Source organism: Acipenser ruthenus, chromosome 5, assembly GCF_902713425.1.
Source record: "Acipenser ruthenus chromosome 5, fAciRut3.2 maternal haplotype, whole genome shotgun sequence".
In the NCBI taxonomy this organism is placed as follows: domain Eukaryota; kingdom Metazoa; phylum Chordata; class Actinopteri; order Acipenseriformes; family Acipenseridae; genus Acipenser; species Acipenser ruthenus.
In genome coordinates this window covers 24,848,328-24,917,732 of record NC_081193.1, presented here as the reverse complement: position 1 = coordinate 24,917,732, position 69,405 = coordinate 24,848,328, and the positions used below count along the sequence as shown (strand labels likewise).

The window sequence follows — 69,405 nt, the reverse complement described above, 5'->3', positions numbered from 1 at the left end:
TTTCATTCTCATGGGATTATTCAGACTATTTTAAATTAATATTTCAGAGGCAAAATGCAGATCTCATTGACACCCACTTTACTTGAAATATCGTTCTTTGAATTAAAAATCTTATCTTTTAATTTATTTTATTTGAATAAAAAAATCTGAATTACAGACTTGGGTAAAGAAAGACAGAAGAGTCAAGTAAAAAGGGCTTTCATGCCAAATCACATTCTCAATTTTTTTTTTATCTTGAGCAGGGGACTATAGAGGTTTTGGACTTGCCAACAAGAAGCCCAGACCTTATTCCCACAGAACATCAATATGTGTGTCCAGCGTATAACTGAGCAGCTCACAATTTATATCTTTCATGTCACTGGAGGTGAAGGTTTTATTTATATATCATCTTCACACACTCAGTCAAAGATAAACATATTGGTACGGTACAGAACACAGAATCATGCCTCTACATGCATGGAGGGTATGAACGCGATTCACAACAATTCCATACAAGCCTTTACTGGTTTAACATCTCGCGTCTTGCAGCAACAGAAATACTACAACATTATTAATACAACAGAAATACTACAACATTTTTAATAAGTGTTTATTTTGTTTAAAATAAAAGTTACAGAATTGAATTGCACAGCGATAGCTAAAAATTAAATTGAGGCAGTTTAAAAACAGAAAATCTATTTCAGCAAGAATGATAAGTGCAAGTGTAAACACAATTCTACTACAAAAGTTAGTTTATTATTACTTAATACTGCTTTATTATTAATTCTAGCATAACTAGAATAACACTTAAGATTTTTAAGTGCAGGTATTTTTCACCAGCTTAGTTTCTGGAATCCAGAGACGAGACACAACTTCAAAGGTGCAGGTGGATGTCTGAAAAAAGAAATAACAACAATGAACACATTCATCCAGCATCTAGCCAAACCTACATAAATGATATAAATCACATGGCTAGTCATGTACTAACTGGTAATAAGAATGAATAGGGTATTAAGCCAGGTATATATACACACACTGTACTTCCTGTGTGTTAAGTGGATAATGAGAGGAGATTGCTGAATCTTCTGACTAGTAAAAGCAGCGTAAACCTGTGCAGCCACGTACAACTTTTACAAATGTTTTATTTAAATAAATACTTACTAATTATATGTGTAAAAAAGCTAGGGATTAACGCATGAAAAAGTACAATTAGTATTCAAATTGGGTCCGTGTACATTCCGGCCAATCATTTTTGCATTCTAAATCGGAAACCTGAAAACAACTTGTTTTTTCTATTTCGGTTTTTCATAAAAACAAAAATCGACCCGTTTTTCATTTACCAATTTCTGAGTTTAAAATACAAAAACTGATTTAGGCTTGTTTCCCATTTGTCATATTGCTTTTTGTAACAAAGTATTCAAAATGGAATAATCTAATACAAAAATAAATAACAGACCATTAAAAAAAAAAAAAAAAGTACTGATGCGTGCTCTATTCATATCGAATGTGTCTCGTTGTTATGACAGCAGTGTGGCGTAGTGGTTAGGGCTCTGGACTCTTGACCAGAGGGTCGTGGGTTCAATCTCGGGTGGGGGACACTGCTGCTGTACCCTTGAGCAAAGTACTTTACCTCGATTGCTCCAGTAAAAACCCAACTGTATAAATGGGTAATTGTATGTAAATATAATGTGATATCTTGTAACAAGTGTAAGTCGCCCTGGATAAGAGCGTCTGCTAAGAAATAAATAATAATGATGTTTTCTGCATCAATACATTGATATTTATATCTATGAAGATGCACCCCCCAAGTGAAACAAACTGGGTACCCCTGAAAGGGGAGCTCTAAACAAACGTGAGCGTCCTGGACAAATGTGCTATGATAATATAATCCAGTTAAGTTTATAAAGTTAATTTATAAGGCCGGATATAAATATTAAGAACCGTACCTCGATTTTTTTTCCTTTATGTGAAGGCTTATTATTTTTAGTATTATTATAATGCACTGTACCTGAGTGATACAAGGATGATTATTATATTAACTTAATGTAGCCCTACGGCTGTATTGTAATACAGTACTTTGTAACAACTGCTAAATTAATTAATAAATAATGTTGGTAAACAGACAGAACACTTCCACGACAATAAGCACAGGCCCAAAATTATTGCATTCTCATAACAGCGGGACACAGAGAGCTGGCCGTGTCTGACTCTTTTTTTTTTTAAAGGTCTTGAAGGAGCTAAATAATTGTCGTGCTGCAGTGGGGGGTTCTTTTGTAACAGAATATGGTGAAGGGTGGGGGTGAATTCTGTTTACAGTTTCACACTGTATCACAGTTCCTTCTTTTCTAAGAGCTGCAAACCGCAGGGAGAGAGGAAATGTTTGCATCTTACAGAGCTTGCCATAGGATCACTAAAGGGGGCTAGCACGCTTGGTTGAATAGGTCTGTACCTCTTCCGACACGTTAGTATAGCTATCATTGTTAAAGTGTGTACCTGTTAAAGAAGCATTAACAGATTTTTTGTGAAGTGCTGTCTCTGTCTGAATAAAGACTATTATTATTATTATTTATCTTCAGACGTCCTTATCCAGGGCGACTTACAAGATATCACATTATTTTTACATACAATTACATTATTTTTTACTGGCGCAATCTAGGTAAAGTACCTTGCTCAAAGGTACAGCAGCAGTGTCCCCCACCTGTGATTGAACCCACGATCCTCCGGTCAAGAGTCCAGAGCCCTAACCACTACTCCACACTGCTGCCCTACACTACCTCACTCCACAATATTTTTGTATTACAGATTGTTCAATTTCCAATATTTTGTTGCAAAAACCAATATGAAAATGGGAAAATGGGAAACAAGCCTAAATCAGTTTTTGTACTTTAAACTCAGAAACTGGAAAATGAAAAACCGGTCGATTTTAGTTTTTATGAAAAACCGAAATAGAAAAAACAAGTCGTTTTCTGGTTTTCTGATTTCCGATTTAGAATGCAAAAACGATTGGCCGGAATGTACACGGACCAAATTGTTTGTTAGACTACTAAAACATCCTGTAAGCAAACACATGTACACATCCAAACCCAACGCCCCTGTATTGTACGTATTCAAATTATCTAGAAGGCTGCTCCTTGGCCATCCAAATTCGATTATTTAGACATACTCCACAGCACAGGTGAGGAAACCCAGGGCAGGGTCTATGGTGTTCATTGGAGGCGATTACTTGATAGTTCAGTTTTATAAAAACGATATAGTTCTAAAAGATGAGGGTGTGCAAGAGGGAAGACGTTCATGTGTGAAAAGTGAATGGCTTCCCCTCCAGTTACCTTAGCCAGTTCAGGCTCATCATGGAATGCACACAGCTCAATTTTCTCAGCGCCTCCCTTTCTGCAGGATGTGCGACCCATCTGCACTGTCACAATGTACTTGATTCCTGCAACAACCTGAAAAGACGCACATAGGTATTAGTTCCCTGAAAACAGCATTTGTCAATATAGGGTTAAGCATCTGAGCCAGTGGAAAGCACCATCGTGCCAAAACATGTAATCAAATGGAAGAAAGAAAATGAAACCTGCAACGCACTTATTAGTATAATTATTATTATTATTATTATTATTTATTTCTTAGCAGACACCCTTATCCAGGGCGACTTACAATTGTTACAAGATATCACATTATACATTATTTCACATACAATTACCCATTTATACAGTTGGGTTTTTACTGGAGCAATCTAGGTAAAGGGGATTGAACCCACAACCCTCCAATCAAGAGTCCAGAGCCCTAACCACTACTCCACACTGCTGCCCTGGTTTGTTTTACCCCTGCTTTACTTCAAAAAGGAAATAAACATTGAAAACCAAGTCATAGTACACACACGATTTAGGGTCTGCCGTTTGCTTGATGCCAGATAATGTCCTGCTAAACCTGCTGGTAGGCTCAGTAGGTACCTACTGCCTCATTAAATTCGTACTGATAACGTCCATACAATGGTTGATAACATACCGACCAGGTGCAGCTATGCAGTTTACAGTCCTTTTAACTTTTGTATTTTATTGTATTTAAAAAGGGCTGTAAACTGCATACCAAAGCAACAGACTTTCCGTTTCAGGATTGCTTCGCTATGCAGTTTACAGGGTGTTTCTTTTTTGTTTAGTTTTTTTAGCAAACTCTTTTTGAGGATGTTAAACTGAATGGTTTCTTCAGCCGTTCTCGATTCTACGCTGACTAACCAGCAGACCAGTTGGTAGATAATTTCGATTTTTTTTTTTTTTTAGTTATTTAAATGTATTTATTTCGTAATTTATTTTTTTATTATTTTTGGCACAGATTATCCTCCATAGAAATTGGACACATACACACCCTCACCCCAGACACCAAAGCATTATAATTTAGTGTAACACATTAACATTGTTTTTAAGATTGTATGACGCTTTAGCTTTAATTAATACGTCCTTACATTCTTAAATTGTGGATCCAGCTAAAGAACATGATGCGAAGAGTTATTGTTGGCAGTAAACAATCGGCGAGCGACAGTAGGACGTACTGTCAATCGAAAATAATATCTACTTAAAACATTTCTTTTAAACAGGTATGTCCCCATGTTCCTAGTAACACTGTAAAACAAATAATTTGGTAATTTAAGATTAATTGGGGTTCTTCACTATTTATTTAAAACACAAACACGACACACGCGCCCAACCCCAAAAAATCCACCTATATAGACTTCGGCTCGAGTTGTTGTTGTCTGCTTTCCCGACTGAACCCCAATTTACTAACCTGCTTCTGCACCTTGACGACCTTCGAGACCCTGTGGATGTACATATCATTGCTAGCCTTGTTAAACTCGGCCACCGCGAACTTCAACGCATCCTGAACCCCTTCCTCTCCAATGTCCGCGTCCGTTCTGCCTCCGACCATACGCATTCCGCCACCTCCAACCTGGGCACAGACCGCGGCGACTGCAAAAAGCAGAGTGAGAAACGATAAGCTGGTCTTCCAGAAAAAAGCCATTTTAAACCTTGTGCACTTCCCGATCAGATGAGAATGAAATAAACAAGAGTCGTTGCGTGCTACTGCTAGAGATTATAATAGTGATGTCAGTCCAGCCCTCTCGTCTCGTCTCCTTTCTGTTTGTGGGTGGGTAGATTTTCTCAAACCACTCTGCAGTGCAGACACGTGATTCACTGTAGCTGGGTTTAGTTTATAAACACGTGCGCATTTATAAACACTTACATAATTAGCTGCATGAAAGGGGGGAGGGGGCTGTTTGAGTTATATATGTCTGGATTTAGATTGTGTCCTTTTTTTACTGGCTACTGTGAGTTCAATCACGCCAGAATAAATTGATCACCAAAAAGTACAATATCCCAGAAATATGCAGTATGGTTAACGGTTCTTGTGATTCTGTTTTTGTGCTACTGTAAATGTGAGGGGAGGGAGTGGGATGGGGGTTCTAAGGGATGCAGGGGCGTGCAGGGGGTTCGGGGTTATTTGTATTTATGAGTTGTGTTGATGTTTGTTGTTTTAGATGCTTTGGCAAAACGTAATTTATTTTGTTATGCCAATAAAGCCCCTTTTAATTTTAATAAGAAATTGTTTCTTAAAAAAACAAAAAACTGGTATGGCTTGTTTGCACCTTTAATTAACTTTTTTCGTTTTGATCTTTGAAGTTAAAACTGGATAAAAAAGTGAATCTGTTATGTAACCAAATTTTAGAAAACTTTGCTGCTGTTCATAATTATTTTATTTTTTGCTAAGAATATTTAAATTTGCACTTTGTGTTAGACAATCCTAACAAAAAATGGGACATACCGGTAGATTAAAAATAAATTGTAGATGCAATGTGGGGGCGATTCCCTGATGCTGTAAAATGCTATGGTTGGTAGGATTATAGGTTGGTCCAATCAACCAAGGAATAATATTGTATTATACTATAAAATTAAACATGATTGTGAGGGGAATTTAATTGCAGTGTTATTCCCTTTTTCTACACCCAATGCCTTTTCCAACATTCATCAATAAGAAAGATGAATATTTTCGTGCACACAGTAAATATGACCTGAACCTCAGAAACAGAACTCAATACGCTAGCATTCCAGATTAATTTACAACAGGGAATGCACAGGCCACCTTAGTCATAGGGTCCTAGTTGGATTTGGTCAAGTGACCAGTGAGTTGGTATATTGCATTGGAGAACTGCAGCTGTCACCAATGCAAAGGCAATGTGAGAGAAAATATTTTGCACTTGAAGTGTGAAACCCGTTAGTCTTTCTATATTGTCAAACCTGGACTTTGCCAAATGCTGGGTAGACAAATTCTATATGTAAGTGTCAATTAGTTTCTGTGAAAGAAATATTGTTGCTGCATACACTGGCATCACAAGACACTGCATGGGCAGTAACGGTATATGTTGTATGTAGCTGAGCAGAGCTCATATCTCTAGTCATTTGGCCACAAAACCCTGTTTTCTTTAGTTGTTTGGTTAAATGCCTGGCTTTACAGATTGACTAACACGCACGTCACACACTATATAAATACAGTACTACGGTACTGGCACAGAACACAATGGAGCAATACAAAAATGCCCATAGGCGTCGCTGTTGAAGCCCATATGTGGACATTGAAACAAGTATGCACTAGAAAACGTGGCCACATGTTGAAAAGGAACATGACCATATTGAACATTTGTTGTGACTGCCCTATCTGACCTTGTATGTCGCTTGTTGAAAATAGGTTTCTACTGTAGGTGTTCTTGGGAAATGCTATATCATAATATCTGACAGCAGCCTCTGACAGTGGCATTCATCAATGGTTAATATAAATGAGAGAGAGAGATGGCCCAACTGTTTATAGTGACCATTTTGATGAATCCCTGTGTCACTGCATTCCCCATGTTAAATCACCAATGAATAGTCCCTCAAGTGGTTGTTATAAGCAGTCTACCCAATAAGAACCCTTACAAGTATATATACTACTGTACAATTACTTTAAGAAACTTATGCATGCATTTTTGAAATACTTGTCGTAGAATGCACTATTGTATGTAATATGAAACCCTTACTTTGTAACTGACATCCAATCCATCTGGCTAAAACAGGATCACAAATAATAATAAGAATTTCCACTTTTGCCCACAAAACCAGTCAATATTCTTTATAAGACAACAACCCCCTCAGACTCTATTTATAGTAACTGTTATTGTTATAATGTGTAAATAAAGCATTGCAAAAATCTGATAAAATGTTCCAGAAATTGCAATCATTTTTTGCTGTTTCAAGATAATACACTGAAACAGAGTGCTGAATGGGTAAACCCATTGTTCAGAAATGGTTTGTTCATGATGATAATTTTAGGGAATGTCGTACTTTTGAATTTCTGCTGATAAATAATTAAAGCGCTCCAGTAAATACTCTAACACTCCTCAGTTCGGTCTTACACTTGATCTTGGTGGAGTTTCCTTACCGCACCTAGTCAGCCCTCCTCTACTGAAATTACTTCATTCAAGGTGCTGGATAACATGGGTTGTATCAGGTAAACATTAAAAACTAGCTTCCACATTTAATCCAATATCCAAGTACAATGTAATTATTAGAACAATAAGAATAATTATCTTTTTTCTCTTGCTTACAGTATCTACTTGGTAATGCAAGTTACCTTGTCACTGCTAAACATTTATTTATTTGTTTTTTTGCATATAATAAAATGTTGCCCAATCAATAATTTGCAAGCTGTTCTAAAGATAACAAGCAAGTACTGTTATACGCATATGCCGTTTTGTTTCATCTGTACCCTCCCAGCAGGATTCTGTTCACTATGACTGTAGTAGACTTTTATTCCTCGCCTGACTCCAATAGAACATCTGTGGGACCAAATCGCCAGTGCCATCCACAGGAGACAACCGCGACCAGCCAACCTCCGCCAGCTGGCTGCAGCTGCACAGGAAGAGTGGCAGAACATCCCACAGCAGTCTATCCAGAGGCTGATCAGGTCTATGCGTCAACGCTGCCAGGATTGTGTTAATGCTCAGGGAGGTCATACCCAATACTAACTTTTAGTATTTACTATTTGTAATGTTTTCATTTTGACAATGTGTCACATTTCATTCTGAAAACTTATCATGATTCTTTGATCTGTATTTTTGTTCACATTTTCTGTGATTTAGTTTGATATCTCTGTTTAAAATATTTGATTAAATCCATTAGACCTGAGTGTTGCGTTTCTTTTGGGCATCAGTATATTGCAATATATGTTGTAAACTAGCCTTGCGGCTCAGGTTCATTTTGCCCATTAAATTACAGACCCAGACACAGGATGGATGACTTTAAGCACATTTGCGCACTTTTATTATTTACAGTAATAAAAGAAAATAAAACAGAAACAAAAACCACTCAGGAGCGCTAACTAAACTTTGAACTGAACTTAAACTAAACAACTGGACAGCTAAGCTGTTTACCAGTGACAAAACACAAAATAAATTTAAACACGAAAGTACAAACAAAGCAACACAGGTTCACACAGTACCTTTTTCTAACTCTTCATTGTGACAGTCTCGTTTCACACAGATTTGAGCACCAAACAAACACCTCTGTTGATTTATATACCTGCCTGCTATTTACAGGCAGGTGATAATGATTAAAGGCTGGAGCCAGGTGAACCCCATCCTGGCTCCCTCTCGTGGCAATCTGGGGGTTGTAGTCCTGCAGCTCCCTCCTTGGACTACACTTTTTCTCCTTTCTCCCCTCTATTCTGCCACATATCTTTCCCCTTGTATGAAACACACCAGCCCTCTCAAGGCCACCCCCCCCCCCCCAAACACAACCACCCTCCTTCCAGTCCCATCTTCGCCCTCTTCCTTGGGTGAATTTGAGGGAGGGTTGGTTCCTTTTCCGGCACAGCCAGGTAGGGACTGTGAACCAGCGATGAGGGACCCCACTGGGTTGACTGGGGCAATTGAAGCGACGGGCAGGGAACAGGCGGCTGCAGCAGCGGGCAGAGGTCTGCCACTGGGGACCGGCGTAGCGATGTCCAATCACCCAGGGGGAGCGAAGCAGCGAACAGGAGGAGCTTCAGCGACGTCTGGTAGCATCCCAGTGACGTCTTGGTGCTTGGGGAGAGCAGAGTAGAGAACCAGTGGAGGAACTGTGGCCGATGATGCAGACTCTTGGGCTCCAGGTGTAGCACAGGGAGGTCCAGGCAGACCGGCAGGGTGTTCAGGAGCAAGGGGCGAGGGACCATACGCAGTGGGACTGGACTGGATCGCAGGGGTGGTGGTCGGGGCTGTGGTGGAGGTGGGCTCCTCACCTCCTTCCCCTTATCTGTAGCCAGCGGTGGTACCCCTCGCTCCGTCGGCTGTACCTCTCTTGCCAGCACCGGCTGCAACTCCGACACCACTGGTTCCGAGACCTCCGGGTCTGGTAGTCCCCACTCTCGCCTCTGTTCCTGGTTGGCCTCTGCCCATGGCTTTCCTCTCCACTTATCAGCGGAAACATTTATGGGCAGGGGTTCCCTGAGGCGAGGCCACAGGCCAGAGATGTATGATATGTTAAATGTGTTATCCTAGAACGTGTAATATGCATAAAAGTGTTACCGTGTCTAATCTGTAACGCATCGTTTATCTATCGCACGAGTTCCTTGACTGAAGTTTAACCCACTGTTCCTGAATTATCAAAAAGAAAATGATATTTAAGATTCTTTAATATTGACTTAATTTATGTTATTATTATTCATTAAATTCACTTGCTATTTGAACCTCAACACCAGTTTATTGTCTTTTTTTATTACAGAATATCCATGGGCTTCAGTGAGTTACAAGAAAACAATTGTATCTTGGGTTTCTGTGACGGTTTATAAAGTGACGTCACATAAACCCTAGATGGAATTATTTTCCTGTAACCCACTGAAGCCCATCTATTATTCTCTCTCTCTCTCTCTCTCTCTCTCTCTCTCTCTCTCTCTCTCTCTCTCTCTCTCTCTCTCTCTCTCTCTCTCAAATTCAAAGTGCTTTATTGGCATGACCAATACATAGTATTGCCAAAGCAATGATGACACATTTTCATCTTTCACATAAAACAATTAACATTTAAAACATGTCTACAAGTAAATATTAAAAGAAAATAACATTCTCTCTCTTTCTCTCTCTCTCTCTCTCTCTCTCTCTCTCTCTCTCTCTCTCTCTCTCTCTCTCTCTCAAATTGGCTTCATTGGCATGACAATAAAAATTAATTATATTGTCAAAGCACATATATGGCATAAACAACTAAAATATTATAATCTTTCTCTCAATTCAATTCAAAGGGACTTTATTGGCATGACTAACATCAGCAGTATTGCCAAAGTATTTACAAAGTACAATAACAGTTAATAATAATAATAACAGTAACAATAATAATTATAATAATAATACAAATACAGCACTTATAAACATTACGAACATATTTAAATACAAATAGTAAATAGAACAAGACAAAGACACTGAATTAAACATTGAAACACTCAATACTAAATAACCCCCCTCCCTCCCCAGCAGCGCCTCCCCCTGTGCAGAGTGCTCACTGTGTGTCCCTCAGGCTGTGACAGGCGGCTACATACTGGACAGCCAGTGGGGCTGTGTGTCCGTCTCCCAGTATGACTGTCAGTTTTTCTGGGTCCGTGATGTGTGGAAATGTGGGAGAGGAGTAGTTATCCTTTTCAAGAATATGTTCCTTGTTTGGACGTATTTATCGCAGTGTAGGAGAAAGTGCATCTCAACCTTTGTCTCAACCTCTCCTGTCTCACAGTGAACACAGAGCCTGTTCTCTCTGGGTAGCCAGGTCTGCCTGTGTCTGCATTTTTCAAAGGCCAGGCTGTGGTCAATGAGCCTGTATTTGGTCAGGATCTGCCTCTGCCTTGCATCTTTGACAGTGAAGAGATACTCTGCTAGGGTAAAGTTTCTTCTTTGATTTGTTTTACAGTTTGGTTACTCTGATTGGCAGTGCTTTAGCAGTGCTGTCCTGAAGCTGGTTAGTGTTAGACCTGTCATCTCGTCTGTAATCTCTAAAATGGTGGATGTGCAGGAAGCAATTTTCTAAAATGTGGGTAGAGAGTACAACTTAAGTGTTGATGGCTGATCTCAGTGTATGAGCAAGTAATCTGTGTTACATTTGCGGGATGCGATTAAGAAGCTGGAATGTGAATAAGAAGCTGGAATGCGAACAAGAAGGTGGTGAATAAGAAGCTGGCCGAATAAGAAGCCAACTTTAGCATCAACTTTGGACCCCGTTTATCAACAAGTAAGAGCAAAGGGATTCCTATGCATTTTTTATTGGTTACACTTTGGAGTGCTGCTGCTCGTGGGGTACGACTTGTTCACTCAGATATTTAGTGTTTTTGCAAAGAGAAGACGATAACCTATCATAAGACACCAAAATATTTAGTGAGCAAGGCGTCTAAGGAGGTACATATATGGGACATCAAAAGACGTGTCCCCATGCACACTGTATTTGTTATAATAGGCTACACTTTGGGGTTGTTCTGCTCGTGGGGTACGGCTTGCTCACTAAAATCTTCTTGCAAAGAGGAGACGATAATCTATCTAGGGATACCTCGATATTAAGTGAGCAAATCGTCTAAGGCTGTTAATGGGGCAAAGCAAGCGGGTATATATGGGATACCGCTATGCTGCTGATAGATTTTTTTTAAATTAATATTTTCGTTTTTCTTCAAAGAGGAGCGATTATCCTTTAAATGGTAGCAATATATTAATTGAGCAAGATGTGTAAGTGAGTTAAAAGAACACGCTGCTTTGTCAAATACACAGCGAATAAAGAACCGGGAATAAGTAACCAACTTCCAGGTGGTTTGGGAATAAGTAACCAACTTCCAGGTGTTTTTTTGGGAAGGCCTCATCTTATTTTCCATCACATACTTAGGTAACTCGTCCGCACAATCGGATACACAAGCCACAGATAGTCAATATACAGATAGTAGTAGGAGTTCCCCGACAGGGTGTTTTTTTTTAGCAGACGCCTTTATCCAAGGCGATTTACAGACTAGGGTGTGTGAACTATGCATCGGCTGCAGAGTCACTTACAATTACGTCTCGCCCGAAAGACGGAGCACAAGGAGGTTAAGTGACTTGCTCAGGGTCACACAATGAGTCAGTGGCTGAAGTGGGATTTGAACCGGGGACCTCGTGGTTAACCACTGGACCACACAGCCTCCTATTTAGTACCAACTATGAAAAATGTTAATCTTTTAAACTTTTTTTAATCTTCTGATATCCCTGCACAACTTTTAACCGCAATGCCCTACTTGTTCAACTCACTTGATACAACACGCAGAAATCACAATCAGTGTTGCCAAGTGTCACGAGAAAAAAAAAAGAAGCGGCACTGTCTTTCAAAACAAGCCCAATCCATTTCAGAGGGAGGGGAGTGGGGGTGTTTATACAAATTCCACATTTTTTAGTAGTTATAGTTTTGCTCCATACATACAACATTAAATTACACATTAAAAATATAAAAAATAATAAATGCGTGTGTACTTCCGTTATTAAAAAGGTAATCCATGCGCCATGGTCTCTGTTTCCTCAGTGTTGTATGTTCCCTTGCAACCCGCGACTTTTAAAAAGAACAAGCCCCGTTCCGCGTATTCTAAGAGGACTTGGCAACTGTGCTCACAATGCATCTCCTACGTTGGGAGGTGGAGTTTAACGTCAGTCTCTCAAGAGCCCAAAACCTTAAAGGTGCAGAGCTAGGATTAATATAAGGGATCATTACAGTATGTATCACAGTATATAGTGTATGCGTCTCAGTATATAGTGTATGCATCTCAGGATATAGTGTATGCATCTCAGGATACAGTGCATGCGTCTCAATATATAGTGCACGTCTATATCAGTGGGTGAATTATGTCCCAAACGGCACCTCATAGAAAAAGCCTTGAATCTTCTTGTGCTAGGCCCTCCAATGGCTTGCATCAAATAAATAGCCAGGAGGTGGCACAGTTTTGCTAACGTGTAGATGAATTCTTCTCGAACTACATCACCTAAACTGCAGCTGTGCGCAGTTAGAGAAAGTGCGTAGCGTGTACCGTCTGTTCACCTTTGCTTTAGATTGTTTTCTGCAGGATTCCTGTCATGCTTGGTCACATGTCAGAAGCTATAAAGTGAGTAAACATACTTATTAATGTTTTTTTTGGTTTTGTCAAATATTTCAAACACGTTTTCTTCATTGATAAAGATCATATTTTCGTAGCCCTCCTTCCAGCCTTTTTTTTTTTTTTTTTTTTTTTTTTTTTTTTTATAAACATCGCATTCACAACTGAAAAGTCAACAATCGATTAATTTTAACGTAGATCAGTGTTATATTTTTCTCGTTGTCATGAGTTTATGAGCATTATGATTTATTTTGCATTTTAAGTTGCAAACGAATAGTGCACGCTGTATTTTTATTTTTTTACGGGCGCGTATTGTGTTCTGTAACAAATATTGCAGTAAATGTTGCACGAATTAAAATATTATACATTACTAACTGAATATCACACAAACAACGATTATTTGTAGGGAAGAGAATTACAAGATTACGAAATGCATTTAAACATAATTTAAAATTGTTTTTCGATAAATGTATTTACTATTCAGAAAATCTGACCATACTGCAATTAAAGTAGATCTGTTAAAAAAAAAAAAAAAAAAAAACAGTGAACAGCAGCATTATGGAATAACAAGATTAAAGACAGTAAAATACTTTCACACAAAGAAAAGTTAAACGTAGTGTGTCAAAGTTCAATGGATCCAAAGGTTACATTTATTATGTTCCAAAGGGGTGGGATTAGTTAGGACGTTTTTTTGTTGTTGTTGTTTTGTTTTTAGTAATAATGGGTGTGGGTGGAGTTAAATTCTCCTGACTAGATGAGTTTTACTGCTGTACATATACTGGTTGAGATGCATGTGCATTTGTTATAAGATGATTCTATCGTAAATGCTGTGAATGACCACCTGTTGCACTAGCAGCGCTTGATCTACTGGGTGTTATTTGGGGTAAGGATTACAGACAATCTTGACTGTTGATCCGTCAGCAGTCTTTAACAAGGTAGATCTAAGGCTAACACAAACTCAAGTATAGCGTATTTGAACACACTAGCATGTGTCCATAATCGGACCATAACACCATCGGATTCAGCTAGAACAGATTTGTTCCTGTCTTTTCTGCTTTCACATCACAGTTTAGAGCTCTGGTTGACTTTAGTATGTAAAAGGCACAATCAAAATCTTAAAATGGTTCTTGTTGTAAAACTCTGCCTGATGGATCTAATCTAGTAAAGCTCTTCTAGCCTGTTTGTGTTTTGATGAGTCCCTTCCCTGTTTCGCACACAGAGACATGTTGCCCAGCTCTATGGACCTCTCCAGGCTGCAGCTGCTGCTGGTCTCCACGGCTGTGGGAGCCGGGGGTCTCTTGGTGTACTTCCTTGTGATCCGGAGGAGGACCAAGAACAAGACCCTCCCCATGGGAGACGGCTGGTGGGGTGCTGGGGAGAAACCACTGGCTGAAGATGAGGAAATCCACCCTTTTCAGATTGAAACTTCAGATGAAGAAATAAAGGTACTTGAAGGACATTTTACACAAAACACACCCACTACTATAATAATACAAATACTGGGTTAATGAGGAGGCTGTGTGGTCCAGTGGTTAAAGAAAAGGGCTTGTAACCAGGAGGTTCCCGGTTCAAATCCCACCTCAGCCACTGACTCATTGTGTGACCCTGAGCAAGTCACTTAACCTCCTTGTGCTCCGTCTTTCGGGTGAGTCGTAACTGTAAGTGACTCTGCAGCTGATGCATAGTTCACACACCCTAGTCTCTGTAAGTCGCCTTGGATAAACAAATAATAATAATAAAATAATAATAAATTGCAGATGCTTTCAGAGTTCTCTGATGCTCACTCACATAATCTGTGGATGTTCAGATTTCAGAAAATTGCATAGCCCCTCTCCTAAAATTCTTTGTGCAATTAAAAGGCATATTACCAGCTGTGTGGAACAGGTTGTGCACACTAAACTACGTATAGTACATGTTTCAGTTCCAAGGCTGCAACCTTGAAGCTTCAGTTCAACAGCCCACACAAAGAATGCATCTGTGCTTCCTTATCCAAGGTTAACCGTGATGTTAGTTCCAAGCAAACTACCTCATTTTAATTGTGAAAAAAACCTTTTGGACAATATTGAATAAGATAGATTAAATGAATTATATATATATATTATACATAATTATAATCAATTTGTAAATTTGATTTTATAAACTAAACATCATAACTGTTTTGATGGCATACCCTAGCGTGGTAGTAATTAACCTAATTAATGTTGTTAAAATATCTGTCAAGCTATTTATAGGCCAAGTATTAATAACAAAAAAACAAATACAAATATATAGTATAGTGCAGCAAGAAGGCAATAATAACATGTTTGCCTGCTTACAGAAGCTAAAGTTTGAGAGAGGAGACGTTGGAAGATGAAAAGTCAACAGTAACGCATAAAACTGAGAAACAAACAATGTGAGAGTGCTTATATTTCATGTTTGATACTGGTTTTGTAAAGTCAGTAGGTGTTTTTCTCCATTCGACAAACAGGAGTTCATTAAAGGCTGGATAAACTCTTTAAAAACATACCCCTTTGTTTTTTTACACAAGGTTAACTGTATGAATATTTTTATTTTAGGTAAGAATTCAAAGCACTCATGCAAACACCTTTTCTTGGTTCTGTTGTTGGCAGTTTATGTATACCTTTTAGTTAACAACTTGCAATGCTACTCCTCTCTACAAAAATAATGTCAAGTCAAAACTAACTTTATTGTAACTTTATTCAGGATCTTTACATGCGCATCGACCAGACCAGATTTACCCCATCATTGGAGGATAGCCAGTTCAATTATGGGTTTAACTCCACCCACCTCCGGAAGGTGGTTTCTTATTGGAGGAACCAGTTTGACTGGAAAAAGCAGGTCAAACTCCTCAACAAATACCCACATTTCAAAACCAAAATTGAAGGTGAGGTATTTACTGATAAGTTACACAATATCTTTATATTTTATAATTCTTTTTTTTTTTTTTTTTAAACTTATTTGATAGATAGGAAATGTGTGTTTTAAATGAAAGCCAGGGAAAGGGGAATTATTAATGTAACCTTGACAGGACTTCAGAACAGCAAACCAATCGAATGTCCTTGTTCTAAGAAGTTATATTTACTGGTACGTGTTTTCAAAACGTTTTTTAATTTAATTGTTGTACTGTATTTGAGGTCCTTAAAATGAAAGCTGGCAAATAGGAAATCAATTGAATAGACATTGCTATGGACACCTTCATTGCTGTTTTCTAGCATGGCTGATACTGACTTTCTAAAATAAGGTCATAAACACAAATGGGTAATTCCAGCACAAGCTTTAAAATTATATCAGTGTTATTTGTCTAGTTTCTTTCACCCATGGAGTCAAAGGCAATCAAAATTGTCATCTTAGCAATCTTCTGGTGTTCTCACCTTGTGGGGCACACACATGTGAGCTGGAATGACCCTAAATAACATGGTAGCTATGGATCCTGTTCTTTTAAAGTGTCTATCCCCCTCAGGTCTGGATGTCCACTTTGTCCATGTGCGTCCCTCTGGTCTCCAGGAAGGACACTCTGCAAAGCCCCTGCTGATGGTGCACGGCTGGCCAGGCTCCTTCTTTGAGTTCTACAAGATTCTCCCCCTGCTGACCGAGGGTAGAGACGGGCTGGTCTTCGAGGTGATCTGCCCCTCCATCCCTGGCTATGGCTTCTCAGAGGCTCCCCACAAGACAGGTGGGCAGTAGGTGACGGAAAGAAATCTGGTCATATGTGCCCCAAGACTACCTGTCCCAGAGTGACGTATATCTAGTTCTAAAATGCTACTCTTCGAATACACAATCATCTAGTTTACTTACCCTACATAGTATATTTTAGACAGTTGATGTCTTACCCTCACGTGAGTTTTCATGGAGGGTAACTTATCTTAATCTGATTAGGTTTTTAAATTAGAAGTTCATTTTTTTGTTTATCAAAAATGCAGAAAACAGAGTCTGAGTCCCTCCGTCCTGTTCTGCTGTTTCTAGGGTTCGACTCGATTGCTGCAGCCCGCATATTTTACAAGTTGATGCAGCGGCTGGGCTTCAAGGAGTTTTACATGCAAGGTGGAGACTGGGGGGGTCTGATCACCACCAACATCGCACAGATGAGACCTGAGTGAGTACAGAAAGTTTTAGAATTCAAATAACTTGTCAGCTGGAGAAGTAGTGTGGACTAAATCCAGAAGTTGCTGCTTGTTGCATCACGATTCAACTTCTGAAGTTTCCTTTGCAGCAATTTTAATAGAATAGAAACCTGAGTCTCTACAGGACAATTTGAGCATTTACAGCGTGATTTTAAAGAGCTGAGATGTCACTAAATCACTGTGTATTTAAAAAAAAGCATCAGTAGTAGCTGTAGTGCGATGAGGGACTTTTCTGAATACTACACTGTCAGTGTATTATAATATAAATAATTTTCCTTCTAGAAATGTGAAAGGACTTCATTTGAATTTCTTCCCGGTGACAAAACACAACCTGCGGATGCTCGTCTCGCTGCTCCTGGGTGCCTACGTGCCGTTCTTGGTGGGATTCACCAGGGAGGACGTGAAGCGCATCTTCCCTTACTTCAAGAAGAACGTGTATGAAATGCTGAGAGAATCGGGGTACATGCATATCCAGGCCACCAAACCCGACACTGCAGGTCAGGGCTGTGGCTTACCAACTTATTAAGGATTTTTTAAAAACATGTTACTTAAAACATTGGTCTTAAAGAAAACAAAACGAAGCAATCAGAGGTTCTGGTTATGATAATTAACCTTGCTCCTGCTCTCTCTTCGCAGGCTGTGGGCTTAATGACTCCCCAGTTGGACTGGCAGCCTACATTCTGGAGAAGTTCTCCACATGGACTGATAAGCAATTCAGAGACCTAGAGGATGGGGGTCTGGAAAGGTGTGCACGCCCCTCAGTCTCTGCAGTGCTTTCAGTGTATTAGATTAACTCTGTATTGCCACATCTTGCTTTTAAGGCACTTTTTACTTTTTTTAACTGAAACATGCCCAATAAGTTTGTTTCTGACTACCCTGGCCAGGTGTGGATGTGGATCTGGATGAGTTTCTATTTTGAAGTTTTTTATTTAAGAAATGTTTTAAGGACTATTTAAAAGTGTTGATAAACTAATAAACTCTCTCCAAAACAGTTGAAAAGTAATTGTTCAAAGTGGGCTTAAAAACAAAATAATTCTTAAATATTTTCACTTCCAATTAAACGGTGACATTATTGTTGACTGGGTCTACTGCTGGTTCACATGGTTTCCTTTCCTTCTTACACTTTTTAGTCCCTCAATCAATATATCCTTTTAATTGGTCTTTTACATTTTTTAACCTTTGTGTCTGTTTGTCCCCTTATAGGAAGTTTTCCCTGGATGACCTACTGACCAATGTAATGATTTACTGGGTGACAGGCTCTATGGTTTCCTCCATGAGGTTTTATAAAGAGAATCTGAACGGGAACCCAGAGAAGAGGCCTGATGCAAAGTAACATCATCTTCTTTTAAATTTGGTCTTGTCATTGTGGGCAGAATATGCATTATTATACCAGTAGTGGCAGACTGACTTTGAAAAGAAAAAGCCTAAATATCCTGGTGGTCTAGTCAGTGATTCAGTTCAGATCAGTCTTTTATCATGTTGCTGACAGGATCTCACCCAAATTGACTGGTGATTTTGAACACAACTAATAAAACCGAATGTAGATATCTATTTGTTTTTTAGGTTATAGTTAGGGTCGGATGATAAACACACGTTTTAGTCGCAGTAACACGGATTTTCTTGCCATTGCTCTTCAGGATTGGTGTCTGTGTCCCAACTGGACTGGCTGTCTTCCCCAATGAGCTGCTGCACGGTCCTCTAGTCTGGGCCCAGCCGCGCTACAAGAACGTCATTTCGTACTCCTACATGCTGCGAGGAGGCCACTTTGCAGCATTCGAGGAGCCAGAACTGCTAGCAGAGGACATCAGACAGTTTGTGAAGAAAGTGGAAAAGTGATTTAGAACTAAATCTAGACAATGTTTTGTTGTAACAAGTGCTGTAAAATGTAATGGCATCTGTAGAATACAATGGCTCATTAAGGACCTTGTTAAGATCACAAGATAATCTGACCTGACCAATTCTTTATTTTTATTTTAAGTCCTCAATATGAGCTACCATAGCACCATCAGTCAAGTAACCAATCAGTCACGTCTGCTAAATAAACACATATTATTATTATTATTATTATTATTATTATTATTATTATTATTATTTATTTCTTAGCAGACGCCCTTATCCAGGGCGACTTACAATCGTAAGCAAAAACATTTCAAGCGTTACAATACAACATAATAATAATAATAATAATAATAATAATAATATCAAATAAAAGATGGGTCCTATTGGCTAAACCTTAATTTGCAGTCAGCGTACTGTATAGAACATGGTTGATATATTACTGAATGTTTATCGGTCACTCAGCAATCACAATGCATTTTCACAAAAACATATTTTTGGCATATCACCCATGCTGTGTTTAAACAAGCATGAAGGAGGATTGTCCATACTTAAGCGTTATGAAGTAGAGCAAGATGTTCTCGTACAGGAATCTTAAAAAAATAATAATCTGAAAAACAGATGTTTGGGCATGGAAAGAAAAACATGGACTTACAGGGGGGGGGGTTGCTAACTCTGCCCACTCAAAACTTCAAAAATAGAAACCAAAATATTGATACTCATCCACATGCTAACCTATATTAATACCTTTGCAAAAACGAAATTCCTGTGGTTGGTATTGCTATTTGAATTGCACGCATTTATATTTATAGAGGTTAGTAAGATTTAAATCCCTGGTGATACACAGGAAACAAAGTTGGTTCCTTTTAATAAGAGTTGTGCATCCTACTGTATTGCTTCATCTCCCTAGCCAGGCTGCAGTGTAATTGCCTGATTTACATTCTGAAATTAAAACTTTACATACTGTGCTAGAAGAACTAAAACAACTATGTCTGTTGAATGATCACACTGACCCTCTCAATTTTTAGCATTTTGCTACTGTCCCCTTTTACCTTTGTGACAAGCATCTCTGCCTTGCAACCCAATACCATACTGAATAGGATTCTTTTTCAGCTATAACATCACGGGGATACATGCATGCATTTCATTTGTATTCTTAGACAGTCTACGCTTACCCTGTGTCCGAGTCCTTTCATTATTTATTTTTGCTTAAAAGATGTATGACCATTGCCAGGTTTTACAGCAGTGGCCAAAAGTTTCGAGTGAAAGTGGGAGAAAGCAGTAACTATAGAATTATGGGTAATCGAATTGCATGAAAGTCACCAACATTATGTAACCAAATAAACTATTAAATGATGCAAAAGTCTACCGGAAGCCATAATACTCTTAGTACAGTATTTCATGTTAGATTTTAAAATGTCCCATTTTTCAATGTCAGTTTTTCAATAAGTATATACAAAACTACAAAGCAGTATGTAATCCAACATGCTAAGGTAACATTATTCAGCAGGGTTAATTCGACTAAGATTCAAAATTAGACAATTGCTTTTAGAAATAGCTGTAGACGTGGCACAAAAGTTATGTAAACCTCAACACTGTGTATTACTGTCATCTTCCAAACGTTGCAAAATAAAAGTACAAGAACCCAATCAAAGCTATTTTAATAATTATTTTAATACCAAGTTGAAAGAGCTCAATTCCAATTATATGGTTATTCGCTGATCTTTCATTCTCATGGGATTATTCACACTATTTTAAATTCATATTTCAGAGGCAAAATGCAGATCTCAGTGACACCCACTTTGTGTTACTTGAAATATCATTCTCTGAATTAAAAGTCTTATCTTTTAATTTTAGCAGAATAAAAAAAAAAAATTATAGACTGGGGTAAAGAAAGATAGTTACGTAAAAAGGGCTTTCGTGCCAAATCACATTCTCTCAAAAAGATTTTTAACAAGCTGAAAAATAAATACAGTTTTTTTCATGGGTTATCTTGAGCAGGGGACTATAGAGGTTTTAGACTTGCCAACAAGAAGCCCAGACCTTATTCCCACAGAACATCAATATGTGTGTCCAGCATATAACTGAGCAGCTCACAATTTATATCTTTCATGTCACTGGAGGTGAAGGTTTTATTTATATATCATCTTCACACACTCAGTCAAAGATAAACATACTGGTATGGTACAGAACACAGACTCATGCCTCTACATGCATGGAGGGTATGAACGCGATTCACAACAATTCCATACAAGCCTTTACTGGTTTAACATCTCGCGTCTTGCAGCAACAGAAATACTACAACATTATTAATACAACAGAAATACTACAACATTTTTAATAAGTGTTTATTTTGTTTAAAATAAAAGTTACAGAATTGAATTGCACAGCGATAGCTAAAAATTAAATTGAGGCAGTTTAAAAACAGAAAATCTATTTCAGCAAGAATGATAAGTGCAAGTGTAAACACAATTCTACTACAAAAGTTAGTTCATTATTACTTAATACTGCTAGTGCCCGTTTTGTTTTAGTTCTTTAAAATGAATTAATATAGTTGGGTAAAAACAAAACTTTGCTTTATTATTAATTCTAGCAAGGATAACACTTAAGATTTTTAAGTGCAGGTATTTTTCACCAGCTTAGTTTCTGGAATCCAGAGACGAGACACAACTTCAAAGGTGCAGGTGGATGTCTGAAAAAAGAAATAACAACAATGAACACATTCATCCAGCATCTAGCCAAACCTACATAAATGATATAAATCACATGGCTAGTCATGTACTAACTGGTAATAAGAATGAATAGGGTATTAAGCCAGGTATATATACACACACTGTACTTCCTGTGTGTTAAGTGGATAATGAGAGGAGATTGCTGAATCTTCTGACTAGTAAAAGCAGTGTAAACCTGTGCAGCCACATACAACTTTTACAAATGTTTTATTTAAATAAATACTTACTAATTATGTGTATAAAAAAGCTAGGGATTAACGCATGAAAACGTACAACTAGTATTCAAATTGTTTATTAGACTGCTAAAACATCCTGTAAGCAAACACATGTACACATCCAAACCCAACGCCCCTGTATTGTACGTATTCAAATTATCTAGAAGGCTGCTCCTTGGCCATCCAAATTTCGATTATTTAGACATACTCCATGGCACAGGTGAGGAAACCCAGGACAGGGTCTATGGTGTTCATTGGAGGCGATTACTTAATAGTTCAGTTTTATAAAAACGATATAGTTCTAAAAGATGAGGGTGTGCAAGGGGGAAGACGTTCATGTGTGAAAAGTGAATGGCTTCCCCTCCAGTTACCTTAGCCAGTTCAGGCACATCGTGGAATGCACACAGCTCAATTTTCTCAGCGCCTCCCTTTCTGCAGGATGTGCGACCCATCTGCACTGTCACAATGTACTTGATTCCTGCAACAACCTGAAAAGACGCACATAGGTATTAGTTCCCTGAAAACAGCATTTGTCAGTATAGGGTTAAGCATCTGAGCCAGTGGAAAGCACCATCGTGCCAAAACATGTAATCAAATGGAAGAAAGAAAATGAAACCTGCAACGCACTTATTAGTATAATCACCTGGTTTGTTTTACCCCTATTTTACTTCAAAAAGGAAATAAACATTGAAAACCAAGTCATAGTACACACACGATTTAGGGTCTGCCGTTTGCTTGATGCCAGATAATGTCCTGCTAAACCTGCTGGTAGGCTCAGTAGGTACCTACTGCCTCATTAAATTCGTACTGATAACGTCCATACAATGGTTGATAACATACCGATCAGGTGCAGCTATGCAGTTTACAGTCCTTTTAACTTTTGTATTTTATTGTATTTAAAAAAGGGCTGTAAACTGCATAGCAAAGCAACAGACTTTCCGTTTCAGGATTGCTTCGCTATGCAGTTTACAGGGTGTTTCTTTTTTGTTTAGTTTTTTTAGCAAACTCTTTTTGAGGATGTTAAACTGAATGGTTTCTTCAGCCGTTCTCGATTCTACGCTGACTAACCAGCAGGCCAGTTGGTAGATAATTTCGATTTTTTTTTTTTTTTTTTTTTTTTTTTTTAGTTATTTAAATGTATTTATTTCGTTATTTATTTTTTATTATTTTTGGCACAGATTATCCTCCATAGAAATTGGACACGGACACACAATCACCCCAGACACCAAAACATTGTTTTTAAGATTGTATGACGCTTTAGCTTTAATTAATACGTCCTTACATTCTTAAATTGTGGATCCAAAAGAACATGATGCGAAGAGTTATTGTTGGCAGTAAACAATCGGCGAGCAATCGAAAATAATATCTACTTAAAACATTTCTTTTAAACAGGTATGTCCCCATGTTCCTAGTAACACTGTAAAACAAATAATTAGGTAACTTAAGGTTAATTGGGGTTCTTCACTATTTATTTAAAACACAAACACGACACACGCGCCCAACCCCAAAAAACAAAAATCCACCTATATAGACTTCGGCTCGAGTTGTTGTTGTCTGCTTTCCCGACTGAACCCCAATTTACTAACCTGCTTCTGCACCTTTACGACCTTCGAGACCCTGTGGATGTACATATCATTGCTGGCCTTGTTAAACTCGGCCACCGCGAACTTCAACGCATCCTGAACCCCTTCCTCTCCAATGTCCGCGTCCGTTCTGCCTCCGACCATACGCATTCCGCCACCTCCAACCTGGGCACAGACCGCGGCGACTGCAAAAAGCAGAGTGAGAAACGATAAACTGGTCTTCCAGAAAAAAGCCATTTTTAAACCTTGTGCACTTCCCGATCAGATGAGAATGAAATAAACAAGAGTCGTTGCGTGCTACTGCTAGAGATTATAATAGCGATGTCAGTCCAACCCGTCTCGTCTCCTTTCTGTTTGTGGGTGGGTAGATTTTCTCAAACCACTCTGCAGTGCAGACACGTGATTCACTGTAGCTGGGTTTAGTTTATAAACACGTGCGCATTTATAAACACTTACATAATTAGCTGCATGAAAGGGGGGGAGGCTGTTTGAGTTATATATGTCTGGATTTAGATTGTGTCCTTTTTACTGGCTACTGTGAGTTCAATCACGCCAGATTTAATGGATCACCAAAAAGTACAATATCCCAGAAATATGCAGTATGGATAACGGTTCTTGTGATTCTGTTTTTGTGCTACTGTAAATGTGAGGGGAGGACGTCTAGGGAGTGGGGTGGGGGTTCTAAGGGATGCAGGGGCGTGTAGGGGGTTCGGGGTTATTTGTATTTATGAGTTGTGTTGATGTTTGTTGTTTAGATGCTTTGGCAAAACGTAATTTATTTTGTTATGCCAATAAAGCCCCTTTTAATTTTAATTATAATTTGTTTCTTTAAAAAAAAAACTGGTATGGCTTGTTTGCACCTTTAATTAACTTTTTTCGTTTTGATCTTTGAAGTTAAAACTGGATAAAAAGTGAATCTGTTATGTAACCAAATTTTAGAAAACTTTGCTGGTGTTCATAATTATTTTATTTTTTGCTAAGAATTTTTAAATTTGCACTTTGTGTTAGACAATCCTAACTAAAAATGGGACATACCGGTAGATTAAAAATAAATTGTAGATGCAATGTGGGGGCGATTCCCTGATGCTGTAAAATGCTATGGTTGGTAGGATTATAGGTTGGTCCAATCAACCAAGGAATAATATTGTATTATACTATAAAATTAAACATGATTGTGAGGGGAATTTAATTGCAGTGTTATTCCTTTTTCCAACATTCATCAATAAGAAAGATGAATATTTTCGTGCACACAGTAAATATGACCTGAACCTCAGAAACAGAACTCAATACACTAGCATTCCAGATTAATTTACAACAGGGAATGCACAGGCCACCTTAGTCATAGGGTCCTAGTTGGATTTGGTCAAGTGACCAGTGAGTTGGTATATTGCATTGGAGAGCTGCAGCTGTCACCAATGCCAAGGCAATGTGAGAGAAAATATTTTGCACTTGAAGTGTGAAACCCGTTAGTCTTTCTATACTGTCAAACCTGGACTTTGCCAAATGCTGGGTAGACAAATTCTATATGTAAGTGTCAATTAGTTTCTGTGAAAGAAATATTGTTGCTGCAAATCACAAGACACTGCATGGGCAGTAACGGTATATGTTGTATGTAGCTGAGCAGAGCTCATATCTCTGGTCATTTGGCCACAAAACCCTGTTTTCTTTAGTTGTTTGGTTAAATGCCTGGCTTTACAGATTGACTAACACGCACGTCACACACTATATAAATACAGTACTACGGTATTGGCACAGAACACAATGGAGCAATACAAAAATGCCCATAGGCGTCGCTGTTGAAGCCCATATGTGGACATTGAAACAAGTATGCACTAGAAAACGTGGCCACATGTTGAAAAGGAACATGACCATATTGAACATTTGTTGTGAATGCCCTATCTGACCTTGTATGTCGCTTGTTGAAAATAGGTTTCTACTGTAGGTGTTCTTGGGAAATGCTATATCATAATATCTGACAGCAGCCTCTGACAGTAGCATTCATCAATGGTTAATATAAATGAGAGAGAGAGATGGCCCAACTGTTTATAGTGACCATTTTGATGAATCCCTGTGTCACTGCATTCCCCATGTTAAATCACCAATGAATAGTCCCTCAAGTGATTGTTATAAGCAGTCTACCCAATAAGAACCCTTACAAGCATATATACTACTGTACAATTACTTTAAGAAACTTATGCATGCATTTTTGAAATACTTGTCGTAGAATGCACTATTGTATGTAATATGAAACCCTTACTTTGTAACTGACATCCAATCCATCTGGCTAAAACAGGATCACAAATAATAATAAGAATTTCCACTTTTGCCCACAAAACCAGTCAATATTCTTTATAAGACAACAACCCCCTCAGACTCTATTTATAGTAACTGTTATTGTTATAATGTGTAAATAAAGCATTGCAAAAATCTGATAAAATGTTCCAGAAATTGCAATCATTTTTTGCTGTTTCAAGATAATACACTGAAACAGAGTGCTGGATGGGTAAACCCATTGTTCAGAAATGGTTTGTTCATGATGATAATGTTAGGGAATGTCGTACTTTTGAATTTCTGCTGATAAATAATTAAAGCGCTCCAGTAAATACTCTAACACTCCTCAGTTCGGTCTTACACTTGATCTTGGTGGAGTTTCCTTACCGCACCTAGTCAGCCCTCCTCTACTGAAATTACTTCATTCAAGGTGCTGGATAACATGGGTTGTATCAGGTAAACATTAAAAACTAGCTTCCACATTTAATCCAATATCCAAGTACAATGTAATTATTAGAACACTAAGAATAATTCTCTTTTTTCTCTTGCTTACAGTATCTAATTGGTAATGCAAGTTACCTTGTCACTGCTAAACATTTGTTTATTTGTTTTTTTGCATATAATAAAATGTTGCCCAATCAATAATTTGCAAGCTGTTCTAAAGATAACAAGCAAGTACTGTTATACGTATATGCCGTTTTGTTTCATCTGTACCCTCCCAGCAGGATTCTGTTCACTATGACTGTAGTAGACTTTTTCTCCTGGCCTGTCCAATAGAACATCTGTGGGACCAAATCGCCAGTGCCATCCACAGGACACACCGCGACCAGCCAACCTTCGCCAGCTGGCTGCAGCTGCACAGGAAGAGTGGCAGAACATCCCACAGCAGTCTATCCAGAGGCTGATCAGGTCTATGCGTCAACGCTGCCAGGATTGTGTTAATGCTCAGGGAGGTCATACCCAATACTAACTTTTAGTATTTACTATTTGTAATGTATACATTTTGACAATTTGTCACATTTCATACTGAAAACTTATCATGATTCTTTGATCTGTATTTTTGTTCACATTTTCTGTGATTTAGTTTGATATCTCTTTTTAAAATATTTGATTAAATCCATTAGACCTGAGTGTTGCGTTTCTTTTGGGCATGCATATATATATATATATATATATATATATATATATATATATATATATATATATATATAAACAAATAACTACAAATAGCATTGCTTACATACTGTTAACAACTGATACGTGTACTGTAATTTTTAAAACACTACTGTTATCAAATGTAGTTATGTCACTCATGGATTTTCACAGGAGGGGATATATATACAGTGCCTTGCATAAGTATTCACCCCCCTTGGACTTTTCCACATTTTGTAATGTTACAACCTGGAATTAAAAAGGATTTAATTAGGATTTTTTGTCACTGATCTACACAAAATAGTCCATAATGTCGAAGTGGGAAAAAAATCTACATATTTTTCAAAATTATTTACAAATAAAAAACTGAAAAGTCTTGATTGCTTAAGTATTCACCCTCTTTGCTGTGACACCCCTAAATAAGCTCCGGTGCAACCAATTGCCTTCAGAAGTCACATAATTAGTTGAATGGAGTCCACTTGTGTGCAATTAAAGTGTCACATGATCTCAGATTAAATACACCTGTTTCTAGAAGGCCCCAGCGTTTGTTAGAGAGCATATCTAAACAAATAGCATCATGAAGACCAAGGAGCTATCAAAACAAGTCCGGGATAAAGTTCTGGAGAAGCACCAATCAGGGTTGGGTTATAAAAAAATATTCCAAACTTTGAACATCCCCCGGAGCACCGTTAAATCCATTATTAAAAAATGGAAAGAATATGGCACAACCGCGACTCTGCCTAGAGAAGGCCATCCACAAAAAACTCAGTGACCAGGTAAGGAGGGCATTAGTCAGAGAAGCAACCAAGAGGCCAATGGTAACTCTGAAGGAGCTGGAGAGATCCACAGCTGAGATGGGAGAAACCGTCAAAAGGACAACTATAACCCGGACGTTCCACAAAGCTGGGCTTTATGGAAGAGTGACGAGAAGAAAGCCATTGCTGAAAAAAACCCATATCAAATCCTGTTTGGATTTTGCCAAGAGGCATGTGGGAGACACAGCAAACATGTGGAAAAGGGTTCTCTGGTCTGATGAGACCAAAATTGAACTTTTTGGCCTTAGCACAAAACGCTATGTGTGGCGCAAAGCCAACACTGCTCATCACCCTGAAAACGCCATCCCCAAGGTGAAGCATGGTGGTAGCAGCATCATGTTATGTACTAGGAAACTGGTCAGGATTGAGGGCAAGATGGATGGAGCCAAATACAGGGACATTCTAGAGGAAAACCTGTTTCAGTCTGCAAGAGACCTGGGACTGGGGCGGAGGTTCACCTTCCAGCAGGACAATGACCCTAAACACACAGCCAAAACTACACTGGAGTGGTTTAAAAACAAGACCCTGAATGTCTTAGAATGGCCCAGTCAAAGCACAGACCTCAATCCGATTGAAAATCTGTGGCAAGACTTGAAAATTGCTGTTCACCAATGGTCCCCATCCAACTTGACAGAACTTGAGCAATTTTGCCAAGAAGAATGGGCAAAAATTGCAGGATCCAGATGTGCAAAGCTGGTAGAGACTATGTTATGTGGTTCATAGAAACGTGGTAAAAGAGCCCTATTCTGGTTCTCTAAACAGATCAATAAAACAAACCACACTTTTATTATCTATATAGGTGTTATTCATTTATTTGCAAGTAAATTTGCTGATGAGCAAAAGAAGATTATATATAAAAAAATCTCACATGAAAGAAAAGGTTTTTAAAACATGTCTTGTGTAAAATATGAACAGCACTTAAAACAGATGGGTTCAAAAACAGGGTGGTGCCTGTATATTTATTTTCACAAACCTAAACAAAATAAACAAAACAAAAGCCTAACTCCACCTAGGAATGTTAACTAAACTTTGCAAGATCCCTGTGTCACTACCGGGTGGCGAGCCATGTACCGGTCACTAAAACCAACCCTTACACAAGTATTAAATACCTTTTTGTAAGGTTCCCCCTCACAGGTCTATCTGCAGGTCCTTGCCTTCATACAGACAACTAACAAAGATTTCTCACATGCTTATATACACCTGGCTGCTTGAATTACATGCAGGTGTCCCTCATTATTAGCTTAATAGCCAATCAGCCCACAAGGTATTCTGGGGGATGTAGTCCTGTATCCTCCAGGACTACATTTTCCTCCTCCTATTATGCCACAATATGAACAAGGTTTTTACTATGATCAGCTAAAATATGTTTAAATACATATCCTAGCTTTTGAGACTAGAACAGCCTCTTCTTCAGGTGAGAAGTAATGGCCACTTAACCCTCAACGATAGACCGTATTCCTTCGAATTTAATATGTACTTTTTAAACAATTTTTTTCTTCTCAAAAATAGCCTGAGTCTTAAATTTGAGTACAGTATAGTGATGGGTGTATTAAAAAGTCGCCAACAAAAGATGTGACTGCCCGAGTACACAAACAGCAACGTCACTGACTGCGGAGAAGACAAGCAAAGACGTCACCGGCCGAATACGAAAGCAGCAACGCGACTTCCTGCCGAGAAAAGACTAACCAAAACGTTACAGCACGATCTTGAATCATCCATGACAAACAAGCAACCATTTTCAAAGAAGTGCCATTAGCTTCCTGAGGAATTCCAAGAGAAGTTTTTACAATTTCTGCGTTTCTAACAAACAATACCAGCTTGGACAGACCGGAAATGCTGATCAGACCCCTGTATTTTTCGACATGTCAAGCAATACCACAGTTCACAAATTAGAAGATAAACAGGTGTGAGTAATCACGACTGGAAATGAGAGAAAGCGGCGCATAACTGTAATGCTGTGTGTGATAGCACACAGCCGCAAACTGCCTCCACATGCATAACTGAGGTTGTATCTTTGTAAATGCATCTTTCTTTTAGGTTTTATTTTGTCCTCAACTTAAAGGTGTGAAATTTGGGTTGCATCTTAAATTCAAAGGAATACGGTACTGTATGTTTAAACAAGAACAAGAACATTTCAAACCCATCTCTAAAACACTGTTACCTTTTCAGATAAACAAACGCCGCTCAACAATGCAATGTTTCCACTAGAGACTAATCTAACCCAGATTCCTAACAAAGGGCTGGTGTGTCTGCTCTTGGTTACTACACTAGGAAATCCCTGGTGTTTACTGGTTCCAGTTCTGACCATTAGAAAACAGTCTACATCTAGGGAGGGGCAATTCCGGCTTGTTTCAATAAAACAACATAGAACGCTGTTGGACATCGACTGGGAGGGCCAACTTTACCCATTCCTGGTCAACATGTCTACAGTCATTTCCCCACAAGGTAATGGTATTTGTTCAGACAATGAACCACATTATCGACACAGCCTGAGAAAGAATGCATGCCTGCACTCCTTGCTGTTGACAGGGTAGTATTTATCAGTCCAAAATGTTTTCTTCTGTCTTAAACCCAAATTTCTGGTATAACAGCATGGCAGGATTGCTGGCAGAAACATGCAGAGTAACATCCTTCCCCATACACGTCTGTGGGAAGAAAAAGAATAAGGTTAATAGGAGAAGAACTTCAGAACACATATGGATGCTGTGATCAGTGTCATTACTGACACGGAGTGCAGGGACATTTACAACGATGTGGAAGCTGCTGTAGGGAACTGGCTCCATATAATGATACTCAAGGAGCACTGCACAGCTATGGTCAAAATGTTTGCATCACCCTATAGAATTAACACATTTTGATTAATAAAGTCAAAAGAAACCTGCTGAATAATGTTATGTTGAATTACATACCGCTTTGTAGTTTTCCATATACTTAACGAAAAAAACTGACATTGAAAAATGTGACGTTTCAAAATCTAACATGAAATACTGTACTGATGTCGCAAAATACTACTCTGGTAGAGTTTTGCGACATCATTTTGTACGTTCTTTGATTACGTGATTTTAAAAGATCTAAATTAAGTTTATATATATTACTCCCCTTCTTTTCAAAGCCACTTAGCCACCTTTAGTTAGTAGATTTCTATAATTAATCAATCAAAAGATCAAAGGGTGAAGCATTTGTGTAAGAATTATGATAAAATACAATAAAATAGATTTAAATGCCTGCCTACAACCTTACCACCTTGGGTGTGGCTATCTTTAGATCCCATTAATAGGCGCCTCCAGTCTGGAACGTTTCTGTGGGGGTATGCCCGGATTTCAGCCAGCAGGCAGAATTTAGGAGGTTTGTTGTCACTGTCACGTCTGTGTACACAGAAAGAAAAAGAGCGTCAGTTCAGAAAATACATTTGTCACTCAAAGCAACTGCTTGATAAATGCTTGGACCATACCTTATGAATGGTTTCAGGGTGCGTGATGTGTATGGACTGCTGATGCAGGGGTCTACATCTGTATCTGACCCCATCAAGCCATGCCAAAATGTGCCCACGGGCTGATGAAATCCTTTTCTGTTGGACAAAGTAGTCTGGCGGGGGGGGGGGGGGGATATACAAATTATACATGTGATGCCACAGAAATAGTTCAATACCTTTTTTGAAAGCATTTATTTACATTGTTTTCTACCTTTTTGAGTTATTGTGGAAAAGTAACTGAAGGTGGATAACAACCACCCACTGGACCATTTCTCTGACTATCTGAGCCACACTTCAATCCTGAACATTTCTCTGACTATCTGAGCCACACTTCCACCCTGAACGGCTCCGTAATTTTCTGTTCTAAAGAAAACAAGATGGCTAAAATCCTATATTTTGCGATTATAATGCATGATTATTAAAACCTTGTAAAATGGTTTCCATGAATATGATGGTTTGTATAGGTGGGGGCAGCGGTCCAGATAAGCTGCGTACCTTAAAAAAATCAGAAATACGCACTAAATTAAAAAATACGCATAGCAATTTTGCTGCGCAGCTTGTCTGCCTCCACTAAAACTTCCACTAACAACTACATCTCCCAGAATACAATGTCTTCAGTTACTAGGAAACTGTACACAAGAAAAACCAACCCAACAAACATTATCCAGTCTCTGGCTAGCCCTCTTGTCTTTTACGTAAGTGGGATATAAGCTTGTTTGAACAGTGGTTAAAGCCAGGAAAGAAATGCAAAAGCGGAGTTTAAATCTAGCGCCTTTGTAATTGATGGAGGTTTACAAGGTGATGATGAAATTGTTTTTGTTACTGAAAAAAAAAAAAAGTCGTTTTTGCGGTTTAAAACGAGGAATGAAAAATGACATATTCCTGAATGCCAAAGCTATCCCAGAACACTAGTCGACTGGCAATCAGTTAAACTAATACACCTGTTCGTAATTTAACAAGACAGGCAGGTATAAAAGGACAGGTTTCAAAGACAACAGCTGTCTGTGGAAAGGAAAGGAACTGTGTGTAGACCTGAATGCAGTGTATGTTAAAACAAAGTATATTAAATCTGTGACGTGTATATTTAAAGTCAGTAAACCGGATTAGCATCCGACTAATCCTGTTAAATTTAGTTAGCAATCTTAGACTCATACCTGTTGCCAGGTCAGCCTCATTCTTTCAAACTGTTCTTTGCCGTCTTCTGCACAGTCAGCACAGGTAAACTTGAAGAAGTTGTCGCCTTTTAGGTAACTGGGCTGTTCTCCCCTAAGCTGGCCTGGGAACAAATCAACCACCATTATACAGCGCTAAAGCAGTAATCGCAAACTCCAATGTCCGAGTGCTGAAACTAGTCTAGCTTTTTGATCCAACCAGAGTCATGGAAAAAAAAAAAAGTGCCACTAGCTGGCAGACCTGTATTTTTCTCCCTGTTCCAGAAAGCAACGCATACTTAAAAACTAACACTTGTAGAACCTGGTTGGCACAAGAATAAAGTGGCCTGTTTGCAGCACTGGGGTACATATCCCTATGTTTAAGTCTAGATGAACATATTCGTTTTTAGTCACACCAGAGATTATCCTCTGTAGTTAGAATTAAAATCAACAGTCAGTGACTAATTAAACTTTCAGAAAAAAAAGTAGAATGGCTCAAACTGATATGCAACTGGAGTCTTTTTTTCCATACCTTCTCTGTATGATGACACTTTGCTTACCGGCAGGTATCCATTTATGACACTTGTCACAGTACAAGGAGATCTCCTCAGTCCAGCTGGTATCTCCTTCATCCTCAATGTCACTGTTGAGTGAGTCTCCACTCTGGTCATGGGAGAGGTCCACTGAGACCTGGTCCTCCCACTCCACAATGAGGAGAGTCTCCCCCTCTACCTCCCCTTCCTCCACGCCCTCGGAGGCAGAGGTCCACGTCGTGTCATCGTCCACCCGCTGGCTTCTCAGTCCTCTCAAGTCTCCACTGTCATCCATCACTTCTAAACCTCAGGAAATTTCTACAGCACTGTCCACACCCTGAGAAAAAAACAAAGCCAGCAAACACACTTCCTGGCCTCACACACTGCTGCATTTCACCAAACCGTTTTTTTGTTTGTTTGTTTTTTTTCGTTTTTTGGGTAGGGAACTCTGTGTCCCCGATTAAAAAAACTTTCTTTAATGAATGCGAAAAATATCCTTTACAAGTTGAAGGAACAACAAACAACTCTGGTCCAATGCTGCTTGCTAGAGGCAGTTTTGCTGGATGGATGGAGATGGTTGTTTCCAGCACAGCAATAGCAGGTGTGTATTCTATCTAGGTCAGTCTAGGAGGTCTGTGTGCCCGCTGCTCTCTTCTCCCGCTCTGTTTCAAGCTCCCTGGTGAGGCTGATTTGTTCTTCTAGCTGTCGCAGATTCTCCCTTTTACGAGCCTGTCTCTCAAGATCCCTGATGACACCTTCATGCAGTCTCTGTGAAGAAAAATGTGGACCAATTAAGTCCGATTAATATCTACAGACATCAATATCGAACAGAAGAAAGAAAAGGTCAAGGATAGTTCAGAAATTAAATATTCATCAAAAAATACGAGGAGAAGAGATGGGGATTTCTACGCTTTGTTATTAAAAATAATCTAATACTAGGATGTCCTAATCAGCTTTTTGTGACCCTTAGTTGCATGCAACTGATATAAGTGTGCTAAATGAATCCATGTTGGTGGATATCCTTCTGGTGTTTTATTTTTTCTACTGGTAATGCTTTTAAAACCACTTCCTTGGCTGCACTGTATACACCTTCACTTACATGTTGCCACATTACCAATGCATTGCTATTGGTGTCTCGGTGAGCAGTACATATTACCTATGCAATATTGGCAAAATACAGAAGGTTCTTTACAACGAAAATGTCAAATGATAATACTGAATACTTTTTTTTTTTTTTTTTTTTTTTTTTACTAAGGGAGGAGTATTTTTGGTACTAACCTGTCATCTCAAAGATCTACAGTACCTCAACCTATATCGCATCTTTACAGTGTGTTCATGGGAACCGACTATATTTTTATAGTGAAGTCAGTTTTACATTTTTCTATATTTTAATTATGTATTAAAACTCAAAAGTAACGCAAAAGTAATATGAAACCTTACACAAAGCCATTTCTTATATCGTCACCGTGTTTCCTAACCGGACATCAATAAAAGTCACTCCAAGGTCAGAACACATTCGCTACCACTTTGCTAGTTTATTGTTTGCCATTTCGTTAGAAGCTTTATTACGAAACCATAAACAGTACTATTAACACAGCGCTATTCTTAACATTAGGACGCCTTTGTCTCCAGCACAGTAAAAGCCCTTGACTGCCTTGAGCGGATTTTTTCACATACCTCTCTGTCCAGATTCTGCTTGACATGAACTCCAGTCACCGTTCCCACAGTAAAGACCAAAGAAACACCCAGTACTACTTTGGAAACTGTAGACATAACTACAAGCTTAATAGTGTTTATAACACAACACCAACAGCGCTAAAACGATGCACTCCAATGGTACACATGAGTAGCATATACATGCCAATGTGTACTGTAGACCTAAATAACCTACGGTCTCACGCAGTCTGCACCAATCGAGTCTGGAGTAATCGAGTAATGGGCTTGGCAAGATTGCGTTTATCAACGTTTTGGATTATTTGAAACGTAAATATTTTTTTTGATGTCAGAAATGATGAAAGCTAGACCAACATCATTTTAATTTGAATCTCTAAACCATGTTAAATTACTAATACCGGCAATTACACAATACATTCCATTCTAACTAATGAGACAGATTATTAAGTGCAGAACTACGGGGGGTAGGGAGTTTGTTGCTGCCGTTTACACCACGAACTGCTTAAATCAAGGTACCAGTTATCATTCATAAGTAATTTTCCAAGTTCATTGGTACTGCCAAAATGTTACCCCTTTTTTTCTTAACAGCTATACATCCCATATAAAAATACTATTAATAATGTCCAGAAATACTACTCAAGTGTTTTTGGAAGGTACTATAGTATTTTTATATGGGATACTCTTTGCTTCCTAAATATCTTGGTATCCATGAATAGATATTGTAACAAAGGGCTGGCGCTGGGACTTTGTTTGTGTGGGTGTCAGTGCTTGAACTGTGCTTGCACTGACCTCAAGCCGCTTTGCAGAACTGTTGCACAGTCTGCAACTGTGCTTCCAGCGCGCGCAGGAATGATTACAGTGCTGCAGACACCGTTCCCCTATACTGGAGTATCGGTACAATCTTGCACCAGCGCTGATCTCTACCAAGGCTCCCGGGGACAATTACATGCACCTGGCAGGAGCCTGGGAGAGTGGGTCTAATAGCAGTCTCTGATTGGTTGAAGTTAGTTAACCTACAATGTTGCAATATTGTAAGGGTTGTGGGATATAAAAGAGGCAGTCTGCGTGCTCGCAGGCTGGGAGACTTGTAACCTGTGACCTGTCTTGCTGAGAAGTATTGTTGACCTGTGTATCTTGTGCTTTTATGTAAAATAAAAGTGATTGCTGCTTTTAAAGAACTCCTGTTTCACGCTTCTGTTCTCACCAAGGCATTACAATATCTACAGTAGAACTTACAAACTGACTCCTGGTCAACCAAACACAGCTCTTGAACCTGGGAAACAAGTCTCCTGGGTACCGTTGTAAATAACATGAAGATCCAAGTCTGGGGATTTTACCAGTTAAACACAGCTCTCCTGGCTTATTTTCTTAAGACTATTCCTCATGTTATTTGCACTTTATTAATGCATTAAACATACCTTAGATTATTGACGTTTACAGTTACAGACGTTCAGTCTTATAAACATTACCCATTCCTAATGTGTTCGTAATACAGGTGTTCTACTGTACATGAAAATTATTTTAATGCACCATCCACCTCAAACAGGGCAGGTGTTCTGACAATCTGAGCTACCCAGTAGTTTAGTAGCTCAGATTATCAGAATAGCCTGAAAAACTGCGATACCACTCAGAATGAGCTACCCTAATTAAAAAAAAAGTATAGCGGAAGTTCATTCAAAGGCAGTAAACTATACCCTGAGAAGCTTGCAGTCTATAGTGTCTATACATGTTTTTGAACAAAATATGTTTTTTAAAGGATTTTTAATACTATAAATCAGGTGATGCTTTGCAATGCGTCTGCGAGTTAAAGTCCGTGGATCAGAGGGGGTGTACACCGGTTCCCTTTCAATTCGAAGACGACCACCAATGACATTACATATGGGATATGTCTGCCCATTGGGTAGGTATCGCTGAGCTCTCTATAGCAGAGCTGCCGATAGGCCTCTTCCTGGGATGATGCACTCGGCCCCACCCACTGAGGGATTAAAACTGTCATCCTGACGAAGTCATTTATCTAAGACCTCTGTGTTGAGCTGAGCGTGTTGATAGAAAAGAGCTTCTCGAGACGAATTGAGTCGATTCTATTTCCCTTGCAATTGTGCTGAAAGCTGACTCGCTGCTTTCCCAGAATCAATGACTTTGAAAAGACAGAGCCTTTTACCTTCCTGTCTTTCAGCGGCCTCCTCGCTTGCGTGGTAGGCCACTCTTTGTTATCTGTCTGTCATGTGTGAGCGACTGCCTGTGCAGTCACCTGCGAGTGATTGTCTATTTCTTTCTTGAGAGTACAGGGGCCAGGCCTTGCCGTAACCCTGCTGTTGAGTGACCCTTCAGCCTTGCTCTCCTTCACGGGGCTAGGCCTTGCCGCATCCCCGCTGTCAAACAGACCTCGCCTGCTGCGTAGGCCTGCCCACCTCGGTGCGTCAGGCCTTTGTATACAGTGTGCTCTCCCCTATCTATCTATTCTACCATGGTTTTTTGCTGTCTGCTTCAACTTGCCCACCGCGGCTTCGGCCCTTGCGTCTCCCTGGTGCTGCACGGTATACGGTGCATTCCAAGCAGGCGAGGGACATTATGGACATCAAAGCCCAGATGGCACCCGGAACCAGGCAGGTTCCGGCTATGGGTCTGGCCCCTGAAAGGGACCACTGGTTAGCCCTAGGACTATCAGATGCGGTTGTGCGTACATTGCAAAGCACTAGGAGAGACTCCACTAGGTCCTTGTACACCTATAAGTGGAGGTATTTCCAGGCTTGATGTCTGGCTGGAAGCCATGACCCCATATCTCACCCTATGCCAGTCATCTTACAGTTTCTGCAAGAACTGCTTGATGCTGGTAGGCCACCTTCCACTTTGAAGGTGTATCTCTGCATGACCAGGTAGATTCAGTGTCTCTAGGTGTGCATTTCTTGGCTTCCCAATTTCTTAAAGGCGCTCTGTGATTACGCCCTCCCAGGAATACTCCCCGAATGGAGTCTTAATACTGTACTGGAGGCTTTTACGAAGGCCCCGTTTGAGCCCATACACTCCATAGAGTACCTGTCTATGAAGACAGCCTTCCTCATGGCTGTGCACAGCTCCTGCATGCGTATTTTGGAGGATGGCATCAGGGTGTCTCTGTGCACCAACCCTGCTTTCCTCCCCAAGGTGATCACAGCCTTCCACAGTAATCAGTCTGTGGAACTGGAGTCCTTCCATCCACCACCGTTTGCTTCAACGGAGGATGAGAGATTTAATTTCCTCTGCTCAGTGCGGGCATTGAGATGCTACATGGATAGGACAAGACCTCTGCATCAATCTCACCAGCTCTTTGTCTGTCACAGGTCATGGACCCTAGGACAGCCCCTCTCAAAGCAGCGTCTGTCACGTTGGATTGTGGACACAGTCTCGACTGCGTATGATGGTGCTGGCTTGCCCCCACCTGGTAGGGTAGCCACACACTCCACTAGAGGGTTGGCTACATCTTGGGTCCTCTTCAGATGGGTCTCAATGTCTGATAGTTGTACTGCGGCTAGCTGGGCTACGCCGCATACTTTCTCCAGATTCTACCGCCTTAATGTGGTAGATCCTGCCCTGCCTTCATTAGGCAGGGCAGGGTCCTTGAGGGTGTAAGCTCACACCACTAACCATTAGGTTATGCGGTTCTAATGCATCCCTCATGCTGCCGTTCCTTCACCCTCGCGACGGCTCTGGTATACATTATCCCATACATAATGTTCATTGGTGGTCGTCTTCGAATTGAAAGGGAATGTTAGGTTACTTACCGTAACCCTGGTTCCCTGAAAGAGAAGATGACCACCAACTGCGTGGTCGAATCGTTCGCCTTCATGGGTTTGATGGAAAATGAGACACAGCTTCCTCAGTTTTATTCCCCCGGTGGGCGGGACCGAGTGCATCATCCCAGGAAGGAGCCTACCAGCAACTCTGGTATAGAGAGCTCAGCGATACCTACCCAATGGGCAGGCATATCCCATACATAATGTTCGTTGGTGGTCATCTTCTCTTTCAGGGAACCAGGGTTACAGTAAGTAACCTAACATTATTTTACTGGCGACTGTAAATTTGGTAGTTTACAATATTTTTCTGTAAATCTGTACAGACATATACTGGATGAAAATAGTGTTATCTCAATAGTGGTGAATTAAAAAAAAAAATACTAAAATAAACCTAGTAAATTATTATATATTATAATGATTTCCATTACACGAGAGTAGATGTTAAAACTTCATGCTGATTTGAACTCGGCTCTCGCCAAGATAAGCACCAACTAAGACGTAGCTTTACAGTAAACTAATGTGATCCATATGTGTCTCCCTCCATTTACGTTTCCTTCCATATGATGATGTAGATATCCTTCTGTCTGGTGTTAATGGCTGAAGTGTAATGCTGGCTCCAGGGATCAGCTTATTTTGCCTCCCTGGCGCATCAGCACACACAACGGCTGCGATGCTGGCTCCGGGGATCAACCAAAGTGCGGCCTCCCCAGCGCATCAGCATGACAACCGTCTGGATTGAGCTAAGTAGGGTACATCTCTGGGGTTTTCAAGTGGGCACCTTCCATCCTCAGTGTTTCGTCGACTAGCCCACGACACCTCAAGAGGGCTCGACGGTGATTCTGGCGTCCCAGCATCACCCCCCTCCGTCCCCCACTCAACTCAGCCCAGCTTACTTACCTGTCCCCAGCCAGAATCTTTCCGTCTCAACCACAGCCAGTTGCTGCTCCTCTCTGCTGCTTCAGATAAGTTCTTCACTGTGCGACGCAACTCTTGGCCACTGAATCCGACGTCTCTGAGAAACCGGGTTGTAGAGTGTGCCACAAATCCTCGACAACCCACTTCCACTGGGTAAACCCGAACTCTCCATCCTCGCTGTTCCGCTTCAGTGGCTAGTTGAGCATACCGCAGTTTCTTCCTCTCATACGCCTCATCTACAGCATCCTCCCATGGCACTGTTAACTCTACCAGGTTAACAAGGCGTGCTGATCCAGACCACAAGACAATATCTGGTCGAAGGTTAGTGGTGGCAATCTCAGGTGGAAAAATAAGCCGTTGACCAACATCTGCCAGCATATTCCAGTCTCTAGCAGCTTCCAGTTGTCCTGGGCGAGGATTGGTTTTAACACCTTTTCTTGGTGGTTGCTCTCCTGGGCGGAGGAATGTTGTCTTTTGTGTGTAATGTTTTGATGGAACAGGTGGCAACTTATTGGTCATGTTACGCTTGTCTTCCAATGCTAAGGCCAAACATCGCAGCACCTGGTCATGGCGCCAAGTAAACCGTCCTTGGCTAAGAGCCACCTTACATCCTGTCAAAATGTGCCTTAATGTTGCAGGTGATGAACACAAAGGACATGAGGGATCCTCTCCTACCCAGAGGTTTAGGTTCTGTGGTGATGGGAGAACATCATATGTTGACCTGATGAGGAAACTGATCCTGCTCTGTTCCATTGACCATAGGTCTTGCCAGCCAATCTTGCGTTGTTCCACACTCTCCCATCTCATCCATTCTCCCTGTTTGGCCTGGGAAATGGCCTTTATACACCTCATCCTCTCCTCCTGCTTTTGCACCTCGTTGACTACCAGCTTCCTCCTTTGAGCTGGGGCCGCCTTGTGCCATGTAGGAGGAGTTGAACTGAAACCAAGACCCCCTCTTCCATGCTGAACTTGCCCCATGATATCACCAATTCGAAGGGCAGCCTTTGCATCTTCCACAGCTTTCTTTGCCGCCCACTTTCTTCCAGTTTTCAACACAGGTGCTGCCTCCCTTACGCATTTATCGCGTGACTCTACTAATGTCATTTCCAGTCTGACCTTGGCGCACTTAAACTCCTCGGTTAGAGCAGAGACTGGTAGCTGCAGTATTCCTTTACCATAAAGTCCCACTCTGCTGAGGCAGCGTGGAACTCCCAACCATTTCCTGATGTATGAACTGATTAAAGCTTCCAGCTTCTCTACTGTTGTCAAAGAAACCTCGTACACAGTCAGTGGCCACAGCAACCTCGGCAGTAGACCAAACTGAAAGCACCAGAGTTTTAGTTTACCTGGTAGAGCGCAGCTGTCTATGCTCTTCAACCCTTCCACTGCTTGTTGTCTAACTTCTCCCACACGAACTGTGTCCTTTAGATCCCCGTCGTACCATCTCCCAAGACTCTTCACTGGCTTCTCAGACACTGTTGGTATTGCCTCACCATTAATGAAGAATGTTTTATCTACTACTTTGCCTTTAATTATAGAGATGCTCCTTGATTTAGTGGGCTTGAATTGCATTCGTGCCCATTCAATGTTATTGGTTAATTTGCCCAATAATCGATTAGTGCAGGCTACTGTTGTAGTCATGGTTGTCATGTCATCCATATATGCTCGAATTGGTGGTAATCGCATTCCAGAAGCCAAGCGCTCTCCTCCTACTACCCATTTTGATGCCCTAATGATTACTTCCATTGCCATGGTAAAAGCCAGTGGAGAAATGGTGCATCCTGCCATTATTCCAACCTCTAGGCATTGCCATGTAGTGCTGAATTCTGAAGTTGAAAAACTGAATTGCAAATCTCCAAAATAGGCTTTCACTAAATGTGTTATTGTCATCGGTACACTGAAAAAATCAAATGCTGCCCAAAGTAGTTCATGTGGCACTGAACCATATGCATTAGCCAAATCCAGGAATGTCACATGGAGCTCCTTCCTCTCCTTTTTAGCTGATTGAATTTGTTGCCAGATCACATTGATGTGTTCTAAGCAACCTGGGAAACCTGGAATGCCCGCTTTTTGTATTGAAGTGTCAATGAAGCAGTTCTTTAATAGGTAAGCTGACAATCTCTGAGCAATAATGCTGAAGAAAATCTTGCCTTCTACGTTTAATAGGGAAATGGGACGAAACTGACTGATGCTTGTAGAATCTTTTTCTTTAGGTATAAAGACTCCACCTGCTCGGCGCCATGCTATTGGTACAACCTGTTTTTCCCATGCCACTTTCATCAATTTCCACAGAATTCGTAGAACTCCTGAAGCACTCTTGTACACTCTGTACGGAACTCCATTAGGCCCTGGAGATGATGAAGCCCTTGCTTTTTTCACAGCTTGCTCTATTTCTTTCCACTTAGGTGCACAGTCCTCCATTTGGTATTCTGGTGGATTGATAGGTGGGATGTCTGACGGAATTGACATAGGCTCCTGCCTTTTTGAATCTGTATGTGTTTCCTCCAAATATCTCTCCAGCTCAACCTTAGATGCTTTTAGTGTGCCATTCTTCTCACTGGTGAATAACTTCTTTACAAATTTGAATGGGTCTTTATAAAAGTTAGCTCTCGCACGCTCCTTCTTTTTGTAGCGTTTCCGTAGGCGCTCAGCTCTGCGCAATGTTGCAAGCTTATCTTTTATGACCTTTTGTAAGAGATTGAGTCCCTCCTTCTGACTTTGTTCTGCTCTTCTCCATTGGTTCCTCAGCTGTCTCCTTTCTCTAACTAAGCGTTCAATCTCCTGCTGCCGTCTAGACTTTCCAGGAATAGTTTGTACTTTTTTCAACTCCAAACCTCTCACTTCCATATGCGTAGATGATGTCCCCAAATTTATCCAGCTTCTTTTCAACTGTATATATTTAAATGTTAATTTTAAAGTTAACATTGCAATATATGAATAACAGTCCAAACGCAACATATAATAAATGACTAATTAAGCACCCCCCAGATCGCCTGGTCTAATGAAGGCAATATCTTGGGAACTCTTATGCTCAAATTTGATTTGCATGAGAATTTGTGAAAAGGCATTTTAGATATAACTAGTTAATATATGATATGTCATGTGGATAATATACTGTAGGGTGATGTGACACTTATGTCCTTTCCATACGTGTCTTCTAGGTATTGAGTTGTTGATTAGTAAATTCAAGTACAAGACTGTTTACCTTCTATACTCCTGTCTATATTATGTGGTATTCTTTTTTTTTTTTTTTACAGTACAATTTGGCATGTCTTAACAATTGTGTTTGTTTTTCTGGGATATTAAATTAAATGCACAACTACTAGGACTAAAATCAAGGTAATAACATGATTATTATTATTGTTATTCACCTACACTTACCAAAACCAAACGGACCACTACTAATAATAATATACATTAAAATATGTTATGTACCTAAACTAAGCACTTGTCTTTTTTTTATATCTATAATGGTAATTATTATTTTTTGTATTCTTGTATCACTGGGTTTGGTGTTAACTCCATCCTCAGGATAATGTGTAAACCAGTCTAACAGAAGGTTTCACAATCCAGATTACTACTGATCTTGGATTACCTAATGTCACTTTTGGTGAGGTAGTCTAGCTCTAGTGTTATACAGACTATCATTAAGCAGTAAAACCAGCCATCAGCAGTCCCATGAAGAGAATCTAATTGTGTAATGCTGATGTATGCGCAGCGACCATTGACCCACATTGCTAAGGGCCCTCCAGACATGTAGGCAGAGATGAAAAAGGTATTAGTTTTAAATAATAAGTCTGACCCAAACAGTGCTCAACACCTTATGACACGAAACGTCAGTCACACTGCATCCACTGGCATGAGCTGGTCAGTTGAGTTTGCTGCCCTATATTTAGGTGTCTTGTTTCTGTGCATCTATTGTAGTTCACAACAGGCTCCTGCAGTGCTGACAAGCCCTTCACACGCACCGTGTGCAGTAAAGCGCTCCGCAAGCAGTGCTCAACCGGCATTCTCAAGTGCCACCGCCTGGTGAAGAGCCACCTGTGCACCTTCTGTGGGAAAGGATTCAACGACACCTTCGATCTCAAGAGGCACATCAGAACCCACACAGGTCAGCAGCTCTCATTTAACTACAGTATCCCCGGGCTTTACTGCAGTATGCTATTGTAAAACCACTAGCAAGGTGCGGGAAAGCACAGTAAAAGCACTGTATAGCATAGCTAACTATAGCAAGCAACTGTGATATGGCATGGTTCAAACTTGTTGTTTAAACTCAGCAAAATTAAGTTCTATTCATAAAGCATGTACCACCGTGCTAAAAACAGACTGCAAGAAATACTAGAGCATGTAGATTAAACATCTAATTTTTTACCTATCTATCGATTCATTCAAAACAGATCAATACGCTATTATAGATCCATAAGATTTTTGTAAGTGAAATTTGTTGCAACTGTTTTGCAGGCATTCGTCCTTATAAGTGCGAGATCTGCAGTAAAGCTTTCACACAACGCTGCTCTTTCGATCTTCGAAAGATCCACGGGATGGAGCAGAGCTTTGCCTACAAGCAGCAGCAGGACAAGCTGTACGTCTGTGAGGAACGGGGGTACACGGGCGAGAGTCACAAGGCCCTCTACCTGCACCTGAAGGCCAAGCATCCCGTCAACGCACTGCTGCAAGAGTTAAAAAACTGTCTGCATGCCTGCAGAGCAAGCTGAAACAGGTGCTCAGAACTCAAAAATCAGCAACAATGAGGACTGATAGAGGATGCCATTCAGTACTGCATCTGTAATTAAACTGACTTTTTTTCTATAAATGTAGAGGGTTGTATTACATACATTTAACCCCTTATGGTACACAAGGAATTGAGCGATTGTTGAAACGGTTTCTTAAAATACTTTTGAGAGTGCCTCGAGCATCACGAGGAAACTGACCATTTGGATGACCAGATCCAACCTGTCAGTACATTTTAAACCCTGTTTCGTGCACCTCATTGCAAATATATGAAAGTTAGCATCATTTTATTTGTGGCACACATATCTCACTTGTACCAGGGACAACCAGGTTATTAACTGTATGAATACCTTTTTATTACCAGATTTTAAACATGATGCTATTAAAAATAATACAGGTATTTAGTAATTACTGGATCCAGCTGCTAATAAGTCTGTATTTTATATATTTTTAAGACATATTAACTTAACATCAATTTTTCTGGGAATATGTACAGAATCTGTAAATTATTAAATAGAGTATTTTGAAATGAAAATTACTGGTACTTGCAATGTCAGCATATATCTTGGGCCTGCTATCTTAGGAACACCTTCATTCTGAGGATGCATCTCTTATACCAGTACAGAAGGTGTTGCAACACATCAAATTCAGGAATGTTTTAATACCAGGAACTGAATAACAAGTATGCACATTTAGGTTTATCCTTTAATGTATGACAATAGTATGAATCATTTTTTTTTATGGAAAGGTTCCCACTACAAAAATCAATAAATAAAATATTCACAAGCAAGAAACATCAATTATGAGAGGTACACAAGATTCTTCGCACCTGACTGAACGGATAACCCCCTATGGTCCTGTTTGCACTAGCAAATCTCAGAGATATGGTCTTTCACAGGTTTCCTCTGGTGTGCAAGGCTTTCAGATGAAAAATCCTTCATCTTTGGAATCACAAATACTGCTTTAGTTAATGTTTTTTTTTAAATCTTAAGCCAAAACACATTTTGTTTATGTGATTTGTCAATGAATAGTGCTATATAGGTGTAAAATAATATTGTAAGATTAAGAAGTAGTTCTGCCATCTTTACCTGGTTTAATCAACAAGGGAAAAAAAGAGGATTAATCAGTTGAAATTCTGGAGGAAATACTGAAAAAATAAAGCAAGGTAGGACACTCCTCTGCATCAGTCAGTCACCACTGACTTAATTCTGAGTTCGTGCTGACCATACATTCAGAAGTTGTGTTCTGTGTTGCTTATTGTCACAGTGGGCACAGCATAGTTTTCCTGGTTGCTGTCAGTCTTTAAAACAGTACTTTTTAAATTCTACTAAATATTGCTTCTAGCCATTTTATGGTAATCTGACACAGCTAACTGTTCAAGGCCTTATCTGCTGCAGTCAATATACCTTGTAGGTCACAACTGGTGGATTGAAATATGACAACTTTATAACCATTTGAGGGGAAAAAAAGAAAGAGCAAAACAAAGATGTTTTTTATTCAATGAAATATAAAAAAGTTTCTTTTTTTAACTTATTACAACACAAAAACAATAATCTGCAACACAGATGTCACACATCATAAATCAAAAGAATACAGATGGAAGACTTTTGTTTAAGAAAAGACCCAACACTTATTTTGTAGCTAAGCGCCTCTCTCAATTAGCCAGCGTTATCTTTCCTCCCCTTTCTATCCATGTACTCCTCTAGTCGAAACAGCCACTTATTCCAATACTCGAGGCAGAGGTCCGGGTCCATGAAATGTGGGTGTGCTGGAGAACCGTCTTTGTAGGCAACCACGATCAGCCCATTTTCCACCTGCAAGAACAATAAAAACATATACAATTAGAAGAATAACCAACTACTGTAGTTGTAAAACATGGTCAACCCGTTTGTATTAGTACTAACCAGAAACCCATAGTTGTCATCGCTGTTCATGGCACCAATATATGCTGCAACTTGCAGAGGGTTATCGAAAGTGTTCCTCAACAAGGGCTTTGGCTTTTCAGAGGTCTTCCAGTCAATAATACATAACTTTCCACTGTAAAGTCACATATAAAAATACTTTAGTTTAAAACAGTAACAAAAACATTAGTAGTATTTATTTTAACTCAGGGTTTTAATAGATTAATGATCAATCACACCCGTGGGCTTTGATCAACTAAACTGGTCTTACTCAGTGCAGTATAAAAAAATGCTGAAAAGAAATCATGAAAAATGGCAGAGGGCACTTCTAAAGACCTTGGCAAAAGGGCAACTGGAATGTATACCCCATATTTCACAAGCAGTTTATCCCATCATCTTAGCTGAGTTCTGTTGCTTTAGCACTGAATTATCCCTCCCCCCCAAAATCTGTCTTTACCTGGTTTTCAGCTAGCCTATAGATCCTTACTGGTGATAACAGAATTCCTCATTCCATTCAAATCACGTGACAAGGTTACCCTTCAACTCTGCTGGTCGAGGCGGGACCAGCAGTCACACGGTCACGTGATTTCAATCGAATGAGGAAGTCGGATCAGTGCCAGCATGTATGTTTGCCAGGCAATCTCAGCATGACTGCAAACATCACCAAAAAAACCAAAAAAAACCAAACAAACAAACACTATTTAAATGACTTTTAAGCTATTTACTCTAAGTGTGGACCCAGCATAGTCTTTCTTCAAGTTCTTACCGATACTCAGCTACACAGTCCACAAGGCCAACGTAGCTCAGAGACTGGTGCTTGACTGCGCTTTCGATTGCCCGCACACCTCCGACGTCTGCCAAGACATGCTGCACGCTCTGTATATACCCACACACGTCCACGCCTCCCTCCTCCTGTTCAGCAACCTCCGCTGACTTCAAAATAGCCTCCAAAGCCACATGGAAGACGTTTCCTTGTTTAAAAAGGTCTAGGAAACATCACCAAGACACACATGGATTTAAATATTGTTTGAATTATTATTATTTTTTTAATTTAAATCAAGTATTTATCTTCCTTGGAAAGTTATAAAATATACAATATATATACACTATCTATCTATCTATCTATCTATTTTTATCTATCTCTTATGATTGATTGTGTTAAGATAGGACGACAAAAAAAAAAAAAAAAAAAGATTGACCATGACAATGCATAGCAGTAGAAGCAAATACAATTACATTATTTTTATAGGAATTATGTTGGCCAAACGGTACTCTAACATACCAATAAATTTATAGAAACAATTCACAAGTGGGTCATTCAAGCTCAGGTCAGATAAGGTTTACCTCTCCTGTATAACAATTAAGGACATAAAAGCCATTCTAAATGTCTTGTCACATACGATAAGACACCTCCGGAACCAAATCAATGCATCACAAAAAACAAGAAAAGTATCAAAATGTATTTAATGTTGGTTCTCTTCACAACTGAATGCAACAAGTACCACTGGAATGTGCAGTTTTTACTGTTGTCATTTAGGCAGGGATGGAAATAAAGCTCTGTACACTGTGGGCGAAACTACTATGCAACAGGTGGCGTGTCATTTCGATTATATCTTACAAGACCTTTACCAGTATGGGCTGCCCTATTGGGCCTTTTATCTGTGATTTGATTCTTAGAAGTCGTTATGGGGTGCTACTGTATGGGGTGAATACAGCTTAGTCTAACAATTGACTTACTTGCAGTATATTGACTAAAACCCTCTTCCCCGAGCTCTGCGATCATTTTCTTTCTCCACCTCTCCAAATAAAAGGCCTGCTCCAGAGGCATGGTCTGCTGCAGAATGCGGGTCACGCTGGGGATGTACGATCTTCCCTGGCCTCTCTGCAAAGCAAACCGGAGCGGCGCTTTCAGTGCAGCTTCCTGGGTCTGGTCCAATACCTTGCCAGGGTTTAGCAAAGGAGCTGCATTTTTGGGGGCTCTTGGCACAGAGCCCTCTGCTACAGGCTTGGATCTGATAACTGGTCCATATAACTTCCTGTCCTCTTCAGCTAAGCTCGTTGGAGTCTGTGAGCTGACTTTTGATGACACTACCGAACGCACCAAAGAGGAGTATTTCTCCTGGTCGACACACCCATACAGGTTCTTATTCCGGGTGTTCCAGAAACATGAGGTTGACAAGCACACAACTGGGACTGATCTATCTTGCTGCAACAACCCGGTAATGAGTCTCCTTGGCCCTCCATACTGCACTGTATGAGTCACCAACTGCTGAAAGAATGTCATCCTCCTGTTAATTTTTCTTCACCCTAAATAGCATTGCAGGAAACAATGCAGAGTCAACCTCATATATTTATATTATATATAAAAAATACACACACATACACATACAGTGCCTTGCAAAAGTATTCAGACCCCTGACCAATTCTCTCATATTACTGAATTACAAATGGTACATTGAAATTTCATTCTGTTTGATATTTTATTTTAAAACACTGAAACTCAAAATCAATTATTGTAAGGTGACATTGGTTTTATGTTGGGAAATATTTTTTAAGAAATAAAAAACTAAAATATCAGGGGTCTGAATACTTTTGCAAGGCACTGTGTATATATATATATATATATATAGCATTGGTAAATGAACAGAGAAGAACATTAAACAGCAATAAAATCAGTACAGTTTAACATCCCTTAATATTAAACACATAACGTACTACTTCATGGTGTTTGTAATCATTCTAGATTCTGTTACTCTAATAATGAACTGTAAAATGTTTTCTCTAAATCATGCCTTTACATACATAGGGTGACCAGACATCCCGGTTTGGCTGGGATCTTCCCTTTTTACTATCAACTGTCCTCCAAACACACACACACACACACACACACACACACACACACACACACACACACACATATATATATATAAAAAATCCTGGTTTACAACGGCGCCAGATAGCACTCCTACGTTCATTAAATAAACAGTCGCCAATCATAATATGGTCCAGAAGAATATTTTTCATTTAGGTCACTATAATAAATTAGACGTAGGCAAATTTAAGGGTAAAAAGAGCAATACATATGGTTATAACATGAAGTTAAAAGTGACCACCAATTGGAAAGCTAAGGTGCAGTGGTTGTGTAGCAGAGGTTATTGTTTTATTGTAAGTTTAATTTGATAAAGTAATAAAAAAAAATATTCAAATAAGAAGCATTCTTAAAACACACACCCACACACCAGAACATGTTATATTCTTCCTCATGGGAGGGGGCGTTTGCAGTTTACTTTCAAAAAAATGAATGACCATGGCATGACCATGGCATGACCAAAGGCCCTTTCTCTTAACTTACCTTCTCAAAGTACCTGGTAATTAATAATTAACTAGTGATTGCGAACTACCCACATCGTAAGTAACGTAACAAAGATTAGAATTGTGCATTTTGACACATTTAAGTTACTGACTAACTAACTAACGTAAACAACAATACTGACGTGACGACCTTACAACAGACCTATCCGTGCAGCAAATAAACCGTTTCCTGTTGTTTTAACTAATTTTTTTTAACAAAAGTAAATAAGTGAGCTAAACTCTAAGTAATAGAATAACTCGTTTTTTAATACACTTTTAATCTTACCCTTTTAGGTTCGCGCCAGGACCACACAGTGCAAGTTCCGTCCACTCGGCATCATCGTGTGGTGCCACGGGGTTTGTAGTTTTACAAGACGCGCCGGAATATAGCAAACTACGGATCCCATAATTCAATTGGACGCCTCGAATTGTGCTTGTGCTTGTGTTCCTTTTAATCCTAACCGTGTTGCGTCCCCGCCCCCCGAGAATTTGGCATTGACAAATTGGGAACTAGAGAAAGCTGGTGATCCCCATGGCGGCAATCTTTAGTTACGATTACAGTTTGAATGGCAAACAAATTATCCAATAGAAAAATGGATAAAACCAGTGTCTAGCCAATCGCGAGGGTTTGTAGTCGGGTTTTAAAGTTGGTGGAAGTGGTAGGGTGATTTACAGGGATGGTAAAAAGGCTGAGTATTTTGGATTATCTACAAATTAAATAGCAGGTTAATGATATTGCCGCTAATAGCAGTGAACAGTGCAAGAATAGTGTTGTCTATTGTCGCTTTAGTCGGTTGAAGATGGCATCAACTCCCGAAGAGAATGATCGCAACAGCAAGGTAAGTACGTAAGAAAAAAACGAATCTGTACAGAAAGTTTTTTTTGTTTTCCCCAGAAAAAATAGGTTTGCATTTCCTGTTTGGAATTTATGCAACTGTAGTCTCGAATGTCAAACGTTGTGCAGTTAAATTTAAACGAATGTATACTGTATTTGTTTTTAAAACCATTTTGAAAGTGTATGTCATGTAGATAGATAGATAGATAGATAGATAGATATCAGACACACACACACACACACACACACACACACACACACATATATATATATATATATATATATATATATATATATATATATATAATTCATTTTCGTATTGGGCTATATCATTTAATTACGATAATGAACCATATGTTACATATGTTATTTAAGGAAAAAAACGATTGTCTCAAAGACATTTTTTGCGAACTTGTAAGCATTAATTTGGACTGTTCGTAGAAAGGCTTCTGTGACGCTGTCAACGATTGTCATTTGACTTCATTCATTTTGAAAGTTGCCCCTGGCACAGAATTTTTTTTATATGCAATTTGAAACTAGTGCTACCGTATTCCCTTTTCAAGTACTAAGTGCTATTGCAATCTTGGGTGTAGTCAGTAATTTACTCTGTATGCTCTGTTTATTTATTCACAGTAAGCAACTGTCATTTGATAAACTAAATATGAGGTCAAATATGGTTGTCGTAGTTCATGCGCTTGTTCCACAGTTGTAAAAGTGTCATTATTTATTTATTTTTTTAATATCGTAAGACGTTTTATTTACAGTATGGGATGATATGGCAAAGTGAATTAACAAGAAGGCAACCAGGTAGCCGTAACTGAATGCAAAGATGTTGAGCTTTTGCCCCTAAACAATTATGTCTTTGTGGCAGTACAGTAGCTTCCATGATACAGCATGGAGTTTAAATTACTGTAACTTCAATTCAAATGCTTGTCTGAAAACAGTGGCTTTATAGTTAAGCGTTATCCTCATTAGTCTTTGGCCTTGTAAAAGTTTACTGCACTATACCACTGTAAAAAGCATAGCAGAGTTTAAGAATTTTAGAGCACAGACAAATATGAGAAATGTTTATAATAGGATATAAAAAAAAAGTCAGGAAGGTAAAACAAAAATAGACGAACGTGCATTGCTGTAAATAAGACTTTTTTTTATTGGTTAACTCATGAATGTTAAGGTTGGATATAGGCTACTGCTGTTTTAAATTTACAGAAGTTGAGCTTGTAACACACCTTAATAGGGCACACAAAGTCTTGTGCTTCAGAACTGTTTGTTTAAAATTTCCTGAAATACATTCCAAAGGAAATGGTTCCTTCCCGCTTATCAGTTTTATTTTCTGCTAACTGGACAGTTTAGTTTATACCAATACTGTGTTGTAGCTAGCTGAGGCTATTCTGAAATAAACTGTTCAAAGTCAATGCACATCACTAATAAATACTGCATGGTTCTCATTGTGGGAAATGTAATACATTGCTGTGTAAGTTTTACTTAATAGTTATTTTGCCATATGCGTTCTGGGAGTTTTTTATTATTTTTATCTTTTAACGTCTACGCTCCTGGAGTGCTGGGAGAAAATACACTGACCTGGAAGGGTGAGCTACTCCAGCAGACCCTGCCACGCTGGCTGATGGTTCTTTTTTATTAAGCAGGATTCTTTTGGTGGAATACATTTTTTTATGGATAAGAAGACAGTCTTTATCTGTTAATTACATGTTGTAGGGCATGGCTGTTTTCTAGGCTTGTGAACTTGCCATGCAGACAAGCACTGCCAAGAATACTTGACTATTACAGATTAGCAGGAGTTATGCAGAGGGCAGGTTGAGCAGAATTGTAAACTTACAAACTATTGCACTGGCAATCCCAAGAAGGTTTGTAAATAGTGCACATGCTGTATGCTAGTTAGATCAATGCATTTTGTTTCCACTAGTTTCTACCCAGTTTTATTTGCATACACAAACTTGAACAGAAGGGCAAATGTGTTCTTAAACTCCAGTGGAAAGTTTAGTTAAGTATTTTAAATAAATAGGTTGGCCATTTAGTCCCACCGCCGCTTTTGTCCTGAGGCTGTGAAAAAAAAACCTTTCCTAAATTGAAGATGTCCTTTTGTGAAGAGCTGTGCTGTGTGTGTCCCTGGGAAATTGCTGCATTGTGCTGCTACTAATGTTCTCGCAAGCCCTGCTTGAGACATATGTAAAGCACTAAATGTAATCAGCCAATTGGAATAGACTACGTCTGCCTTTATACCTTTGGTAGTATCATTGATAGTGATTCCTAACCAGATTATATATTGTATATTCAAATGGCATTTCTGTTTCTTAAAGGCAGTGGAAGTTGCATTTTTTCGAATAGTTGGCAATTCAGTAGGAAGTGCAAAACAAAATGAGGTCTAACCAGTATTATATGTTTGTTCAGTTATTTAGCATAAATTGAAATTCAAATTGGCCCTACAGGAATGTTTCCAGTTAAAACTTGATGGGTCAAACTGGCCCAAGATATTTTGAGTAGACCTAAACAAATGCAGAACTAGTGAGCCAGCAGAGGAAAATGACTCAATGCAATGTGATAGGAACACAGAACCTCCCCATTTACTACAAGAATTGGCAGTTCTTTCCAGATATATTTCTTACTATGTTTTTAACTTTTCACTCATCGTAAATTCTTGAAGCCCAAAGCCTTTCTGGCCATGCGATATGGGATGCCTTCATCTCAATAAATGTTGTTTCATGTTTCTGGATTAACCCTTGTGTCTGTCTTTTGGTGTGCCGAGGGCCATGGAGCATATGGGACATTTGGTTTGCTCTTAATTACTTTAGTGATTTAACATCCTTTATTCATATTTTTTCCAGCTCAGATCGGTTTCTGTGGACCTGAACAACGATGCCTCTCTCATGATCGACATTCCTGACGCACTCTGTGAAAGAGATAAAGTAAAGTTTACAGTCCACACCAAGGTGAGAAAACGTCAGACCTCATAACCACACAGTCCACGTCTACAGTTTCAAGTTTAATCACCATTGTTGATTGCATCTTGGGGTGGGGGGGAGAAACTGGTGTGCTTGTGATCTTGCAACTGAAACTACCTTTAAGGGAAGATGAACCTAGAGAGCCAACAAATTTGGTGCCTCTAAGGGTAAACCGTGGAAGACTGTAGTGAACACTAAGGAACCGTAATGCAGTGCAAAATGAAACATGACTGCGGGACACTGCAGCTTTAAGTGGGCCTAAACTGATAGGTGTTGAACAATAACCATTGCAGAAATCGCTGGGAATGTTTTAATGAGCTGATTTAACACGGACAGCCACTTGCTGTATCACTGGTCCCTAATCTCTAGGAATTGTTAGAATCCTCCAATTCTTAAATCAATAACACAACCTAAACAACTTGGTTTACAGCAAGTGGAGAAATAATCTCCATTACATTGAGTGGTGAGAATTTAAATCAATGATTTCATGCCTATTCTTTTTTTTTTTTTTCAAACCCCAAAATGTTCTGTAAGTGTACGGTACGGTAGAGTATGTTTGTAGCAGTGGATATCCTGTATATCAAAACAAGTAGTGAAACTGTTCCAGATCTGCTAGAGTAGTCATACTACTAATAGAGTGTACCGCAAAGAGGTTTCCACAATATCTACTTGTTGCATATTGTTTTGGAGAACTTGCTCAGACATGGTTGATTTCAGCAGTACACATGCATGAATTAACATGCAAGAAAATAAAAACCACATCGTATGTGACCTCAAGTTCGTACACTGTGGTGATTCTCAAAACATTTGACTTTAAATTGCTGTTGTATGAAGATAATAATATATACTCGGGGCTGCTGAGTAGAAGGAGGCAGAAGGAAGGTGCTCTGCTTCCGAGCAGTCCTGAGAGTAAGTGCTTGGTTAAGCGTGTTAGTGTTTGTTCTGTGTGTCAGGTAAACAGCTTAGCCGTCCTGCAAGTTAGTCAGGGAAATACCTGTTCAGTAAGCGCTCCAAACGGAGTTAGGTGTTTGTTTGTATTTTGTTTTATTTTTGTGTTTATTAAAATAATAGCGCGACAGCGCTGAAAACTCAATTTCTGTGTTTCTGGGTCGTATTTTTAAAGGGGCACGAACCCGAGTGAGTGCAGCTGGTTTACTATATATATGTATGTGTATATATGTATATATATATATATATATATATATATATGTGTGTATGTGTGTGTGTATATATATATATATATATATATATACACACACATATATATATTATATTATATATATATATATATATATAAATATATATATGTGTGTGTGTGTGTGTGTGTGTGTATGTATGTATATATAATATATATATATAAATTTTCATTTCCTTATTTTCACCAACACAAAACCAAAACGATAGGAAATACTATTCTACATTGCACTACACGTGTTTATTTTCATTATTTGTCCATCTTATGACAGATACGTTTTTGTTTTTTCAGTTCATCCATAAATGCAACAGAGGGAGTCAGCATTTTTTCTGAATTTAGTTTTATGTTAAACGGAGTACAATATGCTATTATAAGATTATTTTTGTTATTGTTTAGGACCAAAACATTCCGAACCAGTAAGTATTTCAAAGTCAGCTTAACATTCATATTTACAAAATTAATAATTCATGTAAAATATTCAAAATTAATAAAAACAATCGGTATTACAATGAATTAAAATAATAATAATAAATTAAAAATACTTGCTGTTTAAAAGGTTAATAAGTCAATTGGTTAAATGATCCTGTTGGTATTAAGCTTGCTTTGTAGTAGTTGGTGTATTTGTGTTTGCTTTCTAATTGTTTGTATAAAGTTATTCAAATCAATAAGCTCTATTGACAAACCAGGAAGTCATTTGAGAAGTTAATGTGTACAAGTGTGAGCTGCAGTAATACAACTGTAACATTGGAATCTGTCTGCATGCAGCTGAATTATTGATAACAGTTCCTTCTTTACCACATCTGAACCCCAACATTGCATTATTAAAATTGAACACAAACATTTCCGAGGGCTCCAGCGTTTTCTGAATAAATAAATAGTTATTATTCAATTAAACTGTTGTTTCTTTCCGTGGCCAATAATTAGCTTTATATATGAATCCTAAACAAAATGACACAAGTTTAGTGGCCTTAGTGTCCTCTACAAACGTATCGACCTGAAGGCCATTTTGGCCTTGCCCTTTTTGTGGCCAATTTAGAGCTTTCTATATAAAATTCTAGAGCTAATAAAAAAACAAATACTATTGTTTCTGTTTTTTTTTTTTTTGATGGTTTGGTGTTTGTCATCTTATTGCAGACTACACTAGATGCCTTCCAGAAACCAGAGTTTTCAGTACCCAGACAACATGAAGATTTCATCTGGTTACATGACACCCTCGATGAGACTGAAGAGTATGCAGGACTTATTGTAAGTGTCTTGTAAAGCAGACTAAGGTGAACTGGGTTTGTGGTAAAGGGGTCTGGATGACTGGACATTTTAACAGTAGAAGGTATAGAATGACTGAGTCGGACCATAGTGTGAAAGTGAAGGCCTTTTTAAAGGGTATTTCCAAGCAGTTTATCAGCATGTGGGAAAGGAGTTGCACAGCTCTTCATGTGCATAACTTACCCAGGAATCACATGTGATTTATCATCAACCACAAATAGAGGAAATGACCCCATCCTGGAATTTGGCTGGAGATGGTCAGAATAGGTCCTTAAAGGCACAATGGCAAAATGTTTTGGTTTAACCATGTGTTCTGTGTAACTATATCCTATTCTTTAATAAACCTATAGGGTTGCCTAAGCACTTATACGACTGTCTGTATGAAGAACTGAGCCTATGACAAATATGCTAGAGCACAAAATAACACCCCAAACCATTTATACAAATAATAAAAAAACAGGCTCTATGTGTCTGCTTTTGGAGGCAGTGCTGTCCAGTGGTTAAAGCCCAGGGCTTGTAACCAGAAGGTCACCGGTTCAAATCCCACCTCTGCCACTGACTGACTCACTGTGTGACCCTGAGCAAGTCACTTAATCTCCTTGTGCTCCATCCTGCGGATGAGATGTTAAATCAATGTTCTATTGTAAGTGACTCTGCATATAATGCACAGTTCACAGCCTACCTCTGTAAAGCGCTTTGTGATGGTGGTCCACTATGAAAGGCGCTATATAAAAATTTAGATATTATATATTATTATATCACAAGATTCCGGTTAAAATAAATGATCCATGAAATTACAAAGTAGGGGGTTGATTTTGATGTCCATTTAGTATAGAAGTACAATTTTTTTATATTTTGTAACTAAGATTTTTAAAGTCAATTATCTTGCCCCCTTAGGTTAAATAACATTGTAACTGGTACCACATTTTTTTTTTTTTTTTTTAGAGTCTTTTTTCTTTTTTTTGTACATTAAGAAAAAAAAAAGTTTACTTGTTTTTACAGTATTTCAAGGTATGCAAATATTTCAAATATAACACTGTAGAAAAATTGCTGCATCCTGGTATCTTTTCTGTAGGTCACATGGTCTGACTGCAGCTCTGCTATCCACCTCATTAGGTACTAGATGCTGCAGCAACTTTTCATCTATAGCGTTGTCTTTTGAAATCTCAATATTCCAAATTGAAAAAAAAAATATGCAAACAGAGCCAAGAAATCTTCAACAGCTGGAAAGGGGCACCAGTGATCATCTTTACAGTGCTTATAAGATTACCACTCCCTTTAAACCATGTATTTGGTTTTGTACAAAATGTGTGCTTGGTTAAGCGGGAAGTGGGCATAAGTGGAAAGGCAACTCGAAAGCAATGTACTATAACTTGGGAAAGAGGCAGGCAGTCAGGTGCTCCTGATGCCTTTTCTAGTTCTGTCATAGCTAATAAAGCATTTACTGGCATACATTTTATGTAGCCATCAATGTGTGTTCGATGTCATTGCCTGTGCATGTTCTGAAACACTTTGCAATGCCTTTTAGATTCCTCCATCCCCTCCTAAGCCTGACTTTGAAAGTCCGAGGGAAAAGATGCACAAGCTGGGAGAAGGGGAGGCCACCATGACGAAAGAGGAGTATACCAAAATGAAACAAGAGCTTGAAGCGTGAGAATCCTTATCATTGCAGTTTTGCGGACTATTATAAACATTCACCAAATACAGATTTATTTTCACTAAACACATATTTATGACCAAAGGGGACAAAGTTCCTCGGGTGCTGTATAAATGTATAATTTAATGGTGTGTGTGTGTGTGTCTCTCTCTCTCTCTCTCTCCTCTCTCCTCTCTCCTCTATCTATCTATCTATCTATCTATCTATCTATCTATATCTAAAAAAATTACATACATATACATATTGTTGTGACAGGGCAGGGAGCCCTGCGCACAGGAAATGTGTTTTTGTGGCACGGAGAGGGTTAAAATCTCCCTGCCAAACTAAATTGTTAATTATGTTATTGTTTAATTATCACCTGCACCTGGCTACCATTGTAAATTAGAACCAGGTTCAGGGTATTTAAAGGAAGCAGCCAGTCTGTTCAGGGCTGCTGTGTGTGAAGAAGCCCGCTTGATAGTGTGCTCACACGTATATGAGAAAAAAGGTACTGTGTGATACTTTAGTTTTGTGTTGGTTTAAAAACTGTGTGTCTGTTGTGTATTTGTCAGGTAAATGGCTTAGCTGTCCTACAAGATAGTTTAGGCTCAGTGTTTATTCAGCGTTTCAAAAACGGAGTTAGGTTTTTGCTTTTGTTTTATTTTGTTTATTAAAAATAGCACATAAGCGCTTTCAAAAACTCAGTTTCTTGTATCCAGGGTCATTTTTAAAGGGGCAATGAACCAGAGTGGAAGCAGCTTGGTTACCATATATATGGCGCCATTGGAGACCGGCGACTATTTGAGACTCGCCGGTAAACAGTAAAATCTACTAAAGACAGCCCAGTAGCAGCACAACAAAAAACAAACATGTTTTAAAAAAAAAAAAAAAAAAAGCAATAAGTATCATCTTTATTAACACATATTATATTTATTGTTTCCAATACAAGTACCAGTTTTATCACAAAATCAAAGCAAAAAAGTGAGTAATTTGTTTTTATAACATGTACATTGATAAATAAGAACGCTGGAAAAGGAGCAAAATACGAATATTCACTAAAAGGCAACCCTGTTAGTATCAGAAAACAAGTACTTTCAGCACGCTCAAAAAAGCTTCACAACTGGTTTTAAAATGAATAAAAAAAAAACTGTATGCATTACGTGTACCTTTAAAATAAGTTAAATTCAGTTTTCTTATTCATCCTGAGCCTCGGGGTCTTTTCATCGCTGTTGAAACACAAATTGGTAAGCTTGCTGTGTACAGCCGTGTGTGTATTGACTGGAACAATCAGTATGACGCGCATTATATTATTATTCATAACCGGCGTTTGAGAGACCCGGAGTCTATTTACCATATTTCCCAGAATCCCATGTGCTTATTAGACCCGGCGAGTATTGGAGATCGGCGATTATTTGAAGTTGTACGGTATTTATAATGTGTAAGCCTATTCACTGCTTAGGAAACTTTCCAGTCTTCTGATTTTAGCTGGGTTTTCTAGAGGGTTCTGTGCTGTTCATCTGTTGCCTTGTGTGTTGGTTTTCTAAATGTGTGGTGTGTGTGTGTTTCTCTTACAGCGAGTATCTTGCCGTATTTAAAAAGACAGTGCAAGTCCATGAAGTTTTCCTGCAGAGGCTTTCTTCACACCCAGTCCTCAGTAAAGATCGCAACTTCCAGATTTTCTTGGAGTATGACCAGGATGTAAGCCACTTTCTACATTTCCTTTAGAATCCTAGGGCAGGAAGCAGAAAAAGATGCACATTTCCTGACCTTTTTCCTGCAAAAAGCCCTTATTCTGCAGTGTCAGAGAGCGAAAAAGAGCGATAGAATAGAAGTGAGCACACCAAGGATGGGATTTGTTCCAGTAATTTGTTTAATGTTTTACTTCAGATATTCTTGTTTCTAGGTAAGATGCAGTGGATTGCATTGGACAGTACAAGTTCAGTGTAGTATTTGGTGTGTTTGTGCTTGCGTACTGCTCTACGAGTTATGTCCTCAGTTACAGTGCTGTACCTGTTCCAGATTATTTCTACCGCAAATGACATGACAGCACACTAATGACACTTTTTCTAGCTCCCAGTTATAAAATGAGACGTATGTAAACGGACAGGTATTTTCAAATATCCCCACAGATTCTCAATCTTGTGCAAAACTGTTTTGAAGAATTCAAATAAGTTTTGATATTCATGAACGTTTACTTGACTGTTAAAGAAACTAACCGCTGTCTAGAACCATCAAACTGTATTGAATTCCTCACAATAGCCTTGTTTTAAAGCTTTGTAAACAGGAGCCTGAGTCTCACAGGGGCTTTTTATGAAAGCAAAGCAGAGAGATTTATATTCAAACATGCTACATACAATCGCTTCTACTTGCCAGATGCAGATGTTGTTGTTTTTTGTCTGTCTTGTTATCCATTTTAAATTGCTGTTTGGTGCAACACTTGAGCTTTTACAAAGTTTTACAAAGCTCTTACTATACCAGAGTGTTTTTAGCCCATTTTGAAATCTTTTCCAGCTGAGTGTGAGGAGGAAGAACGCCAAGGAAATGTTTGGCGGTTTCTTTAAAAACATGGTGAAGACTGCAGATGAAGTGATAATTTCTGGTATAAAGGTAATGCTGTTTGTTTCAATAGAAAACCATCATATTTTGGTCAACTTTTGCTGACCAAAAATATTGTAATTCAGAGATTCAACATTCTCTAATTTGTAATGAGTATACAGTCGGCACTCGAATATCCATTACTCAGAAACACATCGGTTGCATTTTACTGCCCTTGTATTAAGAATAAAATCAATTCCCATATTTTACCTGTCGCACACGATTTCCAACTCGCCAGTTCTGTGATACAAAGCCCATCTCGTCAACAACAGTGTACTTGTTTATCTGTCGCAGCCAGCGTTTTTTTTATTTATTTTATTTTTATTTTTTATATCGCATGCCAAATCAGTCTGTCTTTATTGTAAAGCAAAAACATAGTGAACTAGACAAGCTACAGTAATGTCAAAGTTAACCATTAACATCTTTAGATACTGTGATGTGTGTTTTTTTTTATCATCTGATTTTTTGTGCATTTTCAATTGCAAGTGAACTGTGACATTTAGGGCCTTATCGAGCATTATATTTTGCATATTTGAATACTGACTTTGGATACCGTTTTAATTCTGGAAACTGTATACATACGTACTGTATTATGGCAAGGGATATTTTTCACAATCTTATCTAGACCACCCTTTCCTGTCTTTTCCTTCTCGTCAATTTTTCTCCCTCATTTTGACACAAAATATCAATTGTGAACCACGTAACTGGAGAGAGAAATGGAGTTGCGGAGGTACTCTGCTGTGCTATAAACTGATTTAGGTTGTGGCTAAAAATAGAACTGAGAAAGTTAATAAAGTGGAAAGCATTGAAGCCACGTAGGAGGCTGTGTGGTCCAGTGGTTAAAAGCAAAGGGCTTGTAACCAGGAGGTCCCCGCTTCAAATCCCGGCTCATTTACTGTGTGTCCCTGAGCAAGTCCCTTCTTTGTGCTCTGGCTTTCGGGTGTGACGTTGTTGTGACTGCAGCTGATGCATAGTTCACACACCCTAGTCTTCAATTCACCTTTGATAAAGGCATCTGTTAAATAAACAAATAATAAAGGTGCGTAGGTAAGTATGAGTGTCCCAAAGCAGAAGAAATCCTAAAACTTTTATTTCTTTCAAGGTGATAAACTATTTTACTGTGTTTCGGCTTCAGCATTTATGGACAAAGATTCACATTTTTAGTAAGAACTGTTACCTTTTATACATTTTTTTTGTAGGAAGTGGACGATTTTTTTGACCAAGAGAAGACATTCCTCCTTGATTATTACAACAAAATCCGAGATGCAACTACGAAAGCGGAAAAAATGACAAGAGCGCACAAAAGTAATTGCCAATTCTCCTCTTGTTTTTTTCTCCTCTTTCTTCACAGTCTGGCATTTCATGGTTTCTTTTTCTTTCCTCAGATGTTGCAGATGACTACATTCACTTCTCCGCCACCTTGGACAGCCTTTCGGCAGACGAATCCACTGCACTTAAAATGTAAGAAATCATCACTGTTGCTGTGAATAAGTCTCTTGAAGGGGGTGAAGGGTTGCATTGTAAAACATGTGTGAAAATGTCAAACACTGAAGAGAACAGAGCGCCAAACTCACTAAACTTATGCTTTTGCTGGATTGAAAAGTTCTCCTGTCTGTTTGTTTATTTGTTTATTTGTTTTTGGTTTGTTTTTTCCCAGTGAATTAAACTGGGGTCCCCAGTGGCTCACCCATTTAAAGCACTGCAGCTCTTGAGTGCAGGGAGAGACTTGTGAGCTGCAATTGCCTTTGTGCAATTGGATTATTTGAATGGCCACCTCTTGGAATTCCACTATACTGTATGACGAACAATTGTATATAGGTTCTTTGTTTTAAATAATGGAGGGGCCCAAACACAAGTACAGAGTACCTGCCGTGAAGAGAGTCTCTTGCAGTTTGCAAGACAAGTCATTTAATAAAAATCACCCTGATGGCCAGCTTGGCTGATTCTTTCTGTTCATTTGGAGGAACAGCACAGATGCTTATCACTTTGCAGTGTCAAAGGAAACAGAATTATATAAACAGGAACTAGAAAGAAAGAGGAGGGAAGAACACTGCAAAAGGGAGGCCAGCCTGCAGTTTCTCTTTTTTTTTTTTTTTTTTTTTTTTTTTTTTTTTTTTTACAGTAACTGGATCGGTTTGGGGTGCTTTTGATGGAGGCATCACTCTCTCACCTGGGTCTTCTTGCCCTCATGCCTATGACCACACTGCTGTGTATGATGTGATTGTCTAACATGATTTATTTTATAGCTGCAAAAAAGCTGATGGGGCTGGATCTGTTTCTGTTTCAGGTACCTGCTGAAGCTTGCAGAGCTATTTGAAAAACTCAGGGTAAGATCCTTAATCATCAGTAACATGCGTGAACATAGGAAATTGAATAGTATGTCCTGTCCTGTCCTGTCCAGTTGACAAATGGCTTCTTTGGTTTATTTTCTCACAGAGTGTCTGAAGTCCTTGCAGCACATTCATGTTTTCATTTGGTTTTGTTGTTACTCAGAAAGTGGAAGGGAGAGTGGCTTCTGATGAAGATTTGAAGTTGACCGAGTTACTAAGATACTACATGAGAGACATTCAGGCTGCTAAGGTAATGACTTGTTTACCTGTGGTAAAACACCAGTGTGATTTTCCATCATGAAAGGGATGCAATATCTGCCATTCGGGTCATTAAAATGACAGCTGGGCTCAATTTGATTAATTGCAATGAGAAAATCCACTCCCAGTGAATCACCAGGGGACAGTAAAGAGAAGTTAATGTAATTTGAAACCGCTAATCCTTCCTTTTATTTAAATTCCCAACACTTTTTGTATTGAAGGATAGATGACACTATTTCTCCATTATTCTTTAGATGGAACTACTGTAACTTCCTGTTACTGTCTCAAACTGCATTTGTGTTGCACATTTAGAAAATGGATCACATTTGAATATTGTCAAATAATATCCATTGGTTCTTTTTGTTTCATAATTGTGAACAATGCAGGACACCCATCTAAATCAAATAGATAAGAAGCTGCAATGTGCATCTGAATCAAGTTTTATGTTAATATTAAACAGCATTTATTTGAAATGAATAGGAGAGGTTAAATAGGAGTATTCTAGATGCACAGGTTTACATTACCGTGCCTTCCTTGCATTACCATTTGCACAGCATATGAATATGATGGAGGCTGTCTGTCTGGTTTTGACATTTTTTCCTTAAACAAGATGATTATTCTTAATAGATTAAAAATGGTGCTCTGTCTCTACAGGACCTGTTGTATCGGCGAGCGAGGGCCCTTGCAGACTACGAGAGCTCCAATAAGGCCCTGGATAAGGCCCGACTGAAGAGCAAAGAGGTGCAACAAGCAGAAGAACACCAGCAACTCTGCTGTCAGAAATTTGAGAAGCTCTCCGAGTCTGGAAAGAGAGGTAGGTACTGGTGTTGCTTTGTTGAGCTTATCTCAGTACCCTAGGTTCAGTACAGGGCTTAAATCTCAACATGGGATGGCGGGAATCGCGCATTTTCCAAGTTGCTCCCGCATATCTGCAACTTTCAGTGCGGGAAAATCCTGCAGAGATATTTTAAGACACAAAGCTACTGTATTTTTCACCCAGTTTAGAATGCCTGAAACGCTACAACAATCTCTAGTGAAGTCGATGTCTGTGACATCTCATCTTTAAGCATTATAGAAACTCAGTACACTGCAGTGTAAGTAAACAGTTCTTAAAACTCAGCCCCATTCATTTTCGGGCGCCAGCACACTAAAGGTTATGCACATATTACTCGGGCACCATAAAAGCCACCTACCTGGAAGTTAAGCCTCTCATCATGTGACAGAGTTTTGTTTTTTTTAGCCATCATGATTACAATATATATATACAGTGCCTTGCAAAAGTATTCAGACCCCTGACCAATTCACTCATATTACTGAATTACAAATGGTACATTGAAATTTCGTTCTGTTTGATATTTTATTTTAAAACCACTGACACTCAAAATCAATTATTGTAAGGTGACATTGGTTTTATGTTGGGAAATATTTAAGAAATAAAAAACTGAAATCTTGCTTGCATAAGTATTCAACCCCCACACATTAATATTTGGTAGAGCCACCTTTCGCTGCAATAACAGCTTTAAGTCTTTTGGGGTAAGTATGTACCAGCTTAGCACACAGTGTTGGAGTGATTTTGGCCCATTCTTCTTGGCAGATTTGCTCCAGGTTGTTCAGGTTGGTTGGCTCACACTTGTGGACCGCAATTTTCAAATAGTGCCACAGATTCTCAATGGGATTGAGATCAGGACTTTGACTGGGCCACTGTAGGACATTCACCTTTTTGTTCATGAGCCACTCCAATGTTGCTTTGGCCTTGTACTTGGGATCATTGTCCTGCTGAAAGTTGAATTTCCTCCCAAGCTTCAGTTTTTTAGCAGACTGAAGCAGGTTCTCTTGCAGTATTTCCCTGTATTTTGCTCCATCCATTCTTTCTTCAATTTTAACAAGATGCCCAGTCCCTGCTGATGAGAAGCATCCCCATAGCATGATGCTGCCACCACCATACTTCACTGTAGGGATGGTGTGTCTTGAGGCATGGGCAGTGTTAGGTTTGCACCACACATAGCGCTTTGAGTTTTGGCCAAAAAGCTCTATCTTGGTCTCATTTGACCACAAAACCTTTTCCCACATTGTAGCTGGGTCACTCTCATGCTTTCTGGCAAACTCCAGACGTGCTTTCAGATGGTACTTTTTGAGTAACGGCTTCTTTCTTGCCACCCTCCCATACAGGCCAGTGTTATGCAGAGCTCTTGATATGGTTGACTGGTGCATCATTACTCCACTCCCAGCCACTGAACTCTGTAGCTCCTTCAAAGTGATTGTTGACCTCTCTGTGGCTTCTCTCACAAGTCTCCTTCTTGTTTGAGCGCTGAGTTTTGAGGACGGCCTTTTCTTGGCAGTGCCTGGGTTTTGTGATGCAGCTTCCACTTCCTGATTATTGATCCAGCTGTGCTCACTGGGATATCCAAACACTTGGATATTATTTTGTACCCTTTCCCTAATCTATGCATTTGTATTACTTTATCTCTAACTTCTGTAGAATGCTCTTTGGTCTTCATTTTCCTTCAGATTCACAGCCTGACCAATGATCCTTCAACAGTGGGGTTTTTATCCAGAAAATGTGACAGCAACTTTAATGGTTCACAGGTGGAGGCCAATGGTAAGGTAATTGTGTCCTCGTTAGGGCAATTTATTTCATCGGTGTAAACTGGGAGCTTCCACAGCACAGGGGTTGAATACTTCTGCAAGCAAGATATTTCAGTTTTTTATTTTTCTTAAATATTTCCCAACATAAAACCAATGTCACCTTACAATAATTGATTTTGAGTTTCAGTGTTTTAAAATAAAATATTAAACAGAACGAAATTTCAATGTACCATTTGTAATTCAGTAATATGAGAGAATTGGTCAGGGGTCTGAATATTGCAAGGCACTGTATATAGCAGTGACCAAACATGATTTATTTTTGGAAAAGCGTTTTTTTTTTTTTTTAAACATATATTCTCATCTCCACCACGTATAGTATGCCTGATCTTGTTGGAACTTACATAATATTTAATTTGATAAGTTGCATGCATGTAGTACAAAGTATCCAGCAGTTAAACATACATAAATGAAAACAGTGAAAAACAGGCTGAAATAGGGCTGAGTGTAAAAAGTTTAAAAAAAAAAAAAAAAAAAAGAAATGGAGTGCTGGTTAAAAAGAAAAGCACCTTTTTCTTCTGCTGCAGCAAAAACTTCATGTCAGGCAATGGAGAGTGCTCTGTCTCAGTGATGAACAGCTGTTGGGTCGCCTGAAAGCAGCTTATTTTAAAGCAACACCAGTGTGAATGATGATGCAGTAAAAATATATATATATATATATAGTTTTTTAATATGCAAAAGTGTGTGGTTATTTTTTTTGCCATTTCCCCCCCTAAAATTTTGGAACCCCCCCCCCCCCCCTATTTGGTTGCAGCATAGGGGGGAAATCCCCCCCCAGCACACAAATTAAATTCAAGCCCTACAGTATACAGGTCACTGTACTACAGACTAATGCTTGTCATGGCCTTTTTTGCACTGCCCGGAAAGAAGTTGTAATTCCCTGAGCTGGAAAGAGTTTCTTTATCAACTGAAATGCCAAAGCTTTTTGTAACATTTGGTAACGTTTAAAAGCCTTCCTCGCAGTTGATGATCATTAAAGATAAATGGCCAATGATGTGATTTGAAGGATCATGGCATTGCTGTGGTGTGTTGCGTGTTAATGGAAATCCTGCATCAATAAAACCAGGGACTGGAGGGCGAGTGTATTTGAATGAGGGAATGCCATTATTAAAGGAGCATGCCACACCAGTGCCATTATCACTGTCATTTTTAAAAATGATTTATTCATTTACCTTTGTTTTGAAATTATCATTGTAGTCCACTGAAAGAGTTAATTGAGAGTGCCCTGTGAAGCGCTTTTAGAACAGGTGTCATCTCTCTAATATAGATAGTATTTGGGTAGTTAAGCTGTTAAATAAAAAAATAAAACTACAATTGTACCTGCCCCTGTAACAGGCAAACAGGTTTTTGTGAATAGGAATTGTCTTTGCAATAATCCAGAAGTCTGTTTTTATGGAATTGATTGTACTTGAACAATTTAGCATATACTGTGCTGTGTGTGTGTGTAGTTGCAATATGTACATTTTGATATTGCAGAACTGATCAGTTTTAAAGGGAGGAGAGTGGTGGCTTTTCGCAAGAATCTCATTGAAATGGCTGAACTAGAAATAAAGCATGCAAAAGTAAGTATTCAACATGGTAAATAACCTAGTGCCATGCTCCAAGCCCTAGATGCATTTCCAAAAGCTGTAGATGAACAATATGCATTCAGTTTCAAATGACATTTCTTCTGTTTTGACATTGGTAGTAGTACTACAATAGAATGCTGGAATATAGAATACTAGGAAAGAATGCCGAACTATGTTCTACCCATAGTCTAAATGTCTTTTCTTTGTTTTCCAGAGCAGCGTGTCTCTCCTGCAGAGCTGTATTGACATGTTAAAGACCAATTAACTGTTCATTGATGTGTCTTCTGACGCAGGGAGAAGGGAGTATAAAGCCAACTGCAATTGCATTTCAGTTGTTTGTTGCCGCATAATCTTTAGTTAGCTGATCCCAGGTTTACATAGATTTGTATGCCCCATATATAGTAAGTCATTGGAGATCATCCTTGTATTTGCTATAATCAGATACTGTCATGTTAACTGGACATTTTAACTTTCCACTTGTTGGGGTCTTGCTGCTAAAATGTAGCATTCCTAAAGGCAGGGGGAAATGAATGTTTGTATTCCTTTAGTACAGTACCTTTTAAATAATTTTGTAAAACTTAACAATATAATTTGCTATATGTATAAATATTATGTTGAGTTACTTTTTTTTGGTTGATCTCAGTAAGGCTGTTTTTATTCTGGGGAATATTACCCATATAATGAATGCCTTTGTTGGCATGCCAGATGTATCCAAGTAGGAAGAGACTTTTTTAACTGGTTTAGTTTTTTAATAATATTGGTCTCAAGTCTTGCAGATGGCTTCCAGTTCTGGTCTCCTGACCATATTGTTTTCTTCAACCACATAATATAGGTCATAGTCAGTGGACCACTGTGTATTTCTTGTGGGGTCAGGTGGGAACCTTTGTCTATGGCACTCCATGACCAGTCTGTCCGAGTTCAGTGCTATTCATTTTTTAAATTCAGACCGTTTTTTGAAAACCATTACAATTATTAGCAGTAATATTTGTTAGTTCTGCTTTGATATCTGTGCATATGTTGTAAATGGGGACCAAACTATTACATCTTGTAATACATGTACAAAATGCCTATTCCAGTTTTTTTTTTTTTTTTTTAAGACAAATGCAGCCTTAAAGTAATTGCATAAATATTTTTTACAATGTCATATGTGTGCATTTAGCAATCTGGACAAAAGTCACCCACTAGTGTGGGGTATTCTGATCCTGAATGTCTATTTCTATAGGATACAAGATCCTAATGTACTATTGTCTGAAGAAATTCATTTCTTCTGTAGATATTTACGATTGAAATGTCAATAAAAGAGTACACTTTTCCCAATGTTTGCTTTTAATGTGTTTTTATTTATTTATTTTTTAAAATGGGCATGTTTTAGCTGGTACTGAGATACATGTTTATAATCCCAGGTTGGGTGGGTAGTTTTCTGTTTTAAAAGCGTTTTTCCAGAGGCTTGGAAAGACCCCACAATAAATCCCCCATTGGTTTTCACAGTAGGTTAGACACCATTGCTCCAAGCTACTATAAGTGTATTGCTTCGTGGGTGTTTTGAAACGACTGCTAATAGTACAAATTTGGGAGTTTTAAACTTGATCATTTCTTTTAATACATTATGTTGTGGAAATAGTAGAAATACCAAAACATTTGGTAAAATAAAACTGACAATCTAATTAAGCTGTAAAATACCAGAACAAAGACATGTTTTAATAAATGCATTTATCATTTTCAAATTGTTTAATGAAAGTCTTCACTTTTGTTTTAATTTGTTTATTTTTGCTTTATTTAAATCACCCCTATTTTATTAATCCACATGTTTTTCAATTGATTCAATTTTTGTAATCCGTTTTAAACCCTGAATTGCCAAATTAAAACTACATTTCTAAACTTTGGCTTTCTTGCATATTGTGAGTGTGTGCTCTGACTGGGTATTTTGAAGAAAAATAGTCTCGTAATCTATATTCACCATATAGGGTTGAAACTAAAACGCCAAACTTTCTTTAGAGGAATCAATATGAAGTGATTTAAAATTGTTCCTTTTTAATAGTTTACTAATCCGCTGCCTTTAATCCAGGAATCTGTGCTTCTATTGACAACCACTGTCTCTTTTCTTCTTTGTGTAAAATGTTGTAATGTTGACCTTTTATAATTAAAGGCTGGATGGACTTTTAGAATTACACTGGAGAAATTCTGAATGTGAATCTCGACAAATGACTCACCTGTACACTGCTCTGCGCATGTGAGCGAGCTCTGAAGTTTGTCAGCCTTAAAGAGCAACATGGTGTGGGAATGAGTTCTCTTAATGACATAGTAATCTTGTTTAGATTTGCAGAAATTGAAAGCCACCCTGTGGCCTCTACAGCTCTCGGAATAATGTCTCTTCCCCCAGTAGTAGTATTTCTTGACTCCACTATAATTTGACTGTTTCAGGGGGATTGGTTAGTTGTTACACTTAGGTGTACCAGAGGTGCTTGGGTGAAACAGAAAATGCAAAAGTGTAAATCTAAGCTAAAATAAATAAATACAAATTTTACATCCATAATAAGTTGCTCTTTAATGCAGTATTTAAAATGAAGCGACACTGCCTGCAGTATTTATGTCCCCAGCAGAGGGCAGCAGAGGAATGAATTCCTAAACAAAGGAATGCTGTCCTAGACCAGGATCCTACACATAACCAATGTTTTTTTTTTTTTCTTGTGTCTATTTACACAATTGTGTATTTATTATTGTAATATTATAAAGGCAACACAGTTGGTACACAAAGGTGTTAAATGTACACCCAACGGCTC

General features: G+C 38.9%; 7 protein-coding genes and 1 pseudogene across 13 annotated transcripts; 3 read left to right on the top strand and 5 right to left on the bottom strand.

The window, feature by feature from the left end:
* Positions 1–575: 575 nt before the first annotated feature.
* Positions 576–5,164, bottom strand: LOC117402600 (cystatin-like). Its single transcript, XM_059023867.1, has 3 exons — positions 4,759–5,164; positions 3,306–3,422; positions 576–873 (listed from the first exon to the last, which is right to left on the bottom strand). The coding sequence occupies exons 1-3, from the start codon at positions 4,990–4,992 to the stop codon at positions 796–798; spliced, it is 429 nt and encodes a 142-aa protein (XP_058879850.1). The 5' UTR covers positions 4,993–5,164; the 3' UTR covers positions 576–795.
* A 5,890-nt stretch (positions 5,165–11,054) lies between these two features.
* On the top strand, positions 11,055–20,441 carry LOC117402598 (epoxide hydrolase 1-like). Of its 3 annotated transcripts, none has more exons than XM_059023866.1 (9): positions 11,055–11,249; positions 14,336–14,561; positions 15,820–16,000; positions 16,577–16,789; positions 17,080–17,209; positions 17,520–17,734; positions 17,874–17,982; positions 18,441–18,566; positions 18,875–20,441. In XM_059023866.1, exons 2-9 carry the CDS (start codon positions 14,340–14,342, stop codon positions 19,071–19,073), a joined length of 1,395 nt encoding a protein of 464 aa, XP_058879849.1. In that variant the 5' UTR covers positions 11,055–11,249; positions 14,336–14,339; the 3' UTR covers positions 19,074–20,441. The 3 variants fall into 3 exon arrangements, with proteins under 3 accessions (XP_058879849.1, XP_033859810.3, XP_033859811.3); XM_034003919.3 differs by lacking the exon at positions 11,055–11,249 and adding an exon at positions 12,960–13,125; XM_034003920.3 differs by lacking the exon at positions 11,055–11,249 and adding an exon at positions 13,862–13,999.
* Positions 20,442–21,404: 963 nt separating this feature from the next.
* LOC117402599 (cystatin-like) lies at positions 21,405–23,986 on the bottom strand. The gene is made up of 3 exons (XM_034921318.2): positions 23,607–23,986; positions 22,392–22,508; positions 21,405–21,765 (listed from the first exon to the last, which is right to left on the bottom strand). The coding sequence occupies exons 1-3, from the start codon at positions 23,838–23,840 to the stop codon at positions 21,688–21,690; spliced, it is 429 nt and encodes a 142-aa protein (XP_034777209.2). The 5' UTR covers positions 23,841–23,986; the 3' UTR covers positions 21,405–21,687.
* Positions 23,987–28,623: 4,637 nt separating this feature from the next.
* LOC117402747 (cysteine-rich protein 2-binding protein-like) lies at positions 28,624–33,292 on the bottom strand. 4 transcript variants are annotated; one of them, XM_034004175.3, is made up of 5 exons: positions 33,025–33,292; positions 32,468–32,589; positions 31,293–31,426; positions 31,077–31,206; positions 28,624–30,486 (listed from the first exon to the last, which is right to left on the bottom strand). In XM_034004175.3, exons 1-5 carry the CDS (start codon positions 33,290–33,292, stop codon positions 30,382–30,384), a joined length of 759 nt encoding a protein of 252 aa, XP_033860066.3. In that variant the 3' UTR covers positions 28,624–30,381. The 4 variants fall into 4 exon arrangements, with proteins under 4 accessions (XP_033860066.3, XP_033860067.3, XP_033860069.3 ...); XM_034004176.3 differs by having other exon boundaries at positions 31,082–31,206; XM_034004178.3 differs by having other exon boundaries at positions 31,085–31,206.
* Positions 33,293–33,618: 326 nt separating this feature from the next.
* LOC117402748 (protein PET117 homolog, mitochondrial-like) lies at positions 33,619–34,899 on the bottom strand. The gene is made up of 2 exons (XM_034004180.3): positions 34,675–34,899; positions 33,619–33,765 (listed from the first exon to the last, which is right to left on the bottom strand). The coding sequence occupies exons 1-2, from the start codon at positions 34,768–34,770 to the stop codon at positions 33,622–33,624; spliced, it is 240 nt and encodes a 79-aa protein (XP_033860071.1). The 5' UTR covers positions 34,771–34,899; the 3' UTR covers positions 33,619–33,621.
* A 3,560-nt stretch (positions 34,900–38,459) lies between these two features.
* Positions 38,460–44,148, top strand: LOC117403192 (transcription factor Ovo-like 2; annotated as a pseudogene).
* Positions 44,149–45,526: 1,378 nt separating this feature from the next.
* On the bottom strand, positions 45,527–49,781 carry mgme1 (mitochondrial genome maintenance exonuclease 1). Of its 2 annotated transcripts, none has more exons than XM_034004103.2 (5): positions 49,629–49,781; positions 47,729–48,298; positions 46,758–46,977; positions 45,995–46,127; positions 45,527–45,904 (listed from the first exon to the last, which is right to left on the bottom strand). In XM_034004103.2, the coding sequence occupies exons 2-5, from the start codon at positions 48,273–48,275 to the stop codon at positions 45,749–45,751; spliced, it is 1,056 nt and encodes a 351-aa protein (XP_033859994.1). In that variant the 5' UTR covers positions 48,276–48,298; positions 49,629–49,781; the 3' UTR covers positions 45,527–45,748. The 2 variants fall into 2 exon arrangements, with proteins under 2 accessions (XP_033859994.1, XP_058879848.1); XM_059023865.1 differs by lacking the exon at positions 49,629–49,781 and adding an exon at positions 49,344–49,520.
* Positions 49,782–49,867: 86 nt separating this feature from the next.
* LOC117402397 (sorting nexin-5) lies at positions 49,868–67,942 on the top strand. Its single transcript, XM_034003489.3, has 13 exons — positions 49,868–50,181; positions 53,021–53,125; positions 55,467–55,577; positions 57,124–57,245; positions 58,806–58,929; positions 59,743–59,838; positions 61,026–61,131; positions 61,212–61,287; positions 62,114–62,153; positions 62,320–62,406; positions 63,069–63,228; positions 66,534–66,619; positions 66,840–67,942. The coding sequence occupies exons 1-13, from the start codon at positions 50,143–50,145 to the stop codon at positions 66,888–66,890; spliced, it is 1,203 nt and encodes a 400-aa protein (XP_033859380.1). The 5' UTR covers positions 49,868–50,142; the 3' UTR covers positions 66,891–67,942.
* The last annotated feature ends 1,463 nt before the right edge of the window (positions 67,943–69,405 follow it).

Bases quoted from the DNA above. Each gene is read 5' to 3' on its own strand.
- LOC117402397 (XM_034003489.3), top strand. From the start codon at position 50,143: ATGGCATCAACTCCCGAAGAGAATGATCGCAACAGCAAG. The intron at 55,578-57,123 runs GTAAGTGTCTTG...AATGCCTTTTAG, and splicing joins AAGAGTATGCAGGACTTATT to ATTCCTCCATCCCCTCCTAA. The intron at 59,839-61,025 runs GTAATGCTGTTT...TTTTTTTTGTAG, and splicing joins TGATAATTTCTGGTATAAAG to GAAGTGGACGATTTTTTTGA.
- LOC117402747 (XM_034004175.3), bottom strand. From the start codon at position 33,292: ATGGATGACAGTGGAGACTTGAGAGGACTGAGAAGCCAGCGGGTGGAC. The intron at 32,590-33,024 runs GTAAGCAAAGTG...ATTTGTTCCCAG, and splicing joins TCATAAATGGATACCTGCCG to GCCAGCTTAGGGGAGAACAG. The intron at 31,207-31,292 runs GTATGGTCCAAG...CTGTGTACACAG, and splicing joins ACCCTGAAACCATTCATAAG to ACGTGACAGTGACAACAAAC.
- LOC117402600 (XM_059023867.1), bottom strand. From the start codon at position 4,992: ATGGCTTTTTTCTGGAAGACCAGCTTATCGTTTCTCACTCTGCTTTTT. The intron at 3,423-4,758 runs GTTAGTAAATTG...GCGTCTTTTCAG, and splicing joins TCGTCAAGGTGCAGAAGCAG to GTTGTTGCAGGAATCAAGTA. The intron at 874-3,305 runs GTAACTGGAGGG...TTCTTTTTTCAG, and splicing joins ATGAGCCTGAACTGGCTAAG to ACATCCACCTGCACCTTTGA.
- LOC117402598 (XM_034003919.3), top strand. From the start codon at position 13,097: ATGCTTGGTCACATGTCAGAAGCTATAAA. The intron at 13,126-14,335 runs GTGAGTAAACAT...TTTCGCACACAG, and splicing joins CACATGTCAGAAGCTATAAA to AGACATGTTGCCCAGCTCTA. The intron at 17,735-17,873 runs GTCAGGGCTGTG...CTCTCTTCGCAG, and splicing joins CACCAAACCCGACACTGCAG to GCTGTGGGCTTAATGACTCC.
- LOC117402748 (XM_034004180.3), bottom strand. From the start codon at position 34,770: ATGTCTACAGTTTCCAAAGTAGTACTGGGTGTTTCTTTGGTCTTTACT. The intron at 33,766-34,674 runs GTATGTGAAAAA...TTTTCTTCACAG, and splicing joins AGCAGAATCTGGACAGAGAG to AGACTGCATGAAGGTGTCAT.
- mgme1 (XM_034004103.2), bottom strand. From the start codon at position 48,275: ATGACATTCTTTCAGCAGTTGGTGACTCATACAGTGCAGTATGGAGGG. The intron at 46,978-47,728 runs GTAAGTCAATTG...GATGTTTCCTAG, and splicing joins TTTTAGTCAATATACTGCAA to ACCTTTTTAAACAAGGAAAC. The intron at 45,905-45,994 runs GTTAGTACTAAT...TTGTTCTTGCAG, and splicing joins ATGACAACTATGGGTTTCTG to GTGGAAAATGGGCTGATCGT.
- LOC117402599 (XM_034921318.2), bottom strand. From the start codon at position 23,840: ATGGCTTTTTTCTGGAAGACCAGTTTATCGTTTCTCACTCTGCTTTTT. The intron at 22,509-23,606 runs GTTAGTAAATTG...GCGTCTTTTCAG, and splicing joins TCGTAAAGGTGCAGAAGCAG to GTTGTTGCAGGAATCAAGTA. The intron at 21,766-22,391 runs GTAACTGGAGGG...TTCTTTTTTCAG, and splicing joins ATGTGCCTGAACTGGCTAAG to ACATCCACCTGCACCTTTGA.